General features: G+C 37.0%; 5 protein-coding genes across 8 annotated transcripts; 4 read left to right on the top strand and 1 right to left on the bottom strand.

Moving 5' to 3' along the window:
- Positions 1–312: 312 nt before the first annotated feature.
- On the bottom strand, positions 313–7,109 carry LOC149003132 (uncharacterized). The gene is made up of 4 exons (XM_089137422.1): positions 6,855–7,109; positions 4,106–4,362; positions 2,235–2,683; positions 313–1,122 (listed from the first exon to the last, which is right to left on the bottom strand). The coding sequence occupies exons 1-4, from the start codon at positions 6,968–6,970 to the stop codon at positions 847–849; spliced, it is 1,098 nt and encodes a 365-aa protein (XP_088993548.1). The 5' UTR covers positions 6,971–7,109; the 3' UTR covers positions 313–846.
- Positions 7,110–15,320: 8,211 nt separating this feature from the next.
- On the top strand, positions 15,321–26,581 carry LOC149003131 (uricase / urate oxidase / nodulin 35). Of its 2 annotated transcripts, XM_089137028.1 has the most exons (9): positions 15,321–15,404; positions 15,497–15,730; positions 15,989–16,081; positions 20,570–20,645; positions 22,282–22,391; positions 23,234–23,325; positions 24,842–25,015; positions 25,127–25,220; positions 26,138–26,581. In XM_089137028.1, exons 2-9 carry the CDS (start codon positions 15,527–15,529, stop codon positions 26,219–26,221), a joined length of 927 nt encoding a protein of 308 aa, XP_088993154.1. In that variant the 5' UTR covers positions 15,321–15,404; positions 15,497–15,526; the 3' UTR covers positions 26,222–26,581. The 2 variants fall into 2 exon arrangements, with proteins under 2 accessions (XP_088993154.1, XP_088993153.1); XM_089137027.1 differs by lacking the exon at positions 15,321–15,404 and having other exon boundaries at positions 15,411–15,730.
- A 1,584-nt stretch (positions 26,582–28,165) lies between these two features.
- LOC149003130 (UDP-Glycosyltransferase superfamily protein) lies at positions 28,166–30,878 on the top strand. Of its 2 annotated transcripts, XM_089139009.1 has the most exons (2): positions 28,166–28,415; positions 28,804–30,878. In XM_089139009.1, the coding sequence occupies exon 2, from the start codon at positions 28,833–28,835 to the stop codon at positions 30,177–30,179; it is 1,347 nt and encodes a 448-aa protein (XP_088995135.1). In that variant the 5' UTR covers positions 28,166–28,415; positions 28,804–28,832; the 3' UTR covers positions 30,180–30,878. The 2 variants fall into 2 exon arrangements, with proteins under 2 accessions (XP_088995135.1, XP_088995134.1); XM_089139008.1 differs by having other exon boundaries at positions 28,166–30,878.
- Positions 30,879–38,212: 7,334 nt separating this feature from the next.
- On the top strand, positions 38,213–39,447 carry LOC149003129 (uncharacterized). 2 transcript variants are annotated; one of them, XM_089137836.1, is made up of 4 exons: positions 38,213–38,613; positions 38,720–38,893; positions 38,976–39,144; positions 39,282–39,447. In XM_089137836.1, the coding sequence occupies exons 1-4, from the start codon at positions 38,404–38,406 to the stop codon at positions 39,398–39,400; spliced, it is 672 nt and encodes a 223-aa protein (XP_088993962.1). In that variant the 5' UTR covers positions 38,213–38,403; the 3' UTR covers positions 39,401–39,447. The 2 variants fall into 2 exon arrangements, with proteins under 2 accessions (XP_088993962.1, XP_088993961.1); XM_089137835.1 differs by having other exon boundaries at positions 38,973–39,144.
- A 5,522-nt stretch (positions 39,448–44,969) lies between these two features.
- On the top strand, positions 44,970–52,041 carry NEK6 (serine/threonine-protein kinase NEK5). Its single transcript, XM_089137242.1, has 14 exons — positions 44,970–45,931; positions 46,055–46,121; positions 46,222–46,287; positions 46,375–46,421; positions 46,507–46,552; positions 46,637–46,717; positions 46,798–46,840; positions 46,937–46,986; positions 47,575–47,656; positions 47,737–47,786; positions 48,207–48,280; positions 48,515–48,566; positions 48,653–49,303; positions 49,403–52,041. Exons 1-14 carry the CDS (start codon positions 45,834–45,836, stop codon positions 51,599–51,601), a joined length of 3,606 nt encoding a protein of 1,201 aa, XP_088993368.1. The 5' UTR covers positions 44,970–45,833; the 3' UTR covers positions 51,602–52,041.
- The last annotated feature ends 496 nt before the right edge of the window (positions 52,042–52,537 follow it).

Raw genomic sequence — 52,537 nt, 5'->3', positions numbered from 1 at the left:
CAATCTCGAGCTTAATCTTATAGATTTCCTCATATTCATCATGCAGGAAGAATACCAATCAGCTCGATCGAAATTTTGGTCGACCATTCGCTGCATATGCTGCGCATTAAATGCACAGCATACAAGTCACAGCGATTGTTATTATGCCATGTCTATTCATGACATTGACAAACAGGGATACAAGGCGTGTAACTGATGCTCTGTTAAAACAAGTCTTTTTCAACTTAGTGAGCTCTCTGCTAAACATGAAAACCTATTCTGTCACACCTTCATTATGAGACAAATGCCCAAAACTGAGAACAGATACTGCTTGTCACCATTATTCTCAAGTAATAAATTTAGATATGCCTTTTCACAGACTAATAATTCTAATGCAAAACTGGCAATTGCCCCTGTAGTCTTCTTCCAATCATAAAAGTTACCCATTGTGTTCACAGAAAGATAAACATATGCATTGAACAAAACTTTCTCCAAGGAAACACATGAAAAACATAACATAAATGTTTCATTACACTCCAAAACCTAGCAGGAGCTAATAGTGCCCAAGCCAATAGATTGCAGTACAGATTACATTAAAAGTCTCTTTATATTATAAGTAAACAAGACAGTAGCATTTCAACATCCTAAACACTGAGCAGATAACCTATAAAGAAGTATCAAAGGAGAACACAAGGAAAAAACAACTATTGACAAACTCGTTCCTCTCAAGACTCACTTTTGCCAGGAAATCACAAGGTTTGGAAGGCTATTTGTGTACTTGATTTCTGCAGAAAAGAGTTTTGAGGAAGAAATAAGATAAAAGTAGAAATTTACAGGTAGTACATTAACTTCTCTCACTCTCACCTCTCATTCATTCTCTACAGGATAAGATTCTAGTCCCAATTCCTTCCTTGTCTTTCCAACAAACATGTCCCTGGATTTGATATATCCAGGAATCCATCCGCCTATTGTTGTGCACGGGAGTTGCGCCACACCTTCTCTCCTCCCAAGTGAAACAAGTGCAATTGGGCTACCAGACTTGTATTTTTCCAGCTTTGTTTCTTCTTCTCCACTCATCAAAAGCTTCAAGTTCTTGGCAGTCGTTAAAGCATGCCTATGTGCAATATAACCTTGCTTGATTTCCTGTGATTTTCAAATTCCACCACCACCAACAATAATTAGGCATAAAGAATTACTCACAAATAAGCGAGAATGCTAAACATAAATAATTTGGCAATTACTTGACAAAAAATTATTTATATGAATGATCAGGATGTACTCCTAAACAGGTCCTGCTTATGATTTCTTAGCCAAAGAATCAGCACAATGAATGACTGCAAATACTTACATTCACCATGTACAACCTGGGAGACAGCAGTTACAAGTCACCATAGAATAAAGATGAGATGACTAGAAGTCACAATCATATTGATTTTGGCAATTGACTACTGATGCACATTTTGACAATGGACAATCCATAATTTCTCTGAAACAACACAAGGGTCTGGCAATCTCAGATAAAGATGCACCCCTGCACTTCATTTAGAGGTCAATGAGAGTATTTCCTACGCATTACACAGATGGTATATATTATTTGTTCAATCCAATATGGTAAAAGAGTGCAACATTTCAAAGAGTTCTTCTAGCCCAAGAATTAGTTAGAAGACTCTTTAAGCATTTAGAGGGTAATGCCATTTTTAACATCTAAGTCACTACAGTAATAATTCACCAGATATTGAATAGTCCCAAAAAGAACCAGTTTTCAGGAATTATAGATTAGTGGTGGATGCTTACCCTATCAAATCTTTTATTTGAAAGATTCTTCAGGTTAACAAGAGATTGTTGCATCTTTTGGTACATATAAATTTTTTATTCTCAGCTAGAAATTACAATATCTCAGTATATCCTCTACTTAGTAACTTGGCAAAGGCAAGTCTGATAGTTTTTTGAATGTGGCAGACACTCCTAGTTGACTCTAGCCCCAGAGAAAGGTGTATTTCATTGTACATAAATCAATGAAAATTTAACTTGTCATGGGAAGAAAAAAGACTACATGACTGACATATTGGACCCTCATAGTAACAATAAGCTGGCCAGCCAGCTTTCGTGTCTGGGATATTGAAGCAGCACAACTTTTTCATGCATAATTTGGTGCCAAGGCTTCTCTATATAAGATTTCGCTTGCCTTAAAGGTGCCTTTAGTGGTCAATCAAATTATATTTCACACAAGCATGGGAGAATACAAGTTACATTACCTGAATGTTAGTAATATCTCCAATGGCAAAGATGTTCTTCCGACCTCTAACCCTCAAGTTCTCATCAACCACCAATCTCCCATGCATATCCAGTGAATCCTTTAATATGGTCTCCTTTAGCCAGGCTGAACCCATTGGTTGACCAGCACAAACATAATGGTGGTCAGCCCTTATAGTTTCTCCACTGGATGTTTGATATGTCCCTTCATCTGATATAGAGTTCAAGTCAACTGACTGCCCTAAAATCACTTCGACCTTCTTTGAGATTAACCAATCCAATGCCTTCTTAGAAGCCTTTGCTCCAATGAATTCTAGCAACCTTGACCCTCTGTGAACCAGAGTAACTTTCTTCTCAGGGAAATCAACAGCAATCTCTCCGGCAAGTTCAACACCAGTGGGACCCCCTCCAATAATTAAAATTGAATCAGCAGATTTTATCTTTTGGTATTCTGCCATTAGAAATAAAACCCAGTCAAATGACATTGTGAATAATTGCTGAAATGACATAGTTGTCACTTTGTTCAAGTGAACAATAGGCACCAGGTGATGCATAGGAGAGGAAATTTTTTTGCAGGACACATCCATGCAGACATAGAGCAAATGTTGCCCACAGTAATAATACTTACATAAAATTAAAAAGGAAAAGTAGTAAAGCAAAACGAAAGGTACATCACAGTTGATCACAACTGTCAAAAATGGAATTCAATTAAGACCAGATCCACTAGTATTGACATCTTTCCTTGGATTCTGATTAATAGGAACAGATTGATCATACTCTTGCCATTCAAAACCACTGTTCCATTTGAACAATTGATAAAAACATTGACTTGATTAGATATCAAATATTCAGCAAGATGTCCATTCAAAAAGAAAATGACAAGTGGGTTGATAATGAATCCAAATTAATTGCAAAAGGAGGGTCACTAATATCTGATTGGGTCAACAAATACACCTTGGAGATCCAGAGCTCAATATTTTAAGATTTATACAGATAATCAAGGACAGCACTGTAGTGTTTTAAATTTGATATAAGGATCACTTAAGGATGGAGTGCAGCTCCCCACTAGTGACGTTATTAGTCCCTTCTCTATCGCTCTTTCTTGTAGAGACTAATTTTATAAGATGATGAAGTTGAGAATAGTTTGGGAACTAACACAAGATAAGAAAAACAAAACACATACAAGTATGAAGCTCTAAGAAAGTTTACTGCAATGATTCATAGATGGCCCAAATAGGAAGGCTCTCCTGTATGATGACCTTGATATATGCCACGTGACAGGTTACATTTGGCACAAATTTTAAGGACAGTACGATGCTAATTTCAGACCCTCAAAACCCAGTGAGATATTAGCTTCAGACAGGATAAGTATAGGGGCCAGATTAAAGAAAAAATTGAATAAATTCTGGTAGACTGCTTTACTTGGCCAAATCTAACAAGTAAGAAATAGATGGTTGTCATCTGACTGACACAATCACACATATGGAATAATCCTATTGAGGAATAGCAAAGTTGGAAAGCTGTAATATTTGATGGAAAAATTAGTGATAGAAAGAAGAATACAGTTACAGGAGTTAAGTAACTATTCAATCAAGATATCAGAGCAAAAATTACAAATTTAAAGCAAAACTTGAAATACTAAATTTTAGTTAGACTTGTACTGGTAAAATAGGAAATAATTAAAACAGGTGATGTGAATAAAGCAGGCCTAATAGTTATTAAATGTAAGATTAGGTGGACAAAACAGTTTATGCACCATTAAATTTGTTTTGGGAAGAAAGACAAAGGAGAAAATAAGCAGCCACTAAGAAAACACTACAAATATTAGCATATTCATTGAAGATATAAGCAATCACTGAGGAAATATCAGAACCTGCTTCGTATTGTTGGAGCTTTTCAGTTCTGTTTTTGGGGACAGGATCAGCATGGCCAGTAGCTATGACAAGATAATCATAGGGAACCAGAAGACCATCCTCAGTCAACACTTCCGTATTGGTGATGTTCATTGCACGAGATGTGATTACACGTCCATTTTTGAAGTAATCAGTATGCCGGATCACTGACCTCTTTGCAAAAGATGGCTCCACCATTGATCTCAAGCTCGCCCATGGAATTTCAAAATACTCCTTCCTTTTTTAAATGAAATCCAAATGAATAAGATAAGCTATTTAATACCTTAAGTACCTAACTATAGGAAGCTACTGTACAGCAATTTTAAAGTGAGATCCTAGGTTGGAAAGCTCAAACTGCAGAAAGAAACAATATTAGTATTTTCAGCATCCCTACCATTTTTCGAACAGTTAGTAAAGAATAAAGATCCAACACTCAGGAGCCAGAGTAACACAGTTTAGAATGCAAGAATCTATCGATAGGGGTCTTTATTCTCATTGGTTTTTGCTGACAATACCAAAGCAAAGATTGATGCATATAAAACATGGAATTGGGCTTGCGTTAATGGGAATAAATCTCAAGATGAGTTATATATGTGTTGGTCCCTTGATTCAGTAGTTCTTCTATGTAATAGACTACTTTAATAGGCCTAATATATTGGTACAGGTAGGAATACACGATTTTCTTTATTAGTTTAGTTGAGCATTTTATTTTCTCGTTCTGCTGTCATTAAAACATTTTAGTAAGCCTGACTCAGGTCTGGCCAAGCTCAGCCTTGTTTTAAATTGTTTCCCTCTATTTTGCAGTGAACTTTAGCATTAGTAGGCTACCTCTGATGCAGAAGCCTTGTTTAAGTTTTGTTTTAAGAATTTTATCATATTTAAGTGCTATGCCATGTACACCACTATGATGAGTGGAATGAACCTTCAGCTCATAGTACCGTCATATTCAAATCACCTATTTTCCATGGGGTGCAGTGAAGCCTCACTTTGATGAGTGGAATGAGCTTTCAGCTCTTAGTACTGTGAGATTCAAATCACCTATTTTCCATGGGGTGCAGTGAAGCCTCTGTTAGGGTACCAAGTTAGTGATTCAGGTGGGATTCCTGAAGGCGATATCGAATCTTCTTCTAGATTTAACCTTCCGTCAATCCAAGTGAGTTTCTGGAACTTTATTTTCCTCAACATAGAATGAGACCCAGCAACTTCCAGTAACACTCGTTAGGAATCTGGCCTTTCCAGCAACTGTATACTCACTCCTAAGAACCAATCTTCCATTCCACAATAGGTCAATTAACAAAGGATAACAAGAATGGCAAATAACGAAGGTAATAGAATACTTTTTGCATTAATAGAGAAGGACTCAACATGATTCATATAAGCATTAACCAATAACAATTTTCAACTCAGACCACACTAAACCTCATCATGGCTGCCACTTTAGAGGACCTTCCTCACCTGAGGGTCTTCCCCACACCTACGAGCTATGCCCCCCCACCCCTTAGGAAAAAGAAAAAAAAAAACCTAACTAGCTCCTTTCCACATAGGCCAACATGAGAGTGGCTGCTCCCAAATAAGTCCCTGCGACCTGTCCTTATAGCTGATTCTGCCCCTAGGTTTTTGTCCCCATAGCCCCTCTACTCTCACAATGTACACCCTCACATAGGTGTCTTAACAACATACTTTAGAGAGTCAAATTCTTGGAAAATACTCCTTCCATTAAGTAAAATGTGGACTACAGTTACTGTTTGATCGTTAAATCTCAAGTTCTTAAACTGGTTCAGAAATCCCTTCTTCTAGTAGAATTTTAAGTTCTTTAGTTTTGGACCTGAGACCAAATCTGTTTTCATAATATATTGATTGGATCAGGTTCTTAAGCTTCAGTATCAAAGTCTGATCTTGCTTTAGTTTTCATTTATTCATCCAAAAAGAAGAAAAAAAAATCCTACTTGTAAAGTTGGTACCATATTCGGGCATCACCTTCCAAGTGAAATGATGCCAATGCTACTATCTCTTCATCAGGCATATGATGGAAGACGAAAAGTTGCTCAGCTCTGCACATTGAACTGGTAGAAACTTCATCCCCATTATAGTGAAGGAAACCAATTTACCAATGTGGGTACAAATCACATGTTGAGAATTGGATGTCCATAAATTTAAAGCACAAGCTCCTTCATTTGGAGTAGATGCTCATGAATTATGATCGCTCTCTTACACTAGTTGAGTTTAACACTAGTTGAGTTCGTGAAAGGATTTGATTTTGCTTTCCTGCAGTTTTTCTAGCCTTATCCTCTAATTTCTTCCCTCCACTCCAGTTGTATCAGATAGAAGCTATATGTAACTCTCGGGAAACAAAAATTAGTTGACTATACTCATTGATTCAATATCTTGGAAGTGTATAATTCATCTAGGATTTCTCACGATCTAGTTAAAATTCCTAGTATTCAGTTCCGTTACCTGGAATTACATCCTTGAGTCCCAAATGAGCTCACTACATAATGCAACACGATGAATTTCACCATACAAATTCATCAAATACAACATTAAGAGATTCAATGAATTCAAACTTCTTCCACAAACTTCAGATTCAACATTAAGAGAGAAAAAAAGGAGTCATGTTTTTACGAAACAAACTTCAATTCTAACACTCAGTCTAAAAATTAGGTATAACAACAAACAAAGATCCTTATGATTGTCATCAAACGGTAAGAGAGAAGGATTAAGGAAGCTTACGGATCTATGAGTGTGACATCGGCACGGAATTGAATAGCTTTGGCGAGAAGAGAGCCACCAACTCCTCCTCCAACAATCACGACCTTCTTTACAGGACTGAGCTCTACTGTAGCCATGGCGTTGTTTGTTTTTGCAGCGAATGTGTGAGAAAGCTAAGGCGATCTGTGGTTACGTTCGGGAAGGTTTGCTTTTGTAGGGCAATGGCCGCCGTGACAGCCTGGCCGTGTCCATTCTCGTCAAAGTCAAATGCTGCAAGTAACGATTTCATAAGGGAAGGCGATGCCAAATTGCTTTGTTTTTTTTTTTTTTTTTTTGTTTTCTGTTAAGACAAATTGGGTTCTGCGTCGACAAATAAAACGCCCACGCGCCTCTCGTTGAGCGTGGAGCTCACGTAATCATAAATTCCTAAGATTCCGGACGTACAGCGTTGAAGTTTTTTTTCCATCCTTTTATGTGGGTGAATATATTTAGATAAGGGTGTCAATTGCGTATTGAAACTGTTTAACTATATCGACTTGCGCCATCTAAAATCACACCGCACCATATCGTTCAAAATTTAGTATTGTATGCATCGAAACCGAACTTCTTCGGCGGTTTCAGTTTTAGGTACTCAAACCGAATTGGTACCGTACTAAATTAAGGGTTATAAATTGTAATTTTACAATTAAAACACTTAACCTTTACCCTATCCCTAATTCTCAGTATCAGTTTTTTGTTTCATCCTTAACTTATCGTTTTAAATTTACTTGTTTTGTCTCTATTAATTATATTTACTTGTTTTATCTCTATTAATATCAAATTATATGGATTGGTCAATCCTAATTTCATTAGGATCTTAATAAACTAATAAAAAAATGGCATAAGTTCATTCGTACCAAAACTGTGCCACACTAGATATCGAATTTAAATTGTTTTTCCTCACCGATTTAATATTGAAATCGTACCAAACCGTTTTTGTAAATACCAAAATCGTACCATACCGTGTAAATTCGATATGGTACGGTTCTGGTTTTATGTAAAGTTGGTACCGTACCAATTGACACCCTTAATCTAAGTAGGGCGTGTCATAGTGTATCCACTCATTGGATGTCTTGTCCATGATATCAGAGTTGATTGCTTGGTAACGCATTCATGACATCCAGTTGGTAGACGCGTAGATGCATAGATGCACATCTTGTTTGGTGACCTTGCTTTAGTCCTACGCATTAACAGTTAAGCAATACATCTCAGTCTGTAGGAGCGAGAGGTAGTAATCAAACCTTGACATTCAACGGTCAAGATCGAAATCTCAACTAAAATTTGGGATCTAACATTTCGAAATTTCGATTGATGTGCATGACTGAAGTAATTTTGCATGTTTGGACCTAGAAGATCTAGGTTAGAGAGGGAGAAGGTATTTAGAGATAGAGGTTCGATCCTAAGATCTCTTTTAGTCTTTCTACCTTCCTATAAGAGGCTGTCATGCTTGCCCTTTTACTATATCATGGGATTTCATCAACGTTGCGTTTGTTTGCTGAAATAAAAGTGGGGTGAGAAAAAAATAGTAAAAATATAAACTTTTTTATGAAATCCCAAACATATAGTTTGTTTGGTTTGTGGGGTGAGAAAGCTAACAAATAATAATAAAGCTTGTGAGGTGACATGCTAATTTTTTTTTACTTCATGCTTATTTAAATTTCCATAAAATAAGTGAAATTTTGTAAAAAATATGAAAAATTACAAAGTAAGACTCACATTTATTTATTTTTTTTACAAAATCTTTTCATTTTCTTTACTTCTTCTTCACCCACAATTGACAACTCTGTAGTGGTATGGACAAAATTTTAACAAAAACCAAACACATTCTCTCTGGATAAGTTAAAAAAAATATAAAAAAATTGGGTAGTTGAAATTTGACACCTTACCTAATTCAATTTATTTGAGGATAAAAGAGTTAAGAGAGAGAGAGAGCGACAGAGAGGTTGGAGTGGTTGAAACTTCAAACCTGCTTAGAAGTTTTTTTAACACCGAAGAATAGTAGTTTTATGCAAATCTGGATCATCACCCCGTCAGAGAAGCACTTTGTGCTCTCCGACGACTTTACCACCATAAATCATATTTGACGCACAAGTAAAAAAAAAAGATCCCATCACCCAACCCCTGAGTTCCCCTGTATTTACGGTAGTAAAGCCATTGGGGAGCACTCTGACGGGTAGCTAATCCGGACTCGTTTTATGCAGCCAAACCAGTCTAATTAAGGCTTAATTTGTCAAAATTTAATTTTGCTTTTATTATACAATTAGTCAAAAGTTGTATTAATATTCAATCTCTTAAGAGTTAAGTTTTCTGGTTCTGATAAATTTCCGACCAAGTCACAATCTTCTAGAATACATTGACTTCATCATTGTGAAAGCAAAGACTTTTTCATCTTTGAATATCAAACTCAAACTCGAAAGATCATTCTTCTTAGTAAATGATAAAGTTTGAATAGAGAACCTTATCATCTTCGTTGAAATGAATCAATCAATCCATTAAATATAATAATCTTAATCAAAGTGGGGTTTGCATTGGATTTGCTTCGAAGCACATTATAAAGTGGCAACTATAAATATTACAAATTGAGATATTATATTTACTATTATTACAAAGATCAAATTATATACAATATCTCTCGAGTTTATAAACTATTATATTTACAACTCATGTGATTTTTTCTATTATCTTTGCATGGTTTGGTTTAGTCAAGTGAAAGAGGCAATGATTAGGTTTTTAAGTAAAGCTTAAGTGTAACTACTCTCGTAAGGTCACACATTTTTTCTCCCATATACCTAGTAAGCAAGGGTAAATATGTCATCTTCTTTTTCTTAAATTTTTTTGATAAACATTTTTTTTTTAATTTTAAAACTAATAAAGTTAGGCATAAAGAGACATTTGTAATATAATAAATCTTAACGGGTGTAAATATAATAGTTAACAAACTAAAGGGGTGTATATGTAATATATTATATTATTATTATAATAAGAAATAAAATAGACCGTTTGTAAACAAGAACAAGATAAGACGCACTATCTTGCACAATAAGTTAGTGGTCGGCATCAAAACATTTCTAATTCCTCCCTTTTTCCCCCACCGTTTTCTTCTTTTTTTTTCTTTTTTCTCATGAAATTTTATATAAGTTCTTTTTAATAGAACCTCTAGGTTTCTCAATTTTTAATACTTTATATTCTGCCTCATTTTTTATTATGTCATAACTATGAGGTCAAGTGCTTTTGGTTTGTCTTTTTTTCCTAAAAAATTTAGTTTACATCTCCTACCAAAGAAAATATAGCTTGCATCTAACTTTTAGAGGTCAAGTCATGTGATATTTCATAATGTTGTTTATTACCTATTTTGTCGGAAAAAGCTTTCCCTCATGACATCAAGAGTGTTCGAATTCCCCTGGGTCCAAGGGCAAAGCCCTATCTTGTATTTAAATTATACATGTAAAAACTTTCCCCTCATGATGCAATCAAGATGCGCGTAAACTGGCCAGGCAGAAGCTCCATTGCAAGCCAAAAAAAAAAAAAAAAAAAAAGAAAAGAAGAAGAAAGAAAGAAAAAAGAAAAGAAAAGAAGAGAAGAGGGGGGGGGGGGGTCTTCCTTTAATGTACATATTCATTTGGGCCAGTCCTTGGGTTGGGGTAAGTTTATGCTAACTACAGCCCACTATTAAGCTTATGCCAGCCTATAGGGTTGATCAACTTCAGCTATATCTTATTCTCACTGGGGGCCTAGGTTTTGGGCCTGGATGTTTAAATGGGCCCAAGAGCTCGCCCCAATTACAACCCTAGGCAAAAGAAGGCTTCTTCGAGACTAACATACAGTCCATTTCTGACAAAGAAATGGACCTTATAAATGTGTGACATGTGTCCCAATATCACATCAAAAGGTTGAAGTCTATTTACAAGTCACATCATTTTTTCTAATTTAGTCACAACTCTTTGATATGACTTATAAATGATTTTCAACCATTTGAAGTGGGACACATGTCATACATCTACAAGCAGAAATGAACTGGATAAATTTCCAGCTTCTTCCACAAAAGAAAGGAGGGTTTTTGGGATGATTATTCCTTTTTTTTGGTGGCCCCTGAGTGTTGGATACTATCACGTGTTCATAATTGGATTTTTTTTTTTTGGTAATCAAACTTTCAATTAGAAGAACGGCAAGAAAAGGCCGAGGCATCCTGATTACAAGCTTCAAGAAGCCAATGAATGGAATTAGATCAAACAGGTCCTACTTGCCCAGACTGGGCCTTCCTAGCTAGATTATCGGCTACAGAACATAATTGGATTCAATGATAGGGGTTAAAAGGGAATATACATGTAAATATAAGTTATATATTTTATATTTTAATACTTTTAATTTTTAAATTTAAAATTTCAATCTTCAATGACATCCCTTCTCAACCACCTTCGTTGCTGCAACATTATAATGAAGTCCTGGCTTTCGTCAATGCAGTGTTGGTAGAGTGGTTAGATCCATACTTCTTAGTGGAAATGTCATTGGTTCGGTCCTTACGGACGACAACGACAAAGCTCCCTCTTGCGCCGCACCGGATGAACCTCATACATAAAAAAATTGATGGTACTAGCAACTCTGATTTTTTTTAATCAAACCTATTTTGGATCTTCATTATGGTGACTCAAGAAAACTGAAAAAGTAATTACTTGTATTAATAGCTATTTTGAATAAAATTATATTATTATATAAAAATATATAATTTTTTAATAAATTTTTTATTAGACAAAATTATCCTACTTTTCTACTAAAATTTTTTCTCTAACGTATATTATTTTGAATTACATATTCTAATTATTATAGATAAAATTGTCCATTCATTCATCTCCCGTATAAGTCATTATTATCCTATTTCACATTTACAAAGGCTAATCGGATAACTAATAGACAATGGGTAATATTAATTTTTCCAAGGACACATATGTCAATAAGCTCTTCTAAACCGTTGCGATAATCTCTGGTCTTCGTTTAGCAGAATTTCCTACCTTCTCGCCCATAAGCTCTTCAATGGCAATCACACCTTCTTCCCAGATAGATTACTGATGCTACAAGTCTTCACCAGGTATTTGTTGTTCTCATGTTTGATTCATTAAGAATACGTACGTGTAAAATGGATTCGTGATGTCTCATTATTTCTCTCCCTGAACAGAAGATTCACAGTCGCCCATGTCTCCATTGATTCATATAGTAGTGTTTATTTCTCGAATGGAGAATCTGGGTTCGAATAACCAGAAACTTAAATATTATTCCTCTGGACCTCTGGAGTTTCTCTATGATGCTTGGGTTTGTTTGATCGAATTCTGATAATTTTCAGTCTCTGAGTTATCAGATCCAACTGATTCTCTGATATAACACAAGTGATCGACTTTCCTGATGGTGGTGAGTTAACTGTCTTGGGGATTTTTAGCAGTGATAAAACTGCTGCATAGGTTAATTCAATTGGATCTGAAAGAGGGAAAATCACACAGGTAAATCCCTCCTTTGTCTTGGTCTTCTCTTTCGTCTTATGCTTCTTCTTCTTCTTCTTCTTATAATTTTGCCATCATTCATTGTTGTCTTTAGAGTAACTTCATATTGAACTAGAAAGGGATTAAGTAGTATAAAGTGTTCATTGTATTGATAATCCTCTTCCCCCTACTCTTACTTATTTCATTCTATGATAGAACACATGATTAATGCTTGTGTTGATCTAATTAGAGTAAAATTCCATCTTATTTTCTACATGAGGGATCATGGAAGAGATGTGGCTAGGAATCAAATCCTGCAGAGAAGGAAGCCCAGGATTTGATTGTTTTTTCTCTCAGAGTTTATGCATAGATTAAACCAGGCTGTGTAAGGAGATTGAAAGGGCAATTTGCATTGTTTATTTCCCTTAATACCTCTGTTACATAGATTTTTTCTTTTTTCCTCGGTGAGGTTTTTTTTTTTAGATTTAAAGAGATTTTATTCAGGAACAGATCAAAAAATTTGTTCTTCAAGCCGACATGGCCTTCCTAGCTAGGTTATTGAGTTTGCCAACCTAGGAATATGCTCAAAAACACATGACTCAAATCTAGTCTTAAGATACATGATATCATCTAAAATGGGCCTAATTGTGATATGAGACAACCATTGATATGTAGAAATAAGACTGATAACTACAAAACAATCTGATTGTATTATAATCTTATCTAACCCATTTTCCTTGGTGAGTTACATTGAGTTGATGGCCGCTTTATATAGCAGAAAACCCCTTTCAAAGGGTAAAAAAAGTAGAACCTCACACCGTATCATAGGGGTGTCAAGTTATAGCCCGAACCGTTAAAACCGAACCGCACCGGCTCGTTATAGACTGAACCGGCCTCAACCGAACCTTAATGGGCCGTAATTGGGCTGAGGGTTATGGAGCCCACACCAACCTGAAGCCGAACCACAACCCATTTACAACCCGTTTTGTAATTTTACATTAAATAGTATTTAAATTATTATATTACCATTAGGTAGTAGGTATAGACAACTAAAAGAATTAAACATGAATTTAAAGATGGAATAGTCATTTTACTACTTAATATCTAGGTTCTTGATTTCTATAGAATGGGTGATTTTTTTTTTTAATGGAAATTGACCAATAACAACTTTGTTTTCCATATAATTTTTGCTTTTGTTGTAAGATGCAGGATGCTCAATTGTTTATTTTTTTTTTTTTTTTCTTCTTACATACCATAAATAGTCAACTCGAATTTAAACCGTTAGCCCAAACCGTTAGTTAGCCCGAACCCAAACCCGCATTAAACCGAAACCGGCCCGAAACCGTTATTTTGCTAATGGGCCGTATTTGGGCTAGGAGTTTTTCAGTCTGAAACCACCCCAAACCGCACCGTTGACACCCTTGCCGTATCAACACCATTACACCAACCTAAAAATATTCTTGAAATGCAACTATATCACAGTCGACCCTCTATGCTGCTTTTTGCTCTTTAGCTGGATTGTTGTTTTTGCTACTGGTAGGGTTTGTCATTGATTGTGTTTTTACTATACACAAGTATCATATTCTCATGATCGACATGTATTAATGTTATTTTTCTTCCCAAGACAGGATGTCTTATAATAACTTTCTTCAAGGTCATGCTTCCCTTTTTCGAAACCCAGTTTGCCAAAAAAAATGCATTCTTCAATCGAAAATCTACTGAAGGAATTATATGCAATGGCGTTGGGTGAGTGAAACTGTAAGTGTACTTTAATTTTATACATTTTTTGCATTAATTTCAGTATTTCCATTATAGTAGATCACCAAAATGGGCTCAAAATATGGCTGAATAATGTATATAATGTAATATAAGTATTTCTTGGGCTTTATGAGCTTGTAGAAGTAGGGAGATGTCGCTGATATTATCTTGGGCTTTGGAGTATACACTCAAATGTTGTCATAATTATATAAATATATAGTAATATTAATAAATCTATATGACTTAGGAACTTGGAGTTTAACCTTAAAGGTTTGAATTAACTGATCTTGGGGTGAAGACAACCCTCGGGGTGTCTAAAGTGTCTAAATACCTTAAAGAAAGTATATTTGGTACGTTTCAAATCTGAAGAAGTATTGTGAGAATTTGTAGAGATGATCCTCAACCCTCACCGTTTTTAAACCGAACACATAATTTTGGGCCCTCGTTTTTGGTAGAATGTAATTTATTTTTTTTTGTGTTTTTCATATAGTATTTTTTGGGCCCCAGGTGCTTTGTGTGGTCCATACCGGGATGGGGAGCACTTTGTGCTCCCCGTCGGGGGAGCTGATCCGGACTCATTTATAGATTCCTCAACAAGTTTTTAAACGGAATATATAATTTTCCCTTGTTTTTTGGTAGAATTTTTATTTTAAATATAAATGCATAGATCGTCAAGCCAAACACTATGGGCCGTCAGATCAAATTTTGATATCGACCCTGAAATTCAACCGTCAAGATTCAATTTTTAACCGATATTTCAAATCTTACAGTCTGAAATCTTGACTTGACTGTCGCATTTCCTAAATGGAGACCTAAGCAATTTCGTAAATGGTGATCCTTTCTATGCTAGCCTTAGACGGCCACCTACTTTGAATGTGACACGTGGATGAACACGATCGATTGAAGTGGTCGACCCATAATCCAAAGCGTGATGCATGAAACTAAATCTAGCTCAGATATGAGTCAGAACAACATGAACTCCAACCAACTTACCAAATAAGGAATTTCATTTCAAACAACGGGCAGCAGATCCAATGGGCTTAGGAAAACCGGTTTTCCATAGCGGGCCCACCCATTTGACCAGCGAGTCTGTTGGATACCAATCTGACGGACAAAGCTTTTCCTACACGCACAAGAGAATCAATTTGATGCTAATCTGACGGTCAATATATAATATGATGTATCTACTTTTCATCTATGTGTATATATATGTTATCATCCAAACCTGTAAGAATCAAACCGTTTTTTATTAGAAGATCGAATAAAAGAAATATATCGTCTGTTCGTCACCATTAGGCATCAGCTGGTAAGATTCTGCTCAGTTTATGATATAAATCTTCTTGATCTGATCTTGTGAGCTGCGTGAACTAAAACAAAGCTTCTTCTGAATCTGAAAAGGAAGCAGTGAGGTTTGGAAGGGAATCAACCATGGCAGGCGTTATAGATGGCTTGAATTTTCAGCAGCAGCATGGAAAGTCGAGGGTCAGGGTTTCTAGGGTTTGGAGGAAAGTAGATGGTCAAGATTTTTTTGTTGAATGGAATGTGAACATAAGCCTCTTCTCTGATTGTTTGCCTGCGTATGTCCATGGTGATAATTCAGATATCGTGACCACCGATACCATGAAAAACACTGTATTCATTACTCTCTTTATCTGAATTTCTTCTTCTATCTATCTATCTATTATTATTCTATTGTTATCCTCCTTTCTGTTATATCTCGTCCATATTCGATGATATCATCTTTTGCATGATTCTAACTTTGTCAAAATTCATAACTTGATTAACGATTATCTGCTACTAGAAAGAATCCTAATTCTGTGATTACTTTCCAATTGATGGTTTCAATTTTTGGTCTTCACTTTGTATGATTTGAACTGAATCCCAATGCAGGTGTATGCAAAAGCTAAGGAATGTAAAGAAATTACTTCGGTCGAGAACTTTGCAATCGAACTTGGGAGGCATTTTACATCTTACTATCCTAAGGTATGTTACCAGTTTTACTTCATTGGTGTTGCTAGCTCATTAATTTGTAAATTTCTATCTTATAAACCATAGAATGGAAAGCTTATACCTCTGCGGAAATGGAAAAGTAGAGAAAATTATGTTTTTTACACTTTTCATTCGTGTATTCTGCCTCTCAACTGTTTTGAGCAGTTTTGTTCAACGGGGACTGGATACATTCCAGCTCCTTTTCATCTCTCGCCTCTCCCACCTTTATGTATCTCTTATGGCTGTCGTGGATCTCCCACTCTTCGTCTTCCAGTCTCCTCCTCTTCAATCCTCCATCTGTATCCCTCGCAAAACTGAGACCAATCCCTCTTGCAGCTGCCAGAACTTGTTTGTGATCGGCTGCGGATATAAACTGGGACCAAGTCGCCCCTCCATGAGACGCAAAGGTTACACTGTGGGAACTAAGAACCAGAGACAGAAGAGAACAGAGAAATACCTAGGAGCTTTTGCTGGAATTCTTGAGTTTCTGCCAAATGATTATGAGAAAGAAAGGGGAGGCAAGAGAGTAATTACTGGAGTTTTTTTTTGCCCCCTTCCGGGGTGGTCGGGGTGGGTGAGGGCTTCTTGTGTGGGACTCTCTGTGACTTGCCAATCAAGATAAATGCAGGGAACTCGGCACCAAGGTTTTTTTTTTTTTTTTTTTTCTTTTCTTAGTTGTGAGACTGGAAAGAGATTTCTACGAAGCCCAACCCCTTTCTTGAATCACAGCGTCAGGATCTTCATCCTCTATTCAGCAATGACTTTCAAAATTCTCTTTGTGTTGGGCTGGTGATCATTATATAGTGTTTCCCTTACAATGTTAGTTTTATAGAGACATTTTAGAACTTTGTTGAAATCAGAGGGAGAGAGTTGTTGAAGTCATAACTTTTAAGCTTCCTCTTCAAACATGGTCAGCTATGATCCATCAATGCCCTCCAACTCAACCTATTATGGCTGCTATTTTCAAAATCTTCTCTCAGGCATTTGCACAAATTTGTCAGTTATCTATCATAGCGGAAACATCTCCTACGGCCCTTTATCAGCTGCACAACTATAGCTTGGAAGTGCTTCCTGAGCACAGAAACAAACTACCTGTCGACCAGCCCTTGAAGCGGAAGTGATTCCATATATGGGCTTATTTTGATAGCTTCCCCTGTTGATGTCATTGTTATGTATTAAGAGTGTAAACTTTGAAGGTTTTGTTGAAAAATCTGTTATTGGTACCAATCTGGCTGACAATTCAACCGGTAAAGTCTTTGGACCTACTTGTGATGCATTTTTTTTCCTCCTGACTTATGCAATGCTCCCTGTTATGTTCTCATCAGAAAGCCTTGGGGTACTTATCTGATGACCTTGGGTAATGTGATACTGTAGCTTGAAAATTTGTGGCCAGTGTATTGAGAAGTTGGTGTAAGATGTTTTTTAGCGTCTTATTCTTTGTTTGCTAATTGAATTAAGAATTCATGATCATGGTTGTCTTGTATTTTCCTCAAAGTTGTGTTTGCATTGTTCTTTAGAAAATGTTTGAGAATATTCGACCAGATATTCTAGATGTGTTTCATCTGCTGTTGTTTTACTTCAATGACTACTTCGGTGCTTATTCTTGACTGAAGACTTTTATTCTTCTGCTCATCTTTGTATTTTCACCTGTATGTCTCAGACTCTCGATCAGTCTGGGGACTGCGGTTTGGTAAAAGAATGATAAAACACAGTTACAGAGAGACATTTTAACAGGGGACAAATAGAGAAGAAAGAATGATAAAGAAGATAGGTGGAAGAAGGGGAAATCTTATAAGAACTAGTCTTGAAGATGGGGAAGAGGGAGAAGAACACTCATAAGAAGAAGAGGAGGAGAAGAGGGAGGGGGTGGCTGATTACAAGTGTTTAAATAATAAAGGGACATACTTCCATACAAAAATAACTATAGTAGGATTCTTGGTAATTTAAAACTAAAAAAAAAAATCATACTAGGACGCTTAGGAATTTGAAACTGATTAAAACTGATCTTAGATATATCCACCGAAATAAAAATCTAATTACATAATTATCCCAATAAATAAATAACAAAATCCTAAATTATCTCTAGAACTCCCACAAAACAGATCCTATTTTATCTCCTTGCAAGCTGTACTTGGGGCCCACCAAATATGAAAATTATCATCTAGGGTACTGTTCACCATACTGTAGCATGAACAATAACTCCTAGTTGTGCTACATCACCTATACCATTAACTTTCCTTAATTCCTCTGTCCGGTTCAAAGTTGGAGGTATTTGGAAGGCATTTTCTCTGGAATAGATAGTCACATGGGGTATATCATTGGGTGTTGATGTAGTATTTGGATCATTTCGTTTCGTTCATTGTACTATAAGAGCAACTATGGCAGTAAATCTATTGGATGGTGGAAGGAATCATTAGAAGCATGACTCGAGTTAGAAATTCAGTAGGTTTATCTCACTCAAGTTAGCAATGACGGATGTTTCAGAAATTGGAAAGATGAGTGCTACAGCGGAAGAATTTTTCATAGAAATATTATTTTTCATGGAGCCTTTCTATTTGCGTGTATAATGACAATTGTTAAACAAAGGCATTACATGTGGTGATGTCAATGAACTTTCTTATCGGTGGATCTTTAGTAATCCTCCTCGCAGAACTGTTTTGGGTGGTGCTGCTTTAAGGTGTTCATTCCTCTGTTGTGTTGAATCAAAGTTTTTATCATTCCCCCCCCCCCCTTTTTTTTTTTTTTTTGGGGGGGGGGGGGATTCCCCCTGGTTTAGTTGAGGTGCTCTTATCCCCCCCCCCCCTTAAATATTTCAGCTTAACCATCGCCATTGAGGTATTGCTTTAATTAAATGGCTTGAATACATTTTCTCTGTTTGTGTGTGTGTCCGTTTGGTGGTGAATAGCCTACTTCATCTTACCAGGTTTCATGTGGAGATTACTCTCTCTCCCCTCTCCTTTTGTCATGTATTTTATTTCTATATTTCTCATGCTACATTTCGTTACACTTTGCAATCCACCTGTTCATCTCCTTGGTCACAAAAACTTCTAGCAGGACTAGAATTATTTGACTTTGTGGGATCAGCTGAAATCAATTATACACCTGATGAAGAAACAGGTGAGAACTATGCATCAGGATTGAGCTGAAGGAAGTCTGAAGTAAACCAGACTATTCAGATCCTTTGAGATAGGATGGAGGTTCCTGCTGTTCTGTTGAATGGAGTTCGGCTGATGGCTGTGTTGTTGATTGTTGATGATGTCTAATTTGTTGATATTATGATGACAATGAAAGATGGTGTTTATGATGGTTGGAGATGAAGATAAATAGCCTAGAGTCCCGCTAGTTCCCCAACCATCAGAGTCCCACTGACGGCACTTGGTTCTCAAAACAGGAGTGTCATGTAGGCACTCTTGGTGCTGGTAGTCTCAGAGGTACTCTCATACGAGAAGGAAATGTTTGTTTAGATATTCTGGCATTGCCAAACAGCCTCCAAGATATTGAATATACTGGGGAAAGGGACAGGCATACGGAATATCTAGGGAGAAAAGCCCTCATTCTATGGAATTATCCCCTAGAAACATGGAGATTTCATTACCTGGAAATTATCCCAATAAACCTGGAGACTCAGGTTAATACTGGGTTTACCAAGTTTGAACTTGAGCTGGAACTTAGTTTGAACTGTCCATTGAGCTTGTGCTGGATTGTGTGCATTTGCCATGGCTGATAAGGCATGGCCTGGGCCTAAGATGTTACCATGGATGGGTTTGTTAACAGGTGCTGTTAGCCCTGCATCAACCTCAATTTAGCATGACATATCATATCTATTTTGCAACTTGAGTTTTGCATACATTTAAGACGCATAAAGAATTAAAATCTATGTGACTTGGAGAAAAAAGAAGAAGAAGCTGTTAACATCTTGGATGCTGGACTTTATCACCTTGTAGACTCTGTCCTGAGTATCCTGACCAGCAACCTCTTCTAACAGGTTTCCTACTAAAAATGACACAAACTAACTTAAATTGCCTTCTGATAGGGGCTTGCTAGCCACTTCATATTTTTTCTAATATGCCTCCAATAATCTGTTTTCTGGGAATCCAGAGTAGAGATCCGATTCACATCAAGCTGTAGATGGTTGGAAAATAATTGCATCACAATGCTAATGCCGATTAATAAATTATGTGTAGCTGCTAAAAAGGGGACCAAAATCTTCACAAGTTCAGATTTTGGTAGCTTATTGTGAATGGCAGAGACAGTAATAAGACTGGGATTTTACCAGTAAATTTTAAGACTAGGATTTTTCAGTGTTCTGCAAATATTAGAATATGAAAAAATAACGAGACCTAGAAATTAGTGAAGATGATAATTTGCAGTTTCCCCCTTGGCGATATGTATATATTTGCGCTTTTCAATTCATCATCATCGCGATATGCTTACATTTGTATTTTTGGAACTAATTTTTTTATGTTCTAAATTCTAATGTAGGTCACAGCTGCAGTAATCACAATAGTGGAGAAGCCATGGGAACGTGTACATATAGATGGTCAACCACATGAACATGGTTAGTAGATGATCCTTTTACAATGTTAGGTAGAAAAACATAAATTATGTCTATGTTTCATACGAATAAATATTCTGTTCTCTCCAAACAATCAATGTGCTGGTGCTTTCGTATTGGATGCCCGTTGTTGAAAAAGATGTAGGCATATCAGTTTATCAGTGGTCATTTCCTATCATATCAGTTTTTCATTTATATTGATAAGAATGCTAGTGATGGCTGAATTTCACAGGAATCCTGCCCTCTGGCTTGCTTCTGGATTCCCCAAACCCTAACCCTTTGAGGTACCCTGTGGTCAAGTTAATCTCCACTAAAGTATTTCCTTGTTGATCTTTGTTTTAAGAATTTTTCTGAAAGCTTTTTTATGTGAGTCATTCCCTGTAGGTGTTCATATATTGGGTACTCTTTTGAACAATTTTGAGCCTCTCAAATTTGACTGTGAGTTGAGAGAGAAAAGAAATTTCAATCAAATCAAAGCGAGAAAAGAAATGTCAATCAAATCAGAGTGTTCTGGCTGGAATTTAAAGAAAGCCAGGAAGTCCAGATGAAAACATTTTTATGTGAGTCATTCCCAGTAGGTGTTCATATCTTGGGTACTCTTTTGAGTAATTTTGAGCCACTCAAATTTGACAGTCAGTTGAGAGAGAAAAGAAATTTCAATCAAATCAAAGCGAGAAAAGAAACGTCAATCAAATCAAAGTGTTCTGGCTGGAATTTAAAAAAAACCAGGAAGTCCAGATGACGAAATTAAGGTTGTTATAGTGTAGTTTAATGCTTATCATGTCAAAGCTGATTCATAATGAGTGAGGGACATAGATTGGGGTCTTCAGTCGCTGTAACTTAAGAGTTAAAAGACTTGCCAGAGAGCTGAGGCCTCATACCTGAATTCAGAAGGTCAAACACATGTGGAGCTTCCAAATTTACAAAGCATTCTACAAAGTTGAAGACACCTTCAACTCCCCCCCCCCTTCCCGCTGCTAAAGGAAAACCAAAAGAAGGAAAGGGAAATCACAATCCCACCAGTTACATAAGATTCTCTTACAAGATGTTAGTTCTATTCAGCATTAGTATTCAATTACACTATCTATTGTTCATGGTGAGATATAATCCCTCACTCCTTTTTTTTTTGGAACATATATTTCTTTATGGCTTGTCTAATTAATTGCTTTATTAGCAACATATTACTCTTGAATGCATTTACTACTTAACTTTGTGAGATTCTTTAATTTATTTGCTGTTGAATCACTACTCTTTTGTTATTTTGTCATGCTATAGGTAATATGTATTTTACACTTGTACCTACCAGATTCACACTCTGTTGTTAGCTTTTTTACATTTTTCATCATATTGTTCATTCTGTTTCACATTTTAGTATCTTTTATTTATTTATGGTTTTTCAACTGTTGCTATTCCATATGTTTATTTACTATACTTTCTCCTATAATTTTTTCTTTGCTTCAATAAATTTTTTCCATTCTCTGAAATAGTTTCTCCGAACTTATGGAGTCTTCTATCTTGCTTCTTGGTCTATGAGCTATGTCTTCTATGTATCTGAAACTGACTTTAGCATTTTGGTTTTTCAAGTTTATCAGACCTTTCAGGGCCAAGCAGTTAATTATCTTGTGTTTTCTGTCTCCAGGGTTTAAACTTGGATCTGAAAAACATACAACAGAAGTTACAGTGAAGAAGTCTGGTGCTGTATTGGTAACTTGCGGAATCGTGGGGTTGTCTGTGCTGAAAACAACCAAGGTCTGTTTCCAGTATCGCTTGTATCATTGTTCTTCAAAATTACTATGTAAGACAGGTTACTGTTTCAAATTATGCTGCATTCTTAGGAATGAAGGCTTAGGGATTAGAGAAGTAGACTTGCAGTTGGAGAAATTTGGGTAACTAGCATTTAGAATTCAGGAATGGGGTAGAATCTATGTTTTATAGGATGCTTGTGAGACACCTCCATGGACTGGGAACACAGAAAATCCTCATTTGAACACCCCTGGTCTTCTTTTCATATGGTTCCTTGGTATTTGTTTGCCAATGTTGACATATTTTACCTCACTCTTGCCCCAGCCCAACATTGAGAAACCTTACTCCTATAGACATTTTTTTTCCTTCCTCCAGCACCAGCCCTGACCTCTAGAGACCATGCTCCTGCATTGATAAAATCCTGTACTCGTAGGTCTTAAATACGGATGAGTGCACATTGGAAACTGGTAACTATTTGTTTGAATTGATTACTTTTTAATTGTGAATTTGCCTGGATTCCTGTTTGCATGTGCTACTTTTAGGTGCAGGAAGGATGGGAGTTTTTTCATGGTGGACATGCTATGACCTCTACCTTTTAATTCCTCCTCTCTAATACTTGCCCATATTTCTCTTGTGAGAAAAACTTGTAGAAATATAATATTTTTTTTCAATCCATACTTATGTTTTTTGGTAGAAATTTCAATCCATACTTTGATATATTTTATTTTATTGTATTTTTTTTGGGGTAATCATCCATGCTTTCATATTGATGTCCCAAATCATGATAAGTGACATAGTACATTCAATATACTTGTTTCTCATACTCTCCCCCCACTTGCAATGAACAGTCAGGTTTTGAAGGATATATCAAGGACAAATACACTGCTCTGCCTGAAACAAAGGAAAGGATATTGGCAACTGAAGTCAGTGCTTTGTGGAGGTATGACTTAGCCATTTTATATTGGAAGGCTTACAGGATAGAAAAATTAAATGATCATCCAACATGAATCAGAAGTTCCTCATCTCATTAAAATTCAGATTTACCAAAAGTGGATTTCTATGCTGTACTTCTGCATTTACCCAGCACCCTTCCCACATTCAGTAACATTTAATGTGAGTGTATTGTTTAATTTCCTGGAGAAGGTTAACAAAACATTGTTAATGTCAGTGCACTGGTCTCTGTGTAGAAATCTTCCAGATATTTGTTTGTCCTTGTATATGTATCAGTTAAATCTATTTGCTAAGTAACCTAAATTCAGGAATGTCATTCTTAGGGCATGTGGAATCCACCACTTTATGCTTTAGTCCAATTCTAACACTTATGGCACTTGCAATATGAAATAGGTTTTCCTCCCTCACCCAAGTTTCTACAGCATGGTTTAGTTAAGTACTTCAGTCTCAGTGACAATGGGAGCTTATAGGAGCGCAGTAAAATCCTGTCAATAAAATGGAATTCATTGGAAGTCCAAGATGAGATTGTCTAGAGTCCAGCATGGGCAGGAGTTCACTGTCTCTGTTTGGACTCTGTTTAGTGCTGGCCAAACTCTATCCAACGTCCAGAAATTTTCCGGTGTCTGCTGACCATAATTGAGTGCTATGCAGTGAGCAGAGTGACAGCCTATGACAGAAACTTATGTTGCACCATGTTCAACATCAACATTGGCCAACATCTGCCCACTCAAACCTCCGTATCTTTCTCACCTGATTTCCAAAATGATTTTTCCTATATAAAGCCAACTCATAAGGGTAACATTTCTCTTTCTTATGATCTTCATGCAGTGAGTGCTATACTCAGTTTATTCACATGCCTGAAGAACATGCCATAACTTTTCATTCTGATACCAGATTGATCTGATTCAAGTTTATTTGAAAGATTACTCGGAGATCTTAATTTATTATTACTCGAGCTCCAAAGTTTAACTAGAAGGCAATTCCCAACAATCTGTGAAGTTACTGCTACTGCACCAACAATACTGAAAAACATGAACTGAAACTCTGAGTTAGGTATGGATGCTAAGCTCAACCATGTAACCTATCTCTTCTCAGCTCATGCCCTTGCAGTTGACATGCAATATCTGCCTCTGACCATACCTGCCCATAAATCAACTCTCTGCACTGCTCAGTTCCACACATGTCATCTACCATCTTCTACAGCTCTTTCATACCAAAACCTCAATGTGAGTGTATTGACTCTCTGACTGTGTTGACAGAATGACAACAAATGCTGAAGCTCCAAGAAGGTCTTTGTGATTTTTCTGGTACATCTTCATTAAATGTTGTCTATTTCATCTAAATTAAACTTGTAACCCTTAATGTTTGAAGTAAACTTTTTATGAAGTTCAGAATCATTGCACAAAAAATATACTGTTCTGGCCAGCTCAATAGAAGTATTGCATTGTAGGCTTAGATTATCTAACAAATAATATACTCATGGGATGGATTATTAATAATTGCAGGTACAAATTTGAATCCCTTTCTAGCATTCCTTTGAGGCCTCTTTACTTTACTGAGAAATACCTGGATGTAAAGAAAGTACTGGAAAAGACCTTCTTTGGTCCTCCAAAAGGGGGAGTTTATAGTGCCTCAGTTCAGGCCACTCTTTATGACATGTGCCAGGCTGTTATGAGCAGGTTCTCTCTCTCTCTCTCTCTCTCTCTCTCTCTGTGTTTAGTTCTTATCATGTGAGTGCTTAGAGTTGAATATTGGGATATTCTGATTTTCTTAATTGTTGCTTTTGTCAGGTTCCCTGATATTTCATCAATCGAGCTAAACATGCCTAATCTCCATTTCTTACCAGTCAATCTACCAAACAAGAATGCTCCAACTATTGTGAAGGTAGATCTTCTTTCATTACCCATTTAAAGTTCACTGTCAAAAGATGAATCAACCTGGAATGTTGGCTTGGATTATGGCTATTCCTGTTTGTTTGGTTGACCCAATAACTGATCATTTCGCTTTTAAAGATAGGTTTCTTAGTCTGCTCTAGTCTACCTACTTCATCTTGGACAATTTCCCGAACTGGTTGGTTTCAAACTGGTTTTGTGGGCTGCCTGATCAACTGTTGAGCTACTAACTAACCAAATTGACTGTGGCAGTTCCTTCCTCCATACTTCCTTCTCTGAATTTTATTAACATGTATTATATTTAAAAGAATGAGACATATTTACTATCTCTGCACCTTTACTCATATCAATTAAGGTTTGCTACTAAACCCCCCCCCCCCACAAAAAAAATTAAAAAAATAAAATAAAATAGACTTATCTTTTTAGAGTACAAAAAAATCAAAACTAGAAGAGAAAGTAATTGTTTTTTTCTTTTCTTGTCAGAGAATGATAACTAAAAATTAATAGATAAACTAATTGGAGAAAGAATCCTGGAATTGTGGAATTAGATAATCATGAAAAACGAAAGGATGAACAATAGATCAACTTTTGTTCTCACCAGTACTTGATACATCTGAAACTCATGTTTTGGGCATGGGAATGACAGTCCTACCAGAGGGGGGGGGGGGGGAGGGAATAGGGAATCCTAAGCATTTTAATCATGGGGTGAGACCCCGAGAATTTACAACAGAATAGTATATCTTTTTGTTTGCATCTTTCGTAAAAATTTTATTTTCCTGTATCGGAGTCTGCGGTAGGGGATGTGGGGTACTGTCTCTTTTTGCCACAGTTTGTCATGGTTTTCTGGTTAAGTACTACTGTGCTACGCCTTATCTCACCCATTGAACTGTTTTTTATGAGATCTTGCAGTTTGAAGACGACGTCTATACACCTACAGATGAACCACATGGAACAATTCAAGCTAGCTTGAGCCGCATCTCGTCCAGGATGTAGAAGGCCATTGTATGAAATTACATGTGTGTTGTGTCTTGTACAATACAGCATCCACCGTACCTTTCTCTTCTAAAATTAAGCTTGAGTGGAGAAGAAAGCCACATTGCTGCTGGTTCAGAGATACACAAGCAGTGCTGTTAATTATAGTGTTGTGACTTGTTTTAGACTCTTCATGAAGAGTAAGATTATCACATTACTGTATTTATGTGCTTGATCATAACTTTGGATTGACATCCTTTCTACTTTCCTTGGTATGATTCCAAAATTTTCATCTCTTGTTTGATCACTTGGGCCATAAAGAGGATCCGGCTCTTCTCTATGAAGTGTTTTCATTTAGCAGATTCTGTAGTGTATGGCGATATGTGCATGGCACATCAACAGTTAGGCTCTTTTTGGTATCAATTCTCATTCTCTATTATAAGGTTTTTTCATTATTTTAAGTTGTTTGGCATCTATTATCAGTTTTATTTTTATTTAAAATAATAGAAAATCTTCCAAAATTCATAATGAACTTTTTGTCAATTATGAATTATGGTGAGAATTTCATTCTCTTCATTTATGCACAAGTTTACTTAAAATTTCTTACCAAAAAAAGTTTACTTAAAATTTTATGGTTAGGATGAGGGTAAAATAGTCAATACACATGTTTTTATAAAAATCATATTTTTTCTCTCTTTTATCACTTGCTCACTATTATTTACTAATAACTTTTTATTTTGACACCAAACTTATTTTTCATTCCATAATTTAATTTTGACAAAATTCACCAAACCATTTTTCATTCTTGACCAACAATGAATTCTTGTACTTATTTATTTTAAATATGCATAATAGAGAATGAGAATTGATACCAAAAAGAGCCTTAGATATCTCATTGGATGAGTGTGCCTAAAGTAGAGGATCCCGATCTGATTTTAATTCTCTTCTATATAGGAAACCTAAAAGCGGTTCTTAGTTATTTTCAAAATATTTCTCTAAATTTAGATCTTGTTAGTCACACTTTTTAGTTGTGTTTAACTAAAAGGAAATCACAACTTTGTTGAATAAAAGTTCATTTCCAATAATGTTGCTACAACCATAGCCAGAAAGAAGGTTATTCCTCAGTATCTCTAGGGTTGGTGGGTGTTTTTTTTTTTTTTTTTTTTTTTTTTTTGGGGGGGGGGGGGGGTTGTGGGGCAAATAAAAATCTGATGGGAGTATAGGCAGCGTACAACCTTTCGCCAAATTTTGGCAATTTTGGTGCATGGCGAACCGAAACGAACCCTGAAACTCGAGTTTGCAATATATCGCCTCGACCAATATATCGTCAAAATATTGATATTTTGCCAATTTCTCTTAAGATTTTATAATGGAATCTTCATGTCAATGGACAATCTTATCAATTCTGTCTCAATGATTCAAGACTCAAAAGGTGATGTGCCAAATATGATCAAGCAGGATAATTTACATAAAAAAATTAGAAAAACATTTTATAGCAAAATCATCAAGATTAATGAGTAATCTTACAAATTATATTCCATTAATACGGGTCTCAAAAGTTTATGTACCAAATGTGGTAGGGAAGATGTATATATTCAATTATGTCCGAATGATTTAGGCCTTAAAAGGTAACATGTTAAATGTGTTAAATGTGGTTAGGAAGGAGAATTTAAATGAAAGAATTTATCAGAAATAATTCAAATTTATTAAATATTAACACCAAATTTGGGCCCAAAATGACCAAAAATATCCCTGAAATGGGGGTCGAAATCTGCCGAAATTTTTTTGGATTCAAGGTTCATCTCCAGCCAGCTTGCGCGCACCACGACTACATCCTCAGGGGAGCTTTTATTTAATTAATATAGACATTCACCCCGCTGGCCTCAAGGGGATTCAAACTCTGACCTCCTATGTGGAAACGTTGGTCTTTTGCCAACTGCCGAAATTTGAACCAAATCTCGCAGAAATTTCGGCCAGATTTCGCCAGGTAGCGAACCGGCAAGGAACGAAATGCCGTATGGGGTGTTACACTGTTACCCTGTCTTTTCGGTTTTCCTTGATTAGGTCTTGTTCAACTGGAAGTCATACGGTGAATCTAATCGTTGGCGGCGCCCTGATTTAGTTTCGGCGTCTGAGAAATTCAATTATCGTTAAATTTCTGATACTCAGATTTCCAGGATTGATCACTGCTCAAGGGTCGATCACTCATGTTGAGGTAATAGAAGATCTCTTCATTTCTTTTGGGCACCCAAAAGTACTTATTCTTTCCCTCAATTTTTTTGGGTTTTCAATACCACGTTTGCTCTTGTGGATTTGAGATTTCCAAATGCCATTTTAGAAACCGAATTCCTGAACTGGTATATATTTGTATGTCTTGGATTCTGGTATGGCATCTATTGTAACCCATACATACCAAATGCTTGTTCTATCATTAACATGTTAGCTGTGATTTGTCATACATTTCTGCATTTCAGAAGTAGTTCTCTTTAAATTGAACACAGAAATGGATCCTCATGAAATCCCTCAACCCCAAAACCCACCCTATATGCTTCCAAATCGTCCACTGATGTCGAAACTCAAACTATTCACATTCTGGGTGGCAGCTGTTGTGGTTCTCCTTCTGGCCATCTCCATGAGTTTCACCAAAACAAATTATTTCAAGCTCCAATATTTGAGATCAGGCCTCTCTCGGACAGCAGCTAAACCCAATTCCACGCCTCCATATTGTGTTCTTTGGATGGCACCTCTACTTTCTGGAGGAGGGTATAGTTCAGAAGCTTGGGCATATTTGATGGCTCTGCATGACAACATGAGAAAGAGAAACCCTGTATATAGGTTAGCAATTAAGCAACATGGGGATCTAGAGAGCCTGGAATTCTGGCAAGGTTTGCCTATAGAGAGCAAAGACTTGGTTTATGAGCTTTACAATACAGAATGTAGGATGAATAAGACTATTGTGATTTGTCACAGTGAACCAGGGGCTTGGTATCCCCCTTTATTTGAGACATTACCTTGTCCCCCTACTGGTTATGAGGAACCCTTATTCGTCATTGGTCGTACCATGTTTGAGACTGACAGGGTCAATCCTGAACATGTGAAGCGGTGTAACGGAATGGATTCTGTTTGGGTTCCTACTGACTTTCATGTTTCTACATTTATTCAAAGTGGGATTGAAGCATCCAAGGTCGTAAAGATTGTCCAGCCGGTGGATGTGAAGTTCTTTGATCCGTCAAAGTATAAAGAGTTGTCTCTTGCCCCCATAGAGAAACTGGTTTTAGGCTCAGTTACTGGGATCTCAAATTCTCAGAAGAACAGGAAGTTTGTTTTCTTAAGTATTTTCAAGTGGGAATACAGGAAAGGGTGGGATCTGCTGTTGAGGTCGTACCTGAATGAATTTTCTGGGAGGGATAATGCAGCATTATATCTTCTAACAAATCCTTATCATTCTGATAGAGACTTTGGGAATAAGATTATAGATTATGTTGAACAATCGGAAATGAAAATGCCTACCAGTGGGTGGCCATTGGTTTACTTAATTGACAACCACATAGCTCAGATGGATCTTCCTAAACTCTATCGTGCAGCTGATGTATTTGTTCTACCATCGAGGGGAGAAGGATGGGGTCGCCCCATTGTGGAGGCCATGGCAATGTCTTTGCCAGTGATTGCAACGAACTGGTCTGGTCCTACAGAGTATTTGACAGAGGAAAACAGTTATCCATTGCCTGTGGATGAAATGAGTGAAGTAATGGAAGGGCCATTTAAGGGTCACCTCTGGGCTGAACCTTCAGTTGATAAGCTCAGAGTTTTGATGAGACATGTGATAAGTAATCCCGAGGAAGGTAGAGAGAAGGGGAAGAAGGCTAGGGAAGACATGATAAGGAGATTCTCTCCTGAGGTTGTTTCAGGCATGGTTGTTGATAAAATTGAGAAGATCTTAGCAAGAAAGACTAATATCAGTGGTTTCACTGATACTTAATATAAGATTTGGAAAAGAAGTTGCAGTCTAGGCATTTGTAAAGAATCTGTCTTCTTGGGTAGGTTTTCTGCGAGCCCAAGCACAAAAGAGAAAGAAGTAAAAGAAAGCAAAGACAAGTTTTCAGGTTTAATTGATGAGTTCAAACAAAAGTAAGAAAGGTTGATAGAGTAATAGAAAAGGCATTTGTGTATTGCAGCTTCAGTTGGTATTGATTGTGAATCAAAGGCTTGTCTTTGTTCCCCCATTCTTCCATTATGACCTAAAAATATCAAGATCTATATAAGATTACATGTCAACCTTTCTGAGATTGGAGATACACCAAAATATGATTCCTTAATCCTTGGATTGAAATAATGTGGTTTGAGATATTTCAGTTTAATGGGACTATGTTTAAAATTAAAAGGGTCTTGATGTACTTTTAGCATGCTTACTAGTATCAGATTTCAAGCCACATCCTCTCACAGATGAGCATCATTTGGAGGACTGTTAACCTCTTGAGGGATATCATCTGCTGTAAGACATCAAATGCATCGTTGACTGTTCAACAATGCCGATGTTGTGTGGCTCAGTTGTGAGAAAGGACTTCCAGAACTTCATTTTAAAACAGGAATCTTATGATCTACAACCTGCTTTTGAAAATTAGCAATATGGTGATCACAATAAGAGAAGAGTACCCCGTGCCTTTTCTGCAATCTCTATTCAAATCACCTCCAGATCCTCCATTTCTTTCTGACTTGATCCCTAGCATCCGATGGGTATATTGTTCTCTCTTCTTGGCCCCCGGGCTGTTTATGATTCCCACATCCCAAAAGCTATCCCTCTCTCCTCCTTTATCTCTAATGGCTCTTGGTCCCCTTCTCCCCATCCTAGTCTCACTCAAGTTTGGAACTCCATTCCCTCCCCTCTCGTCCTTTGCTTTCAACCTCACCATTTGGATCCCCTCTCATACCAAAACCTTTATGACCTCCTTTGCATGGAACCTCCTGAGGTCCCCCTCTCCTTTCCCCTGGGCCCCTCTGGTTTGGTTCAAATGCCACATCCCCCGCCACTCGCTCACCCTTTGGAGGGTTCTTAACCTGACCCTCCCAACCCAATCTTTCATCATCAATATTTTCTCATAATCGCTCCATCTGGAGCTTAGCCCTTGCTTCTATTTGGCATAGATTGAGACGTTCTTTTGATTTTGCCCGAGATTGAAATTTGATCCTGAGAAACTTCTTTAGCTCCACGATTTGCGACCAAGTGGGTAAGCTTGTCTTTGCCGTTACCGTTCACCATTTATAGGAGATAGACTTCCAAATCCCGATGCCGAGTCTTGATTTGAAATGCCATCTATTTTGATTTCTTATAGACTTATAACTTTCTCTCGTCTTCCAGTCATTGACTCTCCAAGGAATAGGTTGATTATTAGTTTCTGGAGTCTAGCCTCCTCTTTTCAGTCGCCCTCTTGACTGGCTATTGCCCCTCTCTCTCTCCCTATTTCTTTTTGTATTTCTCGTTGGCTCCGTATTTTTAATATAATTATTTATTCAAAAAAAAAAGAAAAGAGTGAGAGTAGTTTTTTTTGTTTGGTAATCGAGTAAGACTAGCTTCAAGAGCTTTAGTTTGTGTAAATTGGTAATGTGTGCAATTAAAGTACAATATGGAAAACCAATGATTATGTTGAAATGACAAAGCTACCCATTGTTCAAGAGATAAAGTTCCAGCATTTTATTAATTTGATATTATCTTCTTTGTTTTTTTTTTTTTTGGGTAGAAATTAATTTGATAATTATCTTATGAAATCTAAGTTGTTGAGTAGAAGTGTATAACTACTAAGTAGCTCATTCCCTCACAACTCTACTAGTTAGTATGCCGCCGTTTTACCTAATATATAAAAATAGTATTTTCTTTTGCTGAAGAAAAAAAAACCCTTTTTTAAACTCTTTTTTTTTTTTTAAATTTCCAGAATTAACCTTACAGTGTTCTTATATAAATCACCATTCCGCTCTGTTAAAGAAAACCCCATTCCTTCTCGTTCTAAAAAGTAAAAACCCCTTTTGGGTTTCTTGGTTTCTTTCACTCTCGCTGGACCTCTTCGCTGATTTTCGGCAAAGATGGTGAAGATCGTCGGAATAGTTTCTCTTCCGGTAGTTTTCTATGACGGAGAACGTGAGATCAGTATTGGCAATGCTGAAATCTACCAATCCCTAGAATTCAAGAGATTGCAGTTACTGATCAGTCAAAGAATCGGAGTTTCTCCATATCAGTTCTCTATATCGTTAATCCGCCGTAATTTTCCACAATCGTCGATGGATAAACGACGGAGATTTCCTATCACCGAAAAGACAGATTTCGATGAAATCATGAAAGAGGAAGATTCTTACTTCTTCGTCAAGAGATTGAAGAAGGAACGGAAGGGGAAAAGATCAAGAAGCTTCGATGAGAACGGTTATTCGTTCGATCCGATCGAAATCCCACCGGAAAAAAGAGCTCCTCCAGAGAAGATTCTACTCCGACGAGATCCTGTGATTAAACCACCAGAATTCGGGTTACTGTCGCCGCATTATAATCAGATTACATCGTCGGAATTTCTTTACAGAGGAATGATGAATTATGAGAACCAGCTACTAAAATTGAAGGCACAGATGGAAAGGTATTTGATTTCAACTACCAATACTTCTCCCTACATGCAAGAAAGATACCTTCTTGGAAGGGCTAATCAATCGGTTTCGACTGTTGTTTGTCAAATTTGTTCGTTCTGTTTGGTCGCCAAGGAAACCCCACCTTCGTTCCATTGGTGTGTGTATGATGAAGTAACAGTTGGGTTTCGCACAACTGCTGGCCCCATTGCAAGGCCGGGTCAAGGTTCTTGCTAAGCTCTGATTCCTGTGTAGCTACTTGTTTTTCTTCTAATCGTGTATAGAAGGAAGGTTGCAGAGAGGAAAAGAAACAGAAGCGGTAGGGGAACTGTGAGTTTCAGCAAAGAAAGTACGGCTTTATATACATTTTTGAAGAACAAGGCTGGATTTTTGGCTAGCCACAAAAAATTTTATTTTTTGGTGAAAAAGAAGTTTTATTGAATTTTTTTTTGTGAAAAGGAAGTTTTATTGATTTTTTTTTTGTGAAAAAGAAGTTTTATTGAATCATTGAGCTGCGAGAAGCATTGACATCTGAGATCAATTAGTTGGAAAGCTTTCACCAACAAGGTCAGTGTGAACCCTGAGGAGTGGCTCAGTTGGTGTTTTGGAAAAATTTTAGTGTCACCTTTTGAATTATTTTATAAAACTAATGATACCTCCTGAGTTACTCTAACTCAATGTGTGACTCTTTTCTTCATATATTTTTTGGTATATAACTTCTTCCTTTCATAATTGTAAATCTTCATAAAGTCTTGGAGATGTAGGTTATGGGTAGTGTTTTTAAATATGAGGTTAATATTAAAAGTGAATAAATAAAAACTAAGATTAATAATGTCAATAAATGTTAGAGTACCAGTTGCACATATTATAGAGAGTCCTAGATTTACCAACCTCTAAATCTAGGGTTCATTATATATTTGAATTTACTAAATCCTTATCACAACAATATACACTTGGTACACAACTCTCTTGAATTTGAAATTCAAAACAATTGTTATCCTAATATTTTTCTGTCTTGAGTTTTGTTGAAGTAAACCCTTCATCAATTCAAATTCAAATTTAAATTACTGATTTGGTTGCTAAGAAGTCTATATACAACTAGTACTCTAATATACAACTAGTACTCTAATAGTAATAGAAGATTAGATCAATATACTGCAAAACTCGATGACACTAATAAAAGGGATAATTTAGGGGATGGGGAGTCATGGGATTGAAAATTCCCCTTTTTTTTTCGCAAAGAGCTTCAGTGCTGCATATGGTAAGGATATTGAATAAATGATCTAGGTTGAAATCTTGAATCTTGACCACCCAATTCTATGTGTTTTTTTTTTTTTTTTTAACACTATATGCAAAATGAGTGGTGGAGATTTTGACTTTGACCACTTGGTTCAATCGTGGCCATATGTAGCTAATTTGAAGCATTGAAGTTGAGCCCTTTGCCATTGCAGGGTTGGTTCAGTGGTAAAGACCCATACTTCTCAATGGAGAGATCTTGGGTTCGACCCTTGTGGACGGCATTCCATTTCTGCATTACATTTCTAGTATTAAAAAAGCACCGATACCAAAAAAAAAAAAATTGAGCCTTGTTGGCCTTTCTCCTTCTTTTTTTTTTTTTTTGGTAAATAGCACTTCATTTAGATAACTAAAAAAAGTACAAACACACATGCATGAGTACACAAGGTTCAAAGCGAACCAAGGAGCGGCAAATGACCAAATTGTCGGACATGCAATAGACAAGGTCAGCCAGGGTAAGGGTTGGGTCCAAGCCCAACATCCACAAAACCCTTTAGAACAAGCACACCAAAAACACACCAACACCCTCAAAGGGGGACATACTACACGCCTCAAGGGCGGACAAAACACCCTCATAGGGGGACAAATTACACGCCTCAAGGGCGGACATAACACCCTCATAGGGGAACATATTATACGCCTCAAGGGCGGACCCAAAACTCCTATAGTTGTAGCAATGGTAGCAGCGAAAGTGCGGATAAGGTTCGGACCTCCCATCCCACGCAAGCAAAGGCGTACTTGTCAAGCTCGACGCAAAAAAAATTATACCTAGTCTTGGAGTTGTTCTGCGGTGTGCACCAAAGAACCGCTACAATCAAAGGAACTGTTATGTAAAAAAACAAAAAAAAAAAAAAACAAAGTACTCCAACCACACAAAAAAAAACAGATTTAAGGGAAACCTAGATCTGGTTATTGAAGCAGAGATGGGGAAGAAGGAAACGGGAAGAAGGAAACGGAAACGGGAAAGAAAACATTGCTGGCCTTTCTGTTTTGTATCTATTTGGTTTTAGGAATCTTGATCTATGGACATCTTAGTGAAGCCTATATAGTTCTAAGAAAGATTGCATGGCCTTTCTGTTTTGGATCTATTTGGTTTTAGTAATCTTGATCTATTTGGAAAAACAAAAAAAATACATTTTACCCGTGGGCCCCACGTATAGTTCTAAGAAAGATTGCATAAAAGAACCCCATACATCAGTGCTTTTCTAGCAAAGATTGCATGGCGGTTTTGTTCAGTCTTTGAAAGTCAGCTCTTTTCAGCAAGGCAGTCAGTCTTGGATACAAAGTACCAAACAAAGCTGGGATTAGCATGAATAAAAAAACGGTGTGTAAGAATGTATGACCCTCTGGAAGATTGGTCTCAAATTCTCTGTGCCTTGACATGGTACCAGAAAGATATGCGACATGACAACTCAAGATTTGTTTTGACTGCTTTATCATGTTCTTTCTAATCAAGTTGCAGAGAAAGTTTAGAGACACAAGATCTTCTGGCAATGGCCGAGGTTTCTCGTATTTCGATCAAGATTTTAATTTCGACCGTTGGCAATGCAGTGTTACGCATTTAATGTGCAATATTGAACTTAAACCTGAGAATACGAGCTTTGAAGTGTGCTATCCCATCCATCATTGTCTCACACACTGTTTATCATGTTGTTGGTGATCTTTCTCTAAGAGAGCTGTGAACATACAGTAGTTAAATCAGAAAGTAAGGACAGTTATATACTTGTATTGTAGTAAGCATTATAGCTTTGAGACTGAAATTACTTGTAAAAGTTTGTGTACTAGTTGTTGCCCCTAATAACTGACTAATGAAAAAGGGATGAGAAGAGGTGGGTGGTTGCCATTTGTCAAGGAAGACTAATGGGTCATTAATTTTTTTAAATAACAATAAAATAAAAGTGAATCAAACTATTTTTGAAAAAGTACAAATTTAATATGAAAGTCTGACAAACAGTACCAAATGTACAACTTATTATTCCTTAGTCTAAAGTAGAATTTTGAAAGTTAAACATTATTAAGGTGGAACATCCTCATTGTTACTTAGGGTTCAGTTTCCTTTTTTTTTTTTTTTTATTATTTTTTTTTTGAGGGTAGGTTTGATGTTGTTTGGATCAGTTTATGCACACCTCGACTATATCACCAGTATAATTTTTATATATAGTTTAAATAAATCATTAATGAGAATTAGACCTGTGATCTTTTCATTAAGGGGTGTTGGTCATTATCAATTGAACAATCATGATATCTCTTTTATCATCTATATATTTTTCTCTACTCTCCAAGAATGAGTAAAAAATATGAATAATCAATATCCAAATCCTTGAGCAAATTTATACTTTTAGAATATATAGCTAGCTCCGACAGTATGCGACATGCCCAACTAAAAAAGATAGCTTCTTTTTTATTATTATTATTTATAAGAAAATGCATTCATTTCTTCTATTGTAAGGAAATAATTATATTTATTTACATTAAATGGAAAAAAAATATCCAAATATTCACTTAATCAAGTTTTAGTAATTCGTTATGTCTTGAAGGATGTTATTGAATGAGGTTATCGTCATCTTTGTGCCTTTATCAATAACTAATATGTGGCTTCTTTTTTGGTTACTTAGAGTGGAAATCTTCTTATCAAGGTTGAGGGTATTTTGGAAAATTCATTACTTCAGTCCTCTACTTGTGTTTCTTGTAATTTTTATTGCTAGTTGGGATGTCAATGGTTTGGCAGATTCTCTAGCTGGAAATGCTCTATTTATTTCGAGTGAAACAGTTTGGCCTTTATTTGATTTCTGATTGTGGAATGTTTTGCCAATTAGGTGGTTTATTTAGTAATTTTTTTTTTTTGTGGAGAAAATGAAACTTTATATTAATAGAAATAAATAGAATGCATACAATAAAACAGGATTGAGAGAGCTGAGCAGGCAAAGAGAGAGAATCCAACAGAATTTCTCGGTCTGCCATTGCTAATCTAGTTAAATAATCCGCGCACCTATTAGTCTCCCTAACTCCATGCACCAAAATACACTTTTGAAACAAAGATCTCAAGTGAAGAATATCCTCAACAATGTGTAATATCCCCCAATGTGGGCGATAAGTACCCACTAAAGTCCTAATTGACACTTGAGAATCTGAATGCACCAAAACCTTATTACAGTAGTATTGTCGTGCAAATTGCAAGCCACACCGAATTGCAAGCATCTCAACATGAAAAACACCCGCATTAGTATAGCCACAAGAACAAGCAAAAATAACATCACCTTTGCAATTCCGAACCATAGCACCATACCCTCCAATATGTCCTCTGCTAATGAAATGTAAGGGTGTAAATGGATAACCAAAATTCAATTCCGAATTCACTCCATCTATTTACGGGTATACGAATCCGAAAATTGATAGAATATTATCTAAATCCGTCTGAATATAATAGTATGCGAACATAGCATTAGCATAATCCGATGGATTTACTCCCTTAATGAAATATTTATTTACCAGTGGAGAGGTCATGGGTTTAACCCTTTGTAGACGACAAAGCTCTCCCCTGAGAATGTAATTGAGTTGCGCACAAGCTGGCCCGCATGAATCTCATATTAAAAAAAAAAAAAACTATGTACCAATTTTTTTCTTCCAGTAATTAAAATTTAACTCTTAACAAATTTACGTGGGAAAATGAAGTTTTGGACGCTCTTGGATATCAAGTGGGACCGCACTAATTTCTCCACCACCGTAGCTGTTAAGGTGGTTACCGACCGAACAACCATCGCTTAATGACAAACATACCCTTATGAATTGACTTCAAAATAACCATCCGATACAGTACGTACACGTACATAACCTCAACCAACTCCAGAGGGTACCTTCGTCATTTTACAATGAAGGTGAGTGGGTCACTAGCGGCGAAGTATACGGCGTTAAGGACGCAGTGCTGCGGCAGTGTCGTTCTACACGTCATACTCCTCTTCCCATCACCGTTGGATATATTGTGATATATAATCATCAATCTAGAATCCATCCAACGGTTAAAAAATCAAGAGCAGCATTCGTACTACGAGTACGCCAGAGCATCAGAATTTAAAGAACACACTCAGAATTCCCTCTTCCATTGTCTTTCACCTCGTTTCTGGAGCGCGTTTTCTCCCTAGGAATTCCCGCTTTCGGTTCTTGAAATTCCCTCTCCATTCCTCTATTGTCCGCCATTTTAAGCGTTTCTTCGAGTTTTCTTGTCTCTGGTTCTTGGGTTTCTCTGCTTCTGTACTTGGAACTCCTCTGTTTTGCTTTTTTCTGTTCTGGGTTTGTAGTTTTAAGTTTTAATGGCTAATTTTCCTCCCAACTTAGAGGATGGAGAACTATGGCTTCCTTCAAATATTTTTCCCGACGAAGTAACCCCAAAGATAAGCCCTAAATTCCCCTCTGAAGTGAACTACATGGAAGACCTTGCTCGACAGTTCGCCACATACGCTTTGCTTGAGCGTAGCCGAAATGCTGTTAAACCTTGTCCAAATTTGGTTTCAAGCTTGGAGGTTTCATCTAATTCACGTTTTTCTCTGTTTCTTTTGTTATTTGAACTCTACTTTGAGTTTGAGGTTTCCTAACATGGTAGGTTTTGGTTTTGTCGTTTCGAGGCAGAGTAAGCAGCAGAGCCGATGCGTTACAAGTGTTGCTCCACGATATGGGTTTGGGTGTTGTGGTGTTCATGGTGCTGGTCACAGAGAAAATACTTTTGCGCCGATGAATGCTGGGTTTCGTGTTGGTTTTGCACAAGTTTGCAGGTACCATCAGATGAGTCATGCTCAAGCTCAGGTATGGTAACGTTGTGTTTTGATTAATTTTCCTTTTCTTTGCTATTCCTTCCTAAATTTCCCCTTAATGGTTTCTTCAGCAGGTTGAGGACTTGCATGCTAGGGTTTTGCAGAGTCTTCAAAACCGAAACAGATTTTTGCCTATTCAGGGAAATGGGAGGGCCAATCGAGGATTTGCGAGAGAATCTGTAGGAACGGGTGTCTTCCTTCCCCGTGTTGCAACACCTCTCGATGTTAAGAAAAATCAGCATTGTAAGACAAATTAATTCTGTTTAGGGTTTTTACATTTCTACTTTAGCTTGTTTAAGTTGTAAAGAGTTCATGAACTAGTTCATGAGTTTTGTGTAGCGCTGAACTCTTTTTAAGCTTGGTTTTCATCATTTTTGCAGGTGTTAAGAAGGCAGAGGAGGTTAACCAGAGACAACCCACCAAAAAGGCTTTTATGGAGAACCATGAGAGGTTTAAACCTTCACCCGAGGTTCTTTTGCCTCAAGACTGGACTTATTGATGTTCCATATGTTTCTCCAGTCTCAGCTGTGTAAAGAAAAACCCCAAGTGTGCTGAAGAATAACCCTATTATGCAGATTAAAAGGAGAAGGAAAGGTTGTGTGAATAACATTTTGCTGTTGTAGTAAAGGGTGGAAAGAGGCTTATAAGGAAGTTCAGAGGTGTAGAACTTAAGAGGGTGGGTGCTTGTAGATCTCTGTGTGTGCTGTTTTGCAAGCTATGTACAGTAAAGTAAATAATAGTTTGGAAGTTTTCTTTTCTGATGGAATATAAAGGCCTCTTTCTGAGTTCATATACATTGCATAGATGAATGCTGCCATTTGAGTTATGGGTTTTGTGTTCTTTGTTATTGTAAATGAGCAGTAAAGGATTTGACAAGAGTACATCAAACCCTTTATTACCTAATCCAAGAAGTGGTGTTTTTGAGTCCAGGGTTGACATGGAAAGGGCATGAAAAGTATGGACTGCTTGATGCTTTTCTGTTTGGATTATGAAGGTAGAGGACTTTGAAACTTGAATTCCTTTTAGAGGGAAGTTTCATCCTTTTGGAATTGGTCAAGGTGGGCCTGTTGGTGAGGCACAGGGACAGGAATTTTAATGGGTTATTGCAGAATAGTTTCTTCCTTACCTAACCACAAATTTTATCGGTTTGGTTGTTATGGGTTCAAGTTTTGTCTTGGTGTTGACCTATGTTGCCGCGCTCTGAGCTTGAACCAGGTTTTGGTTCAAGATTGTCTTTGATTCTGAATCAGGTGTCAAGGTGATCTTGGGATTAGTGTTTCTCCTGTTTTACTTGTCTCAACCTCTTTCTAATCTTTTGGCTTTGATCTTAAAGTGGACACATTAAATCAAATGTTTTTAAGGTGTCAAAATGTTTCTTCGTTTTGGGTTAATGCTCTTTACATTTATATTTTCTTTTTAAGTTTGATTTATTTATTTTTTATTAGATTTGTTAGGGTAGGGGTTAGGGTTAAGATCAGGAATGAGACTCATCAGAGATATTTGCAAAGCGCACTTTTGTTATTAGTTCATTAAGATTCTGATATTAACAGAGACAAATCAAATAAATCTAATTAATAGAAACAAAACAAGTAAATTATGAAAAATTGAAATAGAGAATAAAATTATATTTATATCATTTAATTTAGTACGGTTGCAATTTAATACATACCAAAAAAATTTGGTTTTGGTACATATCGTATTGAATTTTGAATGGTGCGGTTTTAGACGACGCGATATGGTTAAACGGTTTGGGTGATAATTTGTCCTTAAATTGACTTTTCTTTCGGGGGCGTGCAAGTTTGTTTTTGAATAAAATGCTAACCCGGGTCCGGATGAATTACCCATAAATCTAATTAATAGAGACAAAACAAGTAAATCATGAAAAATTGAAATAGAGAATTATAGATAAGATAAAGGTAAAATGTTTTAATTGTAAAATTATATTTATATTATTTAATTTAGTACGGTAGCAATTTGGTACATACCAACGATATGAGTACCTAAAACCGAAATCGTACTAAAAAAATTTGGTTTCGGTACATATCGTAGCGAATATTGAATGGTGTGGTTTTAGACGACGCGATTCGGTATGGTTAAATGGTTTCAGTACGCAATTGACACCCTTACTAAGAGGTGTTGGTCTTGGAAAAACATCTTTTTTTTTTTTTTTTTGATAGCCGGCGAGTTTATATTAAGGGGGAGATATTACCAATATAGGTGACGCCGGATGGGTGCAAATCAAAGACCACCACAACTTGACATGTATATTATTATTCTAGATAAGAGACTGATACTAAAATACTGAAATAGTCAAGGCGGAGCTGTTCTAGTGGTTGTTGGTAGTGAAGAGGTTGTCTCTCGCTTAGGCATATTAATATCTCATCTTCCGGCTTAATAAAGCCCCTTTGTACCAAAAAAAAAAAAAAAAAAACCTAAGAAATAAATCCTGTATCCAGAAACTGCCACCATTTTCTTCTTTTATTATGGAAGGCTCATCTCTCTTTTCTCTTATGCAACTAAGGATCTTTTTTAATTAAATATCATTATCAATTATGAGAATTTTTTATTATTTTAAATTATTTGGCATCTATTATTAGTTTTATTTTTATTTTAAATAATATAAAAACTTCTAAAATCTATAATATACTTTTTGGTCTATTATAGATTATGATGAGAATTTCATTCTTTTCATTTATTTGCAAGTTTATTTAAAGTTTGATAGTTAAGATGATGGTAAAATAGTCAAAACACATTTTTTTTTAATAAAAAACATATATATATATATATATTTTCTCTTTTTTCACTTGCTCACTATCATTTTCTAACAATTTTTTATTTTGACACCAAACTTATTTTTTATTTCTTTAATTAATATTTTTATTAAAATTCACCAAATCATTTTTCATTATTGACCAATAATAAATTATTGTACATATTTCTTTTAAATATGTATAATAAAGAATGAGAATTGATACCAAAAAGAGCCTAAATATACAACTACTTTTTTGATTATTGATGTGAAATGTTTGTTCTTCTAGGTTGAAACTGATTAAGACCAGAAGAGTCAAAGAAAGAGAAGAAGATCAATTCTATATTTAGGCCTTCTGTTCTTTTGCAATTGATGCAAAGAGCTCATTATCGCCAATCTTTGAATGATTTTCATCAGATCTGGAAGTAACCCAGATGGAGAAACTACTTTACGAAATCGTGAAATCAATTTAGATCTAGAAATAAAAACTCGTTAGTTTTTCTCAGTGGGTTCAAAATCTAGCAGAAGAATGAAAATGAGACTAAGATTTGGTTCCAAGGAAAGTTTATATGGAAAACAGAGCAAGTATACATCTGACCTTTAAAAAGAAAGGTGGAAATGAAAAAATAAGCTTCTCCTATTGGAGATGTTGTAGGGTTAAACAAATGGGTCCCCCCTCCTTAAATGGGTTAATCTTCAAACAACTTATGATTTTTCTCTTCAAAACCAATCATCTAATCATAGCCATCTATTTAGAATATTACACATGTCAAGATATGGTAATGCAATGTTTTTTTAGATGAATAAATAAATATATTAAACAAAAGGAAACAAAGAGAACAAGAGCTTTAAGCAGAAGACGAAAAGAGGAATTAAGACCCAGGAGACAACAATAAGCATGTTCCTTGGAGTATTGTCAACAAGGGGATGAAGCATGGCTAACAGTCTAGAAAATACATAAAAATAGATGGTATTCTAAATCTTGTATATGGAGCGGAATTTGGAAGTCCATCTCTGAAGATCAAGGTTTAAAGTATTGGTAACGAATATCGTATCGGTCAAGTGATTTTAAGAGACATATCATCCTGTATTGAGTATTGTATCGCTCTGACTAATGTATTTTTGTGTAATTCAATGGAGAGACGTATCGAGATGTATTGTATCGATTGGGTCAAATATGGATACGTATCGGCTAGAATCACATGGTATCGTGAGATACTTTAAACCTTGCTGAAGATTGTACTTCCACTAAAGGTAATGGATTAAGACACAATACACTAGCTTACCAATCCAATCGCAAATGGAAGGATTTGAAAAGTTTCTTAAAATCCAACACTAATCTCGAAAAAATTCATATTATGCCCAAAAAGAGGTTTTTTTTTTTTTTTTTTTTTTTTTTTAAATTTATTTATTGGTGTAACCATTTACCAACCAAGCTAACCTGCGATAGTCAGATATCCACTTGTTTTTTTGATACAATATAATTTATTATTTAACTCAACTCACTCTATATAATTTGGCTTTTATAAAACTATATTAGGTCAACAGCCAAATCCAAAGTTCAGATATAGATCAAGAAAAAGAACAAAATATTTTGGTTCCATCCACCTAATTGACAACTAATTTACTGCACTTTTCTCAATTAGGTGGTTTTCCTTTCCCTTCGAGCATAAACAGTCTATATTTTATTTTTAATATAATATTTTCTTTTTTGTCTTTTCCATCTGTTGGGCTTGATTGGGCTGAGTTGGGCTCAATCCAACAATATAGCCTAAACCCTGAAGCCCAACAACCCGCTGAAAACCCAGCGATGAGTCCGTGACCCATAAACTTGTGGGTGACCCGAATCCAGACTGAACTTTCACCGTATAAACTTGCTTCCCTGTATCCACGACCACAAACAATTTATGTCAAATCACCTCAACCTGGACAGCTGGACTTCCCTTCCCTGCTCTCTCAGCTCCACAACTCCAGCGTAGACTACTAGACCAGCTCCTGAGATCTTTGTCATATGCTCAGCGTATCTTTTTCGATGTCCTTTTCTACCCTTTATGTATATAAATATGTCTTTTTTGTATTCTCTTGTTGCTTAGTGACGTGGCAGTTCACTACTGCATAAACCTGTGAATTGACTTGTCAACCATGTTACAGGTGGGCCCCCCCACCTTTCAGTACCGTTCGCCGTCTCTAAGTTCTCCCTATCCACACCCATTTCTGTCGGCGAAAAGATCTTGCCCGCTCAAATTGAATCCCAAGGATATTTCGGTAAATACACAACTTGATAATAGTAAATTAGTAATAGTACCTTTCATTGGTTGCATCGGTAGCTGGCGCATACCGGAAACGGCACGTTTGGGAATACCATATAATAATCAACCACTGAAACACTGGTTGGTTCACACCCAGCTAAGATCCATAGATGATGGACCTGGCTGAGCGTACCAACCCATCGGCGCATGATAGTGTTGCCCCCTTTCCCATCTTCAACCTGTGCGCTTGTAGCCTTGTAGGTTGTAGGCTTGTAGCTCTACCTTCGTTCTCCACTGGTCAAAGATTCTATTTTATTACCCAAAAAAGGTCAAAGATGCTATTATGCCTTCTAAGGTACTAGAAGCTAAACACTCTACTCTACTGCAGCACGAATAGTATATTTCTACTCAGTCAACTTTGCTGCTTAAAAGTTAAAACAACTAAGTTTCACTTTTACGGTTTTACCCCCAGATCACTCTTCACTTCCCTTCCCGGTCACTCTAAAATGGAGGGCAACTCGAGTGAGGGAAGGCTACATTTGCTTACAAAGCAAATCTCGCAACACATGGTGTAGGTTAGCATACTATCAAGTGGCAGGGTAAAGCACGTGATTTATGTCAACGCACATGGGGTTTGTATTTTCTTTTAAATAATATATATAATAAATAACATGGGTTTGCTGTTTAATACGACTCTTTAATTTGGATTGAATTAATATTAGTCGACGGATCATGATCTAAAGGTAAATGAACGAGATATTCCATCTGAAACGGACGGTCTGGATTTCTCATTCTGCCTCCAGATGAGAGACAAAGAGAAAATGCCAACGTAAAAGGGTCCCACACTTAAACGTAAGCTCTACAACAACATGAAATGATTGGGAAAGTGGAGCGGAAGATGATTGAAGGTTACGGTTAAACAGTTAATCCGGAAATGCAAAACAGCTTTCGACGGACACGTGGTGCATTGTGCATGAGGTAACTTTGTCCTTTCCCGAAACTACCCTCGTAAATAACGCGAGTGACGTTGGTATTCATCAACCGCGCGATTGGGAGTTGCGAATTCTGATGAAAACCATTTGGTGGGGGGCCAACAATGGCTGTCGGAGTAAGACGAAGCATGGACATGAAGCACGAGCAAACTCCATTAATGAATCGTCTCGTTCTTGCTATACCTATCAGTGAGTATCAGAAGAATCACGAAAATAACACAAGCTCTTCTTACTTCTAATAACTCTCTCTCTCTCTCTTCTCGAGCCAAAACCCTGCTTTGATTTTCTCTGTTACTTTCTTTATAGAGTGTGGATCTGGCTCTGAAATCTACAACTCACAGATACTAAGAAAGTAGAAAGAAGACGGCCAAAGCAAAGAGCATCAAAAGGAGGAAGATGAGCAACTTTTTTTTTTAATATATTTTTTCCCAACGGTGGTTGGACTATAAGAGTTTCGGTGGGGACGATCTTCGAAAGGCGTTCAGTGGTGGAAACTTTATTTGATTCTTTTTATCCATCTGAATGAGTCGAAGAAGAAATCGGTTTTTCTACTGAGGAAATCGAAATGTACTAGGTGAGAGGAAAGGTTCAGAAAGGCTTATTTTGATTCATCGTGATGTTAATTAGGTAAGTCGGCGATTCAAGAATGTTTAAGTGAGAGATTCAAGTTTTGCTTTGGAGTTTACAGTTCGCGGGGTATAAAATTTTGCGACCAGACTGGTTTTTGCTTCAGTATAGTCAATTGTCGAGAAATGGAGTGGGCTTCTTTAAGATCCGAGGTTATGGCAACTGAACCGTTGTGGGAAGCTTAGTGAAGAGATGACTGTAATGCTTTTTGATCGGGAAACTTCGTGACTAAGTATTTAAGAGAACGAGGAAATCTCTTGAATTATTAATTTACTTCCTAACGGTTTCTGGTTTGGCTTCTTACTGGCTCGTGTCATGGAGTCTCGGATGGATCAGTATGAAATTATGGAGCAGATCGGTCGAGGAGCTTTTGGAGCGGCAATCCTTGTCAATCACAAATTGGAGAGGAAGAAGTAAGCATGTTTTCTTTTATTGGTAGAAGTAGGCGTTATTGCCATTGCTTAAATGTGTCATCTTTCGAAATATTTGTTGGTTGATGATTCGTTTTCGCTGTCATTCGACGTTTCTGAATGCAGGTATGTTCTGAAGAAAATCCGGCTCGCGAGACAGACCGAGCGTTGCAGGAGATCTGCTCATCAAGAGGTAATGTCAAAAGAGCAGCTTTTGGTTTGCTTGTCTTTTACTTGCTTTTGATTCTTGTTTGGGATGAGGTCTTTTTACTTATTTGGACTCCGGAGGGTAGATGGCTCTCATTGCACGACTCCAACACCCTTACATTGTAGAATTCAAGGAAGCATGGGTAGAAAAGGTCAGAGCTACTCAGATACATTTTTTAGATTGATGTTCTTTAATTTTTGGTAGCGGGCTTAGTTTCTAAATTAGATGTCTAATGTAGGGCTGCTACGTTTGTATCGTCACTGGATATTGTGAAGGCGGAGACATGTAAGTACTGTTCAGATTTCGCATCCGCTGAAGGTGTAATTCGTAAATTATATTCTGACATTGGTTATTTGTTTCTGTTTGGCAGGGCTGAGTTGATGAAAAAATCAAATGGGGAATTGTTTCCAGAGGAGGTATAGCTACTTTCTCCATTTTGTGTTGCTTATGATTCACACTGGAGTTACTATTGTTTCCTGATAATTATTGGCACTGCACAGAAACTCTGCAAGTGGTTCACTCAATTGTTGTTAGCAGTTGAATATTTGCACTCAAACTATGTTCTTCATAGAGATCTGAAGGTATGCAAGCATTTTCAACAGTTTGCATTTCTTTCTCCTCATCAAGCTGTACACTGATTTTCTCGGCATTACCATTCCAGTGTTCCAACATCTTTCTTACGAAGGACCGGGATGTCCGCCTTGGTTAGTGCATATTCACCCTCTTTTTAGGTGGAGTTCTTATGTGTAATCGTGCTATTATGCTTTCTTTTCTTCTAAGGACTAATTCTGTTTCTTCAGGGGATTTTGGACTTGCAAAAACTTTAAAGGCAGATGATTTAGCTTCCTCTGTAAGTTCATTTCTGTACCTGTAACTTTCCTTTTCTTCTTTTTAAAGTCAGTTTTGTTGTGTTCTGCGTATTCTTTTGATGGTTGCTGTTCAAGTATTGAGAGACTCTATGCAAAGTCCTACGAGTACTAATGGGGTTTTGAAAGTTTTGTTCCCTCATCTTGGACAAGTTTGATTTTTTATTCTCTTTTTGGAGTTTGTTGAACTGGAAAGAATGGATGAAAAAAATCTTCATGCTTGTTTAAATGCTAGGTGGTCAATTTTAGGTTGATTTGACCTTGCCGGAATCATGGAGTTTGTTTAGCTCTAATGAGAAACAACTTTTCGTTTTTTATATTCATTTGATGGTTATAATATATTTCAAAGTTTATGAGCACAGTGTTATCATATAAAGGAGATGTTAGAATTTTTAGTGCAAAGGATATTTTGGGGATAATTTTTGGCCAACATGGTGGTGATTGTCTATTACTTGGCGCATTCGGTCTTTTAAAAGCCCATAACCATACTCCCTCTTTGAAAAGGTAGGACCACCAGGTTATATCTTCTTTTACTGGGGACTAATTACTGGCTTTGCATCTTCTGTTGTCAGGTTGTTGGAACTCCTAATTACATGTGCCCTGAACTTCTTGCTGATATCCCTTATGGCTTCAAATCTGATATCTGGTCTCTAGGTATGAGAATTTGCTTGATTGACAACTGTCTCTGATGTCCCTTTCTATGATTTGGTTCTAATGTCCTTTTGGCTGGACAGGGTGCTGTATGTATGAGATGGCAGCGCGTCGCCCTGCTTTTAAAGCTTTTGTAAGATCTGCCTCATGTCTTCTTTGATTGAGCAATTGCTATAATTCTGAATGAACTGAAATATTCTGAATCCTAATGATGATTACAACATCTCACATGAACCAAGATAGTTTATTTTTGAGTAGTCTTAAACTCAACCAAGACAACAGCCAATCATTTTGGACATGGGATCTAGCAATCCTTAGTTAGTATAAGGGTTCTAATCATGGTGTATTGAAATTTCCTCATTGGAAATTTGGGGAGTTAATTTTTTAAGACGTTCAAGTGCTTAATGCCATCATGCAATGAACTGAACTTGTATTTTTAGTCTTTTAATTGAACCCTATTAAGTTTTATGAAGTCCTGAGCTTGTTGTGGTTCCTTTATTGCTACTGCAATATTTAGTCTCCTTGGTTATATTGTTTTATACTCTGGTCACAGGATATGGCAGGACTTGTAAGCAAGATAAACCGTTCCTCCATTGGTCCTTTGCCTCCATGCTATTCCTCTACGTTGTAAGTCTCAGAGAGATGCCATTACCCATGAATACATTTATCCTTTTCTTATGTTCTTATGACTACTGTAGACATCATTGTCTTGCTGGGTATCTGTGAGACCTACTTTTGTTTCCTCTTTTTATGTGTTGCCCTTAGATGTTCCACTATCGTGTTTGATACAAAACTAGTGAGTATGATTGATGTATGTCTTAGGAATCTTTACCAGAATCTGTAAATTGTCATTTTCTGCAGGAAATCACTTATCAAGAGCATGCTGAGGAAGAACCCAGAGCATCGGCCAAACGTAATTCTCTCCTTGTGTTATTAGCAGAGTTTGATACTTGTATTCTTCATAGAGAGTCTAACGGTGCATATTTAAACCTTGACCAGGCATCTGAGATCTTGAAGCATCATCATTTGCAGCCATATGTTGATCAATACCGTATGTCCTTTATTCTGCCTGGTGCTTGTTCCCCAGAGAAGCCCATCACCACTGCACGTCATGCCCAAAAGAGCATGGCTGAAAGCCAAAGTAGCTGCACTTCTAGCAGTGATAAAGATAGCCTAATTTCAAGCGAGAAAAACATGACGGAATTGGTGGTTAACTGTGATCATAAGGCTGCTGCTAACACAGATATGGCTTCAACTGATGATGGAATGGACTATGAGGAGCCACTTTTCAGCAATGAACATGGGGATCACAGATCCACTGCCAAAATAGATGATGAGGTGATGAAGCCCTCTCATGATGCAGAGAGACCAAAAGTTGAATCAAAGCAACCAAAAAGCATAAAAAGTATACCAATATCTCTGAAAGAAGAGGGAAAAGCTAGAGAGCACAGTTCCCCAATGAGAGGCAACCGTTTGAAAGCTGGAGGTGGATTGAGCCACAAAGCTAACATAGAAGCATCACCCAAAGTCGTGAAATCCAGTGGTGCTACTGGTTTCAAGCCTACTGCAGAGACCCCAGCTGGTGGGGCAGCAAAGGGAAACATTGATTCCGTAAAACGAATCCCTGTGACACATCCTTTGAAGCACTTGGTATAAAACTTACTCTTCCTTTTTCATTTTTCCCCTTGTTGGACTGCTTTTTCGATATATTTAAAGCCGCTTGTCTTGATTCTCCCTTATCTGTTACAGTTACCTGCTTCTGAATCTGCACCAAAGACAAAGGCAAGATATGATGGGGCATCACCCAATGGACCACTGAAACATTCTGCAGAGGATGGAGTGGTGGCTAAGACTAGGGAAAAGACTCCACCTTTCAATCTGGCCAGACGATCTTCCTTCTCAGGACGATCCAAGTCTATTGGTATTGAAACCCCTGTTGCTGCAATCCTTAACATAAAACCAGGACTGAGTGAGGCTACACCAGAGCCTGAGATGAATCAAAACATGACACCCAATAGTCTCAGTCATGCCACTCAGATTTTAGCTATCCCTGAAAGGACTCTTGTAGGAGCATCAAAAGAGAAACAAGCTGACTGCAACAATTCCAAGTTATCATCAAAGTCTGCTGGTTCTGATCAGTGCATTGGGCTTGAAACCCTAGTTTCTGTGAGCAATGACATGAAACCAGCCCAAAGTAAAGCTAGAGAAAATCCTATAACAGCTTGTAACCTGACACCCGACGGTCTTCATCATGTCCCACAAATTGTAGCTTCTGAGAAGATTCTTGTGGGAGCATCCAAAGGAACGCAAACTGAAAGTGGCAACTCACTCTCATCATCAAAGTCCTCTCAGGGTTTTGAACAATATAATAAGGGACTCACTGCTCCAGGGATTAACCTGACAGAAAAAAGCAACTCTTGTTCATCAAGCCTGATAACTCAGCATTGTGATAGACTCCCTCAAATTGGAAGATCGGAGATTCATAAGAAGGAAAGCAGCAACTCACTGTTATCAGTTACGTCTGACCAATATCATCCTCCAGTTGAAAGTTCGGAGGCTCATTTAATTCAATACAGCAATGCATTGACATCGCCTAAGTCTGAGCTTTGTGTCGAGGTCAGAGCTGCCTCTTCTATATTTATAGAAGAAGAAAACAACTGCAATTCATTAGACCTATCACTTCACCCCAATAAGGGACTCTTTCAAACTGAAAAGTTGGAGACTTATCCAAAGGTACTCGGCAATTCATGGTCTTCGTCAAAATTAACACAAGATTTTGAGCACTATGAGAAGGTTTCAGATGTCTGCTTATCAGATTTTAAGGAACAAAATGACTTTTGTCAGTCAAATGTGAAAGTTCTTCATGATAAAAGACTACCTCAAGCTGAAAGTTTAGAAGGTCATCCATCCATTTGCTTGGTTCCTTCATATCTGAACTCTAACAGGCTGGAACATTTGTCAGTGGAAAAGAATGGTGACAATTGTTTCCCGGTATCACACGCAATGGCATCTGAGACAAAACTAGATCATGAGGAGACTACTACCAGCAGCGATGCATTGAGTTCAAGCACAGACGTTGAAACCTCTTTCCCAAGCTCTCACCAAGAATATGTCTGTAAAGACGATGTCTCTATAACCAGGCCTAGTAGTATATCAAGTACAACTCCCCAGTCAAACCATCGTTCACTGAGTGGTGATGACAAATTTAGTGTGAGGGAACTCCTGTCAGCTGTGACAGATATTACACCTTCTGTTTCATCTACCAAAAGTAACTATCATCCAGAGGTGTCTGTCATGGCAAGTCCTGTGATTGAGAAGCCAACTGCTGCTCATCTTACGCCAGCCTTTGATGACGTCATACATGTAATACGGCATAGCAGTTTCCGTGTTGGGAATGAACAGCCTTTGATGGAAACAATGGAGATGGGTGTTCACAATATGGGCGTGGGGAAGCTACTAAATGTAGTAAGGGAAGAGGTGGAGACGAGGAACACGACACCACTGACAAGTCTGAAGTTATCAAATTGCATGGAGTCAGCTGTAAAGTCAAATCTTTTAGATAGCTCGGGACTCAGGGAAATCAATGCAAGGAACCAAACAGAGGAAATTGAAGAAAGGAGCCTTCCTACACTAGCAGCATTGAGTCCAAAAATTGATTGCTCTGAACCAGCAGTTTTGAACTCATCTGAGGTTACTGTTACTGATGTCAATGAAGACAGGAACACTGCAAAGGATCCTTTGGATGTGAAATCTTTCAGGCAAAGAGCAGATGCACTTGAAGGGCTGCTAGAGCTGTCTGCAGATTTGCTGCAGCAAGATAGATTGGAAGAGCTTGCAGTTGTTTTGAAGCCTTTTGGGAAGGATAAAGTCTCTCCACGTGAGACAGCAATCTGGTTGGCAAAGAGTCTCAAAGGAATGATAATTGATGACTCTGGAAGGAATGCGTAAGCAGAGAGAGATCTTGGCTGTGAGTTAACCTTAATTGCACCAGTTTCTCTCAGCCTCTGTTTACATGGTTGTAGATATACCTTTGTTTTCCAACATTCAGGTTCCACTTTGAATTGTCAACAGAACCGAGTGAACTCTTTTTTGCCTGTAAATTTTTTCTATTCATTTTAATTGGGAGGAATATATCGTTGTATATTCAGTGTACCTAGTGTTAAATAAATCCAATGTTCCATCCGAACAGTTGATTTGACATACGATGTATTTGATGATATGAGTAACCAAAAAAATGTATGAGATGATCCTGACTGATAGGGAAGGACCTAAGTGGTCCACATTTGGCTCTCCAAAAGTGGGTTTCAATTAGGGCATACATCTCCAATCTTGGAATTTTATGCTACAAATGAGAATCAAACTGGCCACAGTTATAGCCCCAATGTCAAGGCATCAAAATTCAAAAGTGTTTCCCGGCAAAAATTGTTGGGGTAAGACTGCGTAGGAGAACTGCCTCGTGTACTCAGAAGCCTTAAGACACCAGGTTTGCCCTTTTTAAATGAGAATCAAACTGACCATAAAATGCCAAACAGAAGGGATCAGGTGCTGCAAATCATGATTCATGAGAGTAGCTCATTTTCATCCTTAGTTTAGTTCCCTGTTCATTCACCTTAATCTGTATGATTGTTTCGGGCAAACCATGTGGAACAAAGCTGATAGCTTCTATTAAAATTTTAGTAGATCATAAGCAGAGTGAATTGAAAATAAAAAAATTACTTGCATTGAAGGAGTTGGTGAAAATCAGAAAGCATGGAAATAAATATAGAAAAACTTTATTTAGGAGAAGGTAGTTAAATGGTAGTTTTAACCCCCAGATGGTAGGCCGTTCACTGGAGGCTTGATGAACAAGGTAATTCATATGGTAAGAGTTTTGAAGAGTTACAA

The sequence above is a fragment of the Hakea prostrata genome, chromosome 10 (assembly GCF_041222555.1).
Source record: "Hakea prostrata isolate BN-2017 chromosome 10, UWA_Hpros_2, whole genome shotgun sequence".
Taxonomy (NCBI): Eukaryota; Viridiplantae; Streptophyta; class Magnoliopsida; order Proteales; family Proteaceae; genus Hakea; species Hakea prostrata.
Note: the sequence above shows the minus strand (reverse complement) of the source record. Positions and strands in the feature narration are given on the sequence as shown.

Bases quoted from the DNA above. Each gene is read 5' to 3' on its own strand.
- LOC149003132 (XM_089137422.1), bottom strand. From the start codon at position 6,970: ATGGCTACAGTAGAGCTCAGTCCTGTAAAGAAGGTCGTGATTGTTGGA. The intron at 2,684-4,105 runs GTTCTGATATTT...TTCTAATGGCAG, and splicing joins GCTCCAACAATACGAAGCAG to AATACCAAAAGATAAAATCT. The intron at 1,123-2,234 runs GTAATGTAACTT...TGAAAATCACAG, and splicing joins GAGATATTACTAACATTCAG to GAAATCAAGCAAGGTTATAT.
- LOC149003131 (XM_089137028.1), top strand. From the start codon at position 15,527: ATGGCAGGCGTTATAGATGGCTTGAATTTTCAGCAGCAGCATGGAAAG. The intron at 15,731-15,988 runs GTATTCATTACT...ATCCCAATGCAG, and splicing joins CCGATACCATGAAAAACACT to GTGTATGCAAAAGCTAAGGA. The intron at 25,221-26,137 runs GTAGATCTTCTT...GAGATCTTGCAG, and splicing joins ATGCTCCAACTATTGTGAAG to TTTGAAGACGACGTCTATAC.
- LOC149003130 (XM_089139008.1), top strand. From the start codon at position 28,704: ATGGATCCTCATGAAATCCCTCAACCCCAAAACCCACCCTATATGCTT.
- LOC149003129 (XM_089137835.1), top strand. From the start codon at position 38,404: ATGGCTAATTTTCCTCCCAACTTAGAGGATGGAGAACTATGGCTTCCT. The intron at 38,894-38,972 runs GTATGGTAACGT...TGGTTTCTTCAG, and splicing joins TGAGTCATGCTCAAGCTCAG to CAGGTTGAGGACTTGCATGC. The intron at 39,145-39,281 runs GTAAGACAAATT...TCATTTTTGCAG, and splicing joins TGTTAAGAAAAATCAGCATT to GTGTTAAGAAGGCAGAGGAG.
- NEK6 (XM_089137242.1), top strand. From the start codon at position 45,834: ATGGAGTCTCGGATGGATCAGTATGAAATTATGGAGCAGATCGGTCGA. The intron at 46,122-46,221 runs GTAATGTCAAAA...TCCGGAGGGTAG, and splicing joins GGAGATCTGCTCATCAAGAG to ATGGCTCTCATTGCACGACT. The intron at 48,281-48,514 runs GTAAGTCTCAGA...CATTTTCTGCAG, and splicing joins CCATGCTATTCCTCTACGTT to GAAATCACTTATCAAGAGCA.